At 40.6% G+C, this 72,089-nt stretch overlaps 1 long non-coding RNA gene across 1 annotated transcript; it reads right to left on the bottom strand.

Moving 5' to 3' along the window:
- Nucleotides 1–15,776: 15,776 nt before the first annotated feature.
- LOC122464096 lies at nt 15,777–63,908 on the bottom strand. The gene is made up of 3 exons (XR_006287972.1): nt 63,674–63,908; nt 25,334–25,432; nt 15,777–15,946 (listed from the first exon to the last, which is right to left on the bottom strand). It is a non-coding gene; the product is annotated as an uncharacterized LOC122464096 (long non-coding RNA).
- Nucleotides 63,909–72,089: the final 8,181 nt, after the last annotated feature.

Raw genomic sequence — 72,089 nt, 5'->3', positions numbered from 1 at the left:
TCCATTTATTGGATAAATTTACGTAAGAGTGCCTCAGAGAAATCTGATGTAATCCAGCCAGGTGAAAATGGATGCTTTTATAACTAGTTGTTGTTGTTGATCCACCTACATGGAGTGATTATGGTTCATGCCTTGAATTAACTGAAGAGTTTCAGCATTCTTGTGCTCACATCTGTCTTCCATTACATACCTATATGCGAAAGAAGCCTCAGCTAGAAGACTAGTTCCAACTAGTCAACTCAGCCTTTCTATTATGGCAGTTTTTAGATTTGAATCTAGAATTTTGGAATGCAGGCTATTTTCTAAAATTATACACGGTCTCCATTCCTCTACCTCACCTCCTTTTGGCTTTAAAGAATAATCAGGTTTGAAAGTTCTTAATTGAATCAAGATATATTCCTATGTCCAATATTACAAAATGCAAACTTCTTTTTTTAAAAAAAGTGTTAAAATGATGTACACCCTAAATATGACGTCTGGGGAAAGAGGTGCTTGGACACAAATACAAAAGATTGTCCAAACCCCATTCTGTGTCCAAATTTCCCAGACAGCCTCTACCACTCCTATGGGTCATGCCAAATCCCCAGATCTGAAAGCCTCCAAATGTTGTTTTTCAAGTTCTATATTTGAATTTTATAGGCGAGGCCCAAATCCAAGACATACACCTGGGTCAAAGTCAGACTACTGAACACTCACAGTGCAAGTAGTATCCCACCAAAATCCTATTTATATTACAAATTCTGAAAGAAGAAGAATTATTGGGCTCAATTCTGCACTCCATTATGCAGTAGAACTCCCATAACGGAGTCACATTTGGGCTTTGGTTTTCATGGTCATTACCTGAAGTCCCATCTCTGAATAGGGGACCCTTTAAGAATAGCATTAGCCTGTGAGAATTAACCCATGACTGTGTATTACTGTTACATTTTCTACTTGTTTCTGAAATAGCTCATCCTTTTCTTTTTCATTAATAGGTTTGGTTAAAAAGCAAACCCTTTTCACAAAGGAAGGGCCAAGTCTCAGTGGACTTGTCTTCACTAGGAAACTAAATTTAATCACAATTAACTGACAATGCTGAGCATGACTTGCTCTTGTCTACACTAACCAGTCTTACTCAGCATTCACACAACTTGACTTCTCACAATCCTTTTTAACCACAATAAAATTTCTTAATGAATAAAAACCCAATGAGAGGTGATGGAAGGAAATATCTTAAAGATCATCTCTGCAACTGATAACTTATTGCTCTCCTTCACCAATATGGGGTGAAAATACAATAAGATCCACCTCCTTTTAAAATCTCTGATACAACTAATACTTGTGAAAAAATGTATAACAGACATAATTTATACTTGAGTAGTGCCTGTACTATGATTTTTTTAAGCTTTGTATTTTGTAATATTAGATACAGGGGCATATATCCTGCTTCAGTTAAGAACTTCAAACTTGATTCTTCTTTAAAGCCAAAAGAAAAAAATGCTGTCAGACTGAAGTGGAATAACCAATATCTATTGGACTGACTCACCAAGATGAACAGTGTTCTCAGTTGCTCCAAGATACTATGCTGGAGAAAGCTTTTCAAATAAATCTTGATTTAGGGAGGTAGAACAGTCTAAAGATAGGGCACTGGACTAGGCATAAGGAAATCTGAGATCCAATCCCAGTTCTGCCAATCACCTCTCTCTCTGTGCATTACCCTGTATCCTCTCCCATCCTCTTGTCTATTTAGATTCCAAATCCTTTGGCTCAGGGTTTGTTTCTTAGGATGTGTGTGTACCATGCCTAACACAATGGGATTCTAATCTTGGTTGGCGCTTTAAGATAACACAAATAATACCTCGTTAGGAATAAGTAACTGTGTTATTGGCTATTTATCTTAGGCATGGCTGGCTAAAAAGCATGTTAAGAAGAAAATTCTTAAAGACAGGAAGACATTTCCCAAGAGAAGAGTCAGAGAGGGCCAGGCTCCATTTTAGGAAAGACGGGTTAGGTTGTGTGTGAGAGTTTAGATTCCCCTTCATGGTAGCAACATAATGTATGTGAGGTAGTGGTTCAGAAATGTGTCTTATTCTGCCAACATAAAGTACTGGCTGACACATTTGCTAAACACAATATCTATTCTCTTGAAGGTGGCAGAGAACACACAGAAGTACTTAACAGCCTATTTACTTGTGCCTACAAATAGAGCTAAGGTCTTTCAAAGGAAAAACATGAAGATTCTATTTGGGTACAAGAGGACTGAATGACTTGAACGACAGATATTATAACCTCCCCATATTATCCTGTCCCCCACCACACCCTGAAAAACCTCAACAAAACCACACACTTCTGCAAAATAAACTCATGAGGGAGAAACAATAACCCTATCCATACTTCTTCACTGCTCAGAATAGGAACCTCATTTTTTGTTTCTGAATTTTAAAATAATTTTTGCTATGCATTTTCCAGCCCAAGTTAATATATATAAGACAATAGCTGATCCCTTGCATGGACATTTAAATTCAATTAAAATTGGCTTTTTGCAATTGTTATGCTACAGAAGTGATTTCAGAAGAGTTATTTCATAAGCTTGCTGGACTTAAATCTATTTTTCTGAGGCATTCTCTTCAAGCCAGGCACCTGACATGATACTTGGCTTTCTCTGTATCACTATTTCCAGAGTTAAAAGATATTTTGGCAATTGTATTGTAATTTCAACAGGACAGCAGGCATTTCTTATTGCCTTTCACTTTGTTCCTCTCCTTGAAAAGCCCTCAACTTCCTCCTGACAGTAACAAGCTGCTTTGTCAATGCTTTTGTCAGGGAAGATTTCTATTTTACATTTTCAAATTCTTTCTTCTCTTGTTCCCAGTAGGCCCCCTAAATGCCCAAAGAATTGAGTAGTTGCATAAAAGAGGATGACCTATTGTTTCCTTGTTACCATTTTGCCAAGCATAGGCACCTGTTCCCTGTAGACTATGGGCTAAAGTATATATACACCAGTATAATCCTGAAGTTGTTTCAGCAAGTCAGTAAGTAGGCCTGTTTTCTTCTTCTGCCCTGGACCCTTTATGCTTCTACAATTGTGTAAAGGGGCCATAAAGAGGATAGAAGCTGGGATAATCCCAGTGAAAGGGTTTCCCCCTTGCTGATATAGCTGCCAGAATGGCTGTATGCCATCCCTAGCACAGGGGAAGGAGGGTGCGTGGTATGAGCCTGTTGTGCTCTGCTATTCTTAGCTGGTGGGTGGCTCCTGGAAGGTCATTGGGGCCTCAGTGTAAATTATAGCCCTACCTGTGGTCTGTTCAGGATTGCTAAGTAGTCAAAAGGAATAAAAGCTTGTTTAAAAGGATCACAAATTTAGAACCAGTGGATTTATACTGATTTACCACAATGTAACAGCACAGGATTTACTTTGATGAACCATGGCTTGCCCTTCTAATCCCATCCCCGCCATGCTATTTTTATTATATAATTATATTACCAATATGGCTGCAAAAGTATTCTGCTCATGAAGTTATACTGAGATACAGAAAGACTAGGGTAAAAAAATGATTATGTAGAGACTGAGGTTGGGATTTATGGTGTTCTTCTGTTTCCATGTGAACCTCCATGTGAACAGTACAATCAAAAGTGCAGAATTTCCAATCCAAAGCTTCACTTCACTGAGCATCTACACAAGTCATGCTAGTTAAATACTTGTTTGTTACTAATTCATCAGTAAAATGCCATCTGGATTTCTTTATTTTTCCTGGACAGTCTTTATTAACAACAGACACATGGAACCACAGTCATTGGGTCATGGAGTGCATCATCACAGGCAAGTCTTTGAGCATAAATCATACCGCTGCTTCTTATAAGAAATCTGCTAGGAACCTATAACTATAACCTAAAACTATAGACTGGTCTATCATTCTTTATTCTTCTAACAAACATGATGCTTCTTTATGCAATTATAACCTTGCCTTTGCCCATGACTGAGCCTCTCGAAATGGTACCACCCAGTATGCAACATGCATTAGAGACATAGGTGTTCATAAATCATCAAATACATGTTGCAGCATTGTACATTTCAACACACGAGCTTTGATCCACATCAGTAGCTACACATCCCCCTAGCCCTCAAGGGGCACATATCAGCACTACAGGTCATCACTGAGTGATGGGTTCAGAATACAGGATGGGATGTTATGGAGCCTCTTTTTATTAAGCATGTTGCATGAACAAGCAGGAAATCTTTAAATGTAATGGGCACATTCAAAATAATATCCATTGTACATCTGTAAAGTTGGCAGACTTATGTCTGAGAATTTGTAAGTAATTTTTATTAGTACTGTGACAGTGCCCCCCTTAAGGCTTTATGGAAATATACTTATGAATGTATATGACATAACTGGAATATATTTTATGCTACATATGCCATGTAACATATATCCATAGAGATTATGATGTACTGAATCTATTAATCCTATTTGTATGCCTGTATCATTTTTGTATTCAAAGTTATGAATACTGGCTGTATACTTGTCTGATTCTAAGTAGGTTTTAGTGAAGCAGTTGGTCAGCTTCCTGAGAAAAGACTATTCTCAGTAAGTGCCCAATCAAGAAGCCCTTAAGCCAACAATGAAGTTGGAGACGCCAGTCCACATCTGAGCTTTCCCAGGAATGTGGCTTGGCTGGTGTCAAGGTTCCTTCCCCACTCTGAACTCTAGGGTACAGACGTGGGGACCTGCATGAAAGACCCCCTAAGCTTATTCTTACCAGCTTAGGTTAAAAACTTCCCCAAGGTACAAACTTTGCCTTGTCCTTGAACAGTATGTTGCCACCACCAAGCGTTTTAAACAAATAACAGGGAAAGAGACCACTTGAAGACGTCTTCCCCCAAAATATCCCCCCAAGCCCTACACATCCTTTCCTGGGGAAGGCTTTATAATAATATCCTCACCAATTGGTCCAGGTGAACACAGACCCAAACCCTTGGATCTTAAGAACACTGAAAAATCAATCAGGTTCTTAAAAGAAGAATTTTATTTAAAGAAAAGGTAAAAGAATCACCTCTGTAAAATCAGGATGCTAAATACTTTACAGGGTAATCAGATTCAAAACATAGAGAATCCCTCTAGGCAAAACCTCAAGTTACAAAAAGACATAAAAACAGGAATATACATTCCCTCCAGCACAGCTTATTTTACAAGCCATTAAACGAAAGAAAATCGAACACATTTTCTAGCTAGATTACTTACTAACTTTACAGGAGTTGTACAGGCTTACATTCCTGATCTGTTCCTGGCAAAAGCATCTCACAGACAGGCCAAACCCTTTGTTCCTGCCCCCCGATCTGAATCTTTTCCCCCTCATTGGCCATTTTGGGTCAGGTGCCAGCGGGGTTACCTTAGCTTCTTAACCCTTTACAGGTGAAAGGATTTTGCCTCTGGCCAGGAGGGATTTTATAGCACTGTATACAGAAAGGGGGTTACCCTTCCCTTTATATTTATGACAGCTGATAAGGAACTCAGTCATGCTTGGACATGTGACTTGCCCAGGTGACTCCAAAACTCCATTTTGTAGCTGGACTTTGCATAGGAGAGAGGAGGGGGTCTCCACCCACAAGAGAAAGTCTATTTAAACCCCTGGGAGACCCCCTCCATCCTTCAGCTGGCTAAAGAGAGAGCCTCTCCACCCCCAAAGATACCTGAAAGAAACTGGAACAAAGGACAGTAACTACAGGGGGTGTGAGTGATTGCTAGGAGATTAGTCTGTAAGAGAAAGTTTGCTGGAACGGTGAGGTTTTTATCTGTATTCAGTTTTGTTACCGTACTAGACATACACTTGCGTGTTTTATTTTATTTTGCTTGGTAATTCACTCTGTTCTCTCTGTTACTACTTGGAACCACTTAAATCCTACTTTCTGCATTTAATAAAATCACTTTTTGCTTATTAATTAACCCAGAGTATGTATTAATACTTGGGGGGGGGGGGCAAACAGCTGTGCATCTCTCTCTATCAGTGTTATAGAGGGCGAACAATTTATGAGTTTACCCTGTGTAAGCTTTATACAGGGTAAAATGGATTTATTTAGGGTTTGGACCCCATTGGAAGTTGGGCATCTGAGTGTCAAGGACAGGAACACTTCTGCAAGCTGCTTTCAGTTAAGCTTACAGCTGTTGGGGGACATGGTTCAGACCTGGGTCTGGGTTTGCAGCAGGCTAGAGGGTCTGGCTCAAACCAGGCAGGGCACTGAAGTCCTAAACTGACAGGGCAGGAAAGCAGGAGCAGAAGCAGTCTTGGCACATTGGTTGGCAACCCCCAAACACACACAAAACAAAACCAACTCCCACCTCCCGCTCCCACACACACCAACTTGCAAACTATTGACTTACATGGCTGCAAGGCTCATTGAGGCCCAGATGACCTCAAGGTAAGGCCTTTAGACTTCAGGACTAGCATCTTGGTAATAAGTAACAGTTATTGCAGTACGAAAATGAACCACCTCTACAAACATGACAAGTTTCAATCAGTGTGATCATTAGACAAAGTATTTTTAATGTACACATAGTGTGTACAAATAATTTACCAATTATCTAAATTGTTCAACAAACCAGTAATACTTATATTTTGGTGGGGGAAAGGGGGAGGGATGTTATGCTTTCCCTCCAACTCGCTGTTTCAGATCAGGAAGCGTAATATTGGAATGCCTTCACATCTGAGCATTCAATGATCATACAAAGCTATTACAGTAAGCATAAAAAATCTGTTTTACTCCCTGCATATCTACTAATACTGGGAAGATTTCCAATGCATACTGGATGTCTTTTTGAGTGCAGTCAGAACAGCATGACAAATACTGTTATGGATCCATTTTCAGGGGTTATTTCATCCTGGCAATAGTAGGAACGGAGATTAAAAAGGCATTATAAAAATGTGAAGCTTACAGGAATCCTGGCAGATCTTGGTTGTACTTGCAGGACCAAGTTTTCAGAAATACTCAGCACTCTCAGTAAGGAACAGGTTTTTGAGAGTGCTCAGCTCAGCTAAGTATACATAGCTTCCACCTGGGTTAACTACCTGATACAACTTGTGAAGTTTCCCTAAAAAAAGTGCCTACTGGCAGCTGAAGAGGGAATAATCCTGGGTTTAGGAGGTACAAGACAAAAAATATGGATCAAAATAAAAGCCTTAAATAATTCCGTAAAGAAGTGCATGATGTTACTCTAGCCACTCTGTTTGTATTTGTAACACATATAGTATCTGAATTTTACTGTTAAATAAAAATATCCTGTATGTGCCCTGTGTCTGAAGGCTGCTTGCTAAGCGGACTCCTGAAAGAAAAATGTTTCATAGAAAAATGTATCATGCAAATATCTGTATATTTTACAAGGTTTAAACAATTAGTTACAGGAAATGGGCATTTCCCCCACCCCAAGTATTAATACAGGTTTTATTTTATTAGCTATTTTTGCCTCCATGTGAACAATTTCCTCTTTCCTTTCCCTAAATTAAAAAAAAAACAAAAGGGAGAAACTAAGCTAACATCAGCTGGTCTCTTCTCCTATTATTGGGTGTGCATGAATCAGTGACAGATGCTACTATAGCATCACTTCCTCAGTATGTGGTTTGCTTCTTTAAGCCAAGTGCATTTTGGCTCCAGTATCAAGACTTTTCAAGTGTTATAAATATGAAATACCCTTCACAACATACCCTGTAATAAGTTTCAGGGCATACACGTGAAAAAGCCATAAGTTCCCAGAGAAGTCTTGCAAAGAAGGAGCGTAGTATTCTGTTAAATGCGGATCTACAGTGTACTTTAATTACAGCTGTAACTATTGTGACCAGTTCTTGTACACCCTTGGGTGAGCACGTCCCCAACATAATATTTAATTTCCTCCTGCTTTGCGGATCCATGCAACCTAAATCTTATTGACATGACAAGATGTACCTACTTCTTTATGTCAATCACACAGCAAAATAATAATTGTCCATTAAAGTGCGATTACAAATTAGCTCTGTGATTTTGGAATTTACAACACTAAGGGATTTCTCTTTTACTGTTTAGCTGTATTTAATCTAGATTTAGTTTAATATTTAATACTGTATTTGCATTTTGCATAGTTCTTCTGAAATGTTTGAGGATTTAGTCACTGAGGATTGTTCTAAGAGATACATTCTGGTTCATACAGGAATTATTCTAGGGAAGTCCTACAGCCCGTATTATACAGGCAGTCAGACTAGATATCACAGTGTTCCCTTCCTGGCCCTGGAATCTAATCTATTTCCATTAGATAGTATAACAGTGCCTCTTCATTTTCTGAAGTAATGAGAATAGGGACAGTAAATTATGGGCTAAATTGTGTAATTCCATTACAGTCAGTGGTGAAGGAGGTGAGTGGGAAACTGTATGTCTCAGGGGATTTAGCGGAGTACAAATAGAAAATTCCAATCTAGCTTGGGTCAATAGCAGCCATTACCATCTGAGGTTCTTCAGTAGTTTACAGGAAATGCAGCTTGTGTGCTCCGCCAAGTCCCAGTGGACGGAAGTCCTTGCATAAAAGCCACAATCACAACTGGCACAGTTACTGAAAGCCTTAACAGAGTGGCCAAATAATAAATAGGCATGAATACTAAGCTCTTCTTCATGGAGTAACTCAGAAACAGTCCCTCTAGGTCATGACCAAGGTATTCCAATAACACAGTGTAAATAAATTTGTACTACATTGTACCTGTCCTAGGCTAAAGGACCTCAGTTTCCAAGGCTGTCAACCTTGCAACTGTCACGCGCAATAAGTTAACACTGTATATAAAGGCAAACATTCAAAACCAAAACTTCCTTCCCCGAGACTGAACATGTGCCTTTCACATCAGACTCCAGTCATGATCCTACTAGAGTTCTGAAATAAACCACCACACACGCCAAAGGCATCTCCAACAATGCTGCACAAGCGGGGTGCATACGCACTCTACTGTTGTACTAGGGGGCTTCACTTCAGCATCCCATCCCAATTCAGCAATGCACATAAGCACATTCTTACATTTAGACTTTAAGGCACGTGCTTAAGTCCTATAAACTTCAATGGAATTTTGCACATGCCTAAAGTTATATAATGCTTAAGTGCTTCACTGAATACGTTTTACTTAAGGATATGCTTGAATGCTTTGTTAACTGTACAATACACTGCGAAATCACCTCGTTTAAACCTACTCATTTAAGATCCAAAATCTCAGCCACATTGTTGGAAAATAACATTTTGGTTGTGTGTATGGAGGAAAGGGGGATAACAGACCGTAGATACCAAAAAGATATTATTTAAGCGACTTGTGCCTGGGTCAAGGCCTGACACTGGCAGCTCGAACTAGGACTTCACACAAAAATAGCTGGAGCAAAGAATATCCACATACCTGATTTAGCTATCAAGACATGGAGGCCTAGGAATAAGTGACAAATATAGATATTGATTAAAGCTACTTTGTACTGTGAAGTGGTAGAAAAGGACAGTAGTGTGGATACAGCAGGATCTGTCCTTAGTTTTTGTTTCCACTTTTCAAGTTGTTAAGGCTAAAACAAAATATTTGCATGGTGATACATAAGATACAGTATTTCTGTAACCACAATAAAACCATAGGAAAGCTGAAACTGTAGAATTTTGTGTATTTAATATATTTCACAATTAGAGCAATAATTAAATATGACTACATTGTTATGCATGATATAATCTCAGATGGGAAAATGAAATCACACAAAGTGTTTTTAATTTTGAATACATCAGTAAACCACCAAATTTAAGGTCTATTATTGCAGACTGTGGAAAATATTTCTGAAGAGATGCTCTTTAATTTTCCCTCCCCCTAAATACCAGGATTTAAAAGATCATCTTTACAATAAAAAGGAATAATATCTAACTGTCAGAATAAAACTCTCCTGGCTCCAGACTGTACAGTAATTTCAATTACCATCTGCCATCCAATTCATGCAATGCAAAGACATTGTCTGAGTGCAGTGGCAGCCACCATTCCATTTAAGGTAACTTAGATTCATAGAGAATAAGGTCAGAAGGGACCATTATGATCATCTAGTCTGACCTCCTGCACAATGCAGGCCACAGAATCTCACCCACCCACTCCTGCGAAAAACCTCTCACCTATCTCTGAGCTATTCAAGTCCTCAAATCATGGTTTCAAGACTTCAAGGAGCAGAGAATCCTCCAGAAAGTGACCCGTGCCCCATGCTACAGAGGAAGGTGAAAAACCTCCAGGACCTCTTCCAATCTGCCCTGGAGGAAAATTCCTTCCCGACCCCAATATGGTGATCAGCTGAACCCTGAGCATATGGGCAAGATTCACCAGCCAGATACCCAGGAAAGAATTCTCTGTAGTAACTCAGATCCCACCTCATCTAACATCCCATCACAGGCCATTGTTTTTCATTTTAGAAAATACTAATTCTCATATGTATCAAGGAGGTTTATTGAAGTCACTGAAAAAGTTAGGATTAAGAGCCATGTTGTGATAGACCTTTCCAAGGCTATGAACATTTAAGCAGTCTTCTTATCCGTGACCCTATATTCCTGGCCCAGACAGGGCAAGGCAGAATTGCAGCCCCTATAATTAAGGAAAATTAGGGGTACCTATGGGGATACACATAATCTTAGAGTCTTGGCCTTGGCACACCCTGCCTCCATTTGGCTGCCAGCTGAGCTGGCTAGCCATATGCAGGGTAGTAATCTGCACCCTGTTAAGGGGTTAGTAATGGACATATATGCTCTATGTACATGGGAACCATTCTGTTTCCTCGTACTCCTCCTGGGACAGTGGAGATACACAGAACCACAGAATGAGAGCTGGGTTCTAAATGCACAATCTAGCTCTGAGTAAAGATACGGCAGCAAGAAACAAAATATATGAATACTAGATTTGATGGATTATAATCTACCCTCAAGACCCATCTCTTCTGCCAAGCCTACAAGAAGCCAGTCAATTTTTATTAGGAATGTAGGTCAGAGGAGGATATATGACACTTTGCACATATTTTAATCCCATTTTCCCTGCCCTGGGCAGGAAGTACAGAGAACAGCATAGGTGCCTATCAGTATGCTTTTCTTATAAGGAGGGAAGCCACCTAATATCCTAACTGAAGCCTCCTAATAGTCTTCAAGATTCAACTCGGGTAGAGTACTTCACAGTAATCTATCTTTAATATAAAAAAAGAAGCTGACCGCGATGTCAAGGTCTACATCACAAAGAAGATATTATGAACTCAAGTGCGCAAGTTTTGGAAACAGCAACCTGCTTGCAGGCCGTAGAGATATTGCATCTGTAGAGAGTCGGACATGACGAAGTGCAATGAAATTATTCCCTAAACAAGGGGGAAGAGACCAGAGAGAGTTGTGGTGTCCAGGAAGAAGAAACAAAGCTCACTAGGGTCCTAGCCAGGGAAGATCTGATTATACTTTGCTGGAGACAGAGACAGGAGAAGGAAGAGGTACCGGGTTTAGAACTGGGTGTCTGGATTAAGGGGGCATTTTAGCCCAACTTTTTCTTTTTTACTCTCAATATGGTTCACTGCAGCAGCGAAAGAGGAACTGATGTTTAGGCTGATGTTTAGGTGATTCCAAAACGGTTTGCCAACCGTAAGTATCTTCAGCTTCTGGGGGGGATGAGGGGGGGGGAGAACCACAGTACTAGCCTTTCATTCCTAAAACAGATATTCATGTGACCAGTTATTCTGCTACAAACCAAACCCACTTGTGTCTTACCTCTTCTCGTCAGTGTGGTATCTACATAGACGGCAAGCTTTTCGGGATAGGGAGTGATCATATTTTGTGTATGGTAGTCATAAGCCAACCAACCAACAGTAGCAGTTACAATTTAAAAAACAAAACAAAACACAAACACATTAAGTTAGCTCCTGTAACAAAGGAAGCATTTGCTATGCACACTTCACAATCCATGGTAAGCCCCATCTGGGCCTAGGAAGCCACAGACCATAGGTTTTACACTGTCTTCCCAAGAACTACTCATCTTACAAGGCCTGGTTCCTAAACTGATGTGCAGAGTGGGAGTAACCCTCAACAATCCACTTACAACATTTCTGTGACAGAAGACAAAATCAAATTTGCTCCAGAAAGAAAGGGAAATTGCTTAAGCCATCCTTAACCACAGGACCTGCTTCCATTCATAGGGACCCAGAAAGCTGTGATAGTTCAGATTACAGAAGGGATATTCCAGCAAGAGTGCACCTATAGCCTTATGCACATCCCCTATCCATCTTTCAGGCACATGTGAAGGAGTGGTAGAATCATCCTCTTAAAGTCCTGAGCCAAGTTGACCAATTAGGCAATTATGTGGAGATATTCCCCATAAAAGCGTAGATGAACCAGACGGCCTCAGTGAAGTGCTTAACGCAAGTAGGCAATAAGTCCTGACAGAAGGCAATGCCCTGCAGAACAGATATTCAGGATGGGGAAGTGGATTAACAATTACTAACGCACTATCCTCAGACTCTACACTCCTTTTTGCTTGGACTCATGTCAGCATTTGTGTCATGACCCAGTATGGCGAACTCCACAGGTTGGGACCTATAGGGCTATTTTTAAAAACAACAAAACAAATATGTTAAGTTCAGGAATAGTTTCAGTTGTTTATGGGCACATCACAGCAAAAGATACACAGGAGTATAATATTTTTTTTAAATGCACATTGATAAGTCAGCTATAGAGGGACCTGGCCTCAAATCTGAGCCATATAAGTCCTATATGTGCAAGTGTCATTTAAAATACTCACTGGTATCAGTTATCTAAACAATGAGAGATTTTTATGGAGTAAAAAGGCAACCACAACCAGTATTAGTGTGTATGAATCCTATGAAAGGGTTGATTTGGAAACAGAAGCTAGAGAGTTGTTAGAGATAGCATCTTGTCCTCAGATTTAAAATCAGCCAAAAGATCATGTTCTGATGCTCTAGTGCTTCTATGTTAGTGTTTCATTATCTACTATATTTAGGGGTGCATCCCTCTGAAGCTTTGCTTCACCAAAGTCAAGTCAGTTAAGCACTTATTGGATTCCACCTCTCCATTCTGATACTGTTCCATGCACGAGAACTAGTCCATATAGAATAAAAGATGTCCAAGCATTAAAAACCATAACACATTTTTAATAAGAAAATTCCACTACTCCATACTCCTCAAGTTACTTTTAAAATGTGAGACGGTGTCTAAAGCATACACAGATATTCCTCCCCACTGTTCTCCAGAACAGACAGTTACTTCCATTAGTTATTACAGACCTGGAATTTCAGTATACTCTCATGTGTCAATACTAAACTGAGAGTGCCTCTAAGAAAAAAAAAAGAAAAAAACCCAAGTTTTCCCTCTGCCAGGAAGCACAGTGAATGATAAGCCAACTATCCCACTCCTGACACAAGTTGTGACAACATTCTGAGCCTGTAATTGTGGGTCCCGCGTTTCCTGGTGGATCCAGGGGCCTCAGAAACTCACTAAGGCCCCAATGTGACCTTCCTTTCACAGTGTAGTGGTCAGAGTCACAGCCTATTGAGTTAATTTCATCACAGGCCAGTATGGGAGATGGAAAGGGGGAATACCCCACAGTCTTTGTTGCTCCGTAGAGCTCAGTAGGCACAGTTCGCCCTCCTGAATGGACTGAGTCTTGCTTCCCATCTCAAGGGGATCTCTCTGGAGTATGGGGTGCGGGGGGAACCCGGGCCTGCCCTCTACTCCAGGTTCCAGCCTAGGGACCCTAAGGATAGCAGCTGTTGGTGGCTTTCCCTCCACCACTAAAAGCTGCCTTGACTCCCTGGGCCACTTCCCCCATGGTCCCTTCTTCCTAGCTTCACCCTTACATCAGGATACAGCAATGCTTCCTCTCCTCCAGCTCCTTTCACCTGGGCTCTCTCTAGGGAACTGGAAAGGAGTGCTTTTAAGCAGTCTGAGTGAGACCTTGATTGGTTCCACCTGTCTCCATTAGCCTAATGACCTTAATTGGTTAATTGGTGTCAAGTGTCTTGAGTGGCCTGGAGTAGCCTTTGTTTGGCTATCCAGGGAACAGGGACCTGCTCATCCTGAGGCTGATATACCTGCCTTCCACCACTCTCTCATATCCTTCTGGTCTGACTCCATCACACTGTATAGCTCTACTGATTCTGCTAGACTGGAGCAAAGGGATTTGGCAAGGATGGTCAGAAAGCCATAGATAGATGAGTAATAAGCACAAAAAGTGTCCTCTATTCTAATTAATAGCTTTCAATCAGAGGGGTAGGTTGTTGGGGTGTGGGGGGCAGTGCTCGGAGGTATTAAGACAGGACTTGAATTCCTCAAGTTTCCTAGTCTTCATTAAAATGACTTATTTTTAATTGTTTTAATATAAAGAGGTGTTATTGGCTTAAAAAGTTTTCCAACACAAGCCGGTGCTTCACTGTTCACTCCAGGGCGTAATGTATTTTTGTACTCAACTAATCTCAGTAAGTCAGTAATCACATAACACTTTCACATCTAAACTTATTTTTTCTAATTACGTATGTTGTAATCAATCTTTCCCCACCCAAACACAAGAAATTTTAGCCATTATATATAATGTCTAATGGTCTAGCGTTCTTCCTTCAGTTCTAACATGCTAATCCCTGCAATAGGAATATAATGAAACAAGCTACATTCTTCTAGTTTGTACTATTGGCAAATTCTATTGGATACACGTTTGTCACATATGCTATACAACAGATTGAGGTCGAATATTTGCGTTGCTGAAGATTTATATTCAATAAGAGACAAGTGTACCTATCTACCTAGGAAATATTATATATCTGGACACATACTATAGGTGAGAGGAAGGTTGGCCTTGTGGTTAAGGCACTGGACTAGAACTTAGCTCTGGGTTCAATTCCTGGCTGTGCCAGCCTTCCTATATAGTCTGGAAAGAGAGACCATCTCTAAAATGGGTATACTACTTGAACTTCCTCTGTCCTACTCTTTGTCTTGGCAATTTAGACCCCCAATACTACAAACCTGTACATATCTAACTTTTCACATGAGCACCGACTTTGATAGGATTCCTCACACATACTTAAAATTAAGCATGCCAGTGTTTACAATATTGGGGTCAGACTGTAAAGGGGTTTACCATGTGTTTGTACACAGCCCCACACAATGTGGCCCAGAGTCAGCTGAGGCTCCTAAGAACTAATTTATATTGTAATCCTAATGTTAATCTATGACAAATATACATATTGTAAACATAATGTATAGATGGTAGTGAAAATAAAAAGTCTCACTCGCTAATACAGTAGAGAAATAGTGCCTTAAAATACCACTTGTTCTGCCAGGAACTTCCTGTCCTGTATCATGAATTCCATTGACCAACACTAAGTTCCTGCAAAAGGTCCTCCCTTCTTACTGGATAGGTAGAATTCTAAAGTCTTCCCCTCCGCACAGCAGAACAAAGTAACCGTAACTGGACAGATGACATTTACAGGTTTCAGACCCCATCTCAGCTTCCGAGTTCAAACACCACTTGGTCAGTGTTGTGCTGCCATTAGTATCGTACTGCTCACAACTCTGGACTGACACGCGGAGTCCCAGACAATGGGAATCTCTGCCAGGGATAAAGGAGACACTCCCTCCCCCGCGCCCAGTCAATTCCCCTGCAGCACTACAGGGGGAAGGGTAGAGCTGATAAGAGATTTTGAGTGCCGGTTAACCTATTTTCTTGGTTTGGATTCAAAGCCAGTCATGCTCCACAGATTTGGAGTATTTATTTATTCTAAGTTGAAAGATGAATCTCTGTGAAATGCTTAAAATTTTCACAGCCTAGGTCCAAAAGCAACCGAGAAGCACTCTGCCTCCGCGTTGATGTATCAGAACACGTTGTATCAGCCTTGCAGCAGTAAGTCAGGATTACTCTGAGCTAGTTTCCATGTAGCCAGCTGGCAGAACTCATGTTTTTCTAGTTTGCTTTTCTTAATTCTCTGAAAAATAGCATTTAAAAACACATTTTAACTTAATTTGTTAGGAGGAGACTTTTCCATTTCATTATCTGTTTTTTTTTTAAACTTTATTGGCACTGCAGGAAGCTATTTAAAGTACATATTTTTTTCTTTTTTCTTAAAACACTGAGTTTTTAGAAAGATGTGTGATGAAAGGAGAAAAAACATTACCTTTGAGATGAATTTTCAAACAGAAAATTGTTCACAGAGAATATGTCCAAGAGGCAATGTTTATGTTTGTCTTCTATTTGATAAAATATGAATGATTAAAAGAAGAGGGTTAGAAAAATCCAATTTTAGTAGCCTGTTGTTTCAACTATAATAGCAATAGTTGATTATATGTTGTTTATTTTTTCACTTTTTTCCACTGTTTTACTATCGCATTACCCAAAAAAGTAATAAGTCCCTCAGATTCTAATTTTGTTTTATTCAAAATAAAATAACTGTAAAAGTTAAGATTCATAACAGACTTAGGGCAAAATTTCTAACATTTAATAGCTATAATTACAAATTAACTATTAGATAGAACTGACAGCACCAGTTGTCAACAACTGCTGTTTTAAAGTTTTTAGCTGCTATAAATAGGAGTATTAAATAATTGTTTTTCCCATCAGTGTGTATGGTTATTGCGAATGTTTGAGTGGGAAAATTGGTGACATTTACTGGATTAAACTGTAACCCTTCCAGAGAGTCCTATTAGCAAAGTTCCCAGAGTCAGTAAGATATCAAAGTTACCATGCTGCCCTGTTCTAGCTCTCAACTCCAGAGTCCATTATTGTAAATACACGAGCAGACTTCCAAAAAAAAACAAAAAACCTGAATGGAGGAGTAGTAGTAAACTCCACTACATACAATTTGTTTTAAGCTATTAGTGAAGGAACAAAGCTACAACACAGACCAAATAATTAAGTTAAGAATACAACCAAAAAAAAAAAAGAAAATTAAAAAAAATCATGTTAAGTGTCCTTTTGGAACTGGATTATGTGGGTTTAGGTCTATTCCCTACAGATACATTACTTTATCGAGGCTACATCAGAATGCTTTTCCTTCTCCAACTAAAACAAAACAAAACTGTGCTTTCTCAACAAGTTAAAGTCTGATCTCTGATTGGCCACTTTTTCGATTAAGTGTCTGAAAGGTCGTCTGTCTAATCTAGATTAGAAGTTTCATGAGGTGCAGAGAGAGAGAGAGAGAGAGAGACTTCATCTATGCTTTGAACACTGTCAAGCATGCTCACTGTACTCATAATAGTTATTAGTATTACCAAAGCACCAAGGAGCCCTAGTCATGGACTGGGACCCCATCATACGAGGCGTGATATAAGAGAACAAAAAGACTGACCCTGCCCCAAAGAATTTATAATCTAAAGTATCAGATAAGAGATACACACAGACAGATGGGGGTGTACATGGAAACAGTGTACACTGGCATGTGGCCATAGGGTGACCAGACAGCAAGTATGAAAAATTGGGACGGGGCGTCGGGGGGATAATAGGAGCCTATATAAGAAACAGACCCAAAAATCAGGACTGTCCCTATAAAATCGGGACATCTGATCACCTTATGTGGCCAGCATGATCGGAAATTGTATTATCACACCAGAAGCCTAACCATTGTCAAGAGGTTTTTTTTCCGGTAGGCATTATGGCAAAGGAGAGAGTTTTGAGGAAAATTCTCTGAAGGAGCAATTAAAGAAGTAGGAAGAGAACCAGAAGATGACAAAGTCATGAAAGCCAAGGGAGGACAAAATTTCAGAGTGAACATGGCTGATTGTGTCAGAGGAGACTGACAGGTCACAGAAGATGGCAATACCTTTTAATTTTGGAATAATAAGTATGAGCTAATTTCTGTAGGTTCCATTTATGTGACAACTAGGGAGTGAATTACAGAAGTGACCACATAAGATAATTACATCATTCACCAAAACTATGAAGTCAAACAATTAGTTAAGCACTGAAGACAGCCCTTCCTGAAGGTCACTGGACTTTGGCTCTGATGTGCTAACAAAAGGAGTGAATCCCCACAGGCAACAGCCTCAACTGACAGGTTTCAGAGTAACAGTCACGTTAGTCTGTATTCGCAAAAAGAAAAGGAGTACTTGTGGCACCTTAGAGACTAACCAATTTATTTGAGCATAAGCTTTCGTGAGCTACAGCTCACTTCATCAGATGCATACTGTGGAAAGTGTAGAAGATCTTTTTATATACACACAAAGCATGAAAAAATACCTCCCCCCACCCCACTCTCCTGCTGGCAATAGCTTATCTAAAGTGATCACTCTCCTTACAGTGTGTATGATAATCAAGTTGGGCCATTTCCAGCACAAATCCAGGGTTTAACAAGAACGTCTGGGGGGGGCGGGGCGGGAGTGGTAGGAAAAAACAAGGGGAAATAGGTTACCTTGCATAATGACTTAGCCACTCCCAGTCTCTATTCAAGCCTAAGTTAATTGTATCCAATTTGCAAATGAATTCCAATTCAACAGTTTCTCGCTGGAGTCTGGATTTGAAGTTTTTTTTTTTGTAATATCGCAACTTTCATGTCTGTAATCGCGTGACCAGAGAGATTGAAGTGTTCTCCGACTGGTTTATGAATGTTATAATTCTTGACATCTGATTTGTGTCCATTTATTCTTTGACGTAGAGACTGTCCAGTTTGACCAATGTACATGGCAGAGGGGCATTGCTGGCACATGATGGCATATACCACATTGGTGGATGTGCAGGTGAACGAGCCTCTGATAGTGTGGCTGATGTTATTAGGCCCTGTGATGGTGTCGCCTGAATAGATATGTGGACACAGTTGGCAACGGGCTTTGTTGCAAGGATAGGTTCCTGGGTTAGTGGTTCTGTTGTGTGGTATGTGGTTGCTGGTGAGTATTTGCTTCAGGTTGGGGGGCTGTCTGTAGGCAAGGACTGGCCTGTCTCCCAGGATTTGTGAGAGTGTTGGGTCATCCTTCAAGATAGGTTGTACATCCTTAATAATGCGTTGGAGGGGTTTTAGTTGGGGGCTGAAGGTGACGGCTAGTGGCATTCTGTTATTTTCTTTGTTAGGCCTGTCCTGTAGTAGGTGACTTCTGGGAACTCTTCTGGCTCTATCAATCTGTTTCTTCACTTCCGCAGGTGGGTATTGTAGTTGTAAGAATGCTTGATAGAGATCTTGTAGGTGTTTGTCTCTGTCTGAGGGGTTGGAGCAAATGCGGTTGTATCGCAGAGCTTGGCTGTAGACGATGGATCGTGTGGTGTGGTCAGGGTGAAAGCTGGAGGCATGTAGGTAGGAATAGCGGTCAGTAGGTTTCCGGTGTAGGGTGGCGTTTATGTGACCATCGTTTATTAGCACTGTAGTGTCCAGGAAGTGGATCTCTTGTGTGTACTGGACCAGGCTGAGGTTGATGGTGGGATGGAAATTGTTGAAATCATGGTGGAATTCCTCAAGGGCTTCTTTTCCATGGGTCCAGATGATGATGATGTCATCAATATAGCGCAAGTAGAGTAGGGGCGTTAGGGGATGAGAGCTGAGGAAGCGTTGTTCTAAGTCAGCCATAAAAATGTTGGCATACTGTGGGGCCATGCGGGTACCCATAGCAGTGCCGCTGATCTGAAGGTATACATTGTCCCCCAAATGTAAAATAGTTATGGGTAAGGACAAAGTCACAAAGTTCAGCCACCAGGTTAGCCGTGACATTATCGGGGATAGTGTTCTTGATGACTTGTAGTCCATCTTTGTGTGGAATGTTGGTGTAGAGGGCTTCTACATCCACAGTGGCCAGGATGGTGTTATCAGGAAGATCACCGATGGATTGTAGTTTCCTCAGGAAGTCAGTGGTGTCTCGAAGGTAGCTGGGAGTGCTGGTAGCGTAGGGCCTGAGGAGGGAGTCTACATAGCCAGACAATCCTGCTGTCAGGGTGCCAATGCCTGAGATGATAGGGCACCCAGGATTTCCAGGTTTATGGATCTTGGGTAGTAGATAGAATATCCCAGGTCAGGGTTCCAGGGGTGTGTCTGTGCGGATTTGATCTTGTGCTTTTTCAGGGAGTTTCTTGAGCAAATGCTGTAGTTTCTTTTGGTAACTCTCAGTGGGATCAGAGGGTAATGGCTTGTAGAAAGTGGTATTGGAGAGCTGCTGAGCAGCCTCTTGTTCATATTACCACCTATTCATGATGACAACAGCACCTCCTTTGTCAGCCTTTTTGATTATGATGTCAGAGTTGTTTCTGAGGCTGTGGATGGCATTGTGTTCCGCACGGCTGAGGTTATGGGGCAAGTGATGCTGCTTTTCCACAATTTCAGCCCGTGCACGTCGGCGGAAGCACTCTATGTAGAAGTCCAGTCTGCTGTTTTGACCTTCAGGAGGAGTCCACCTAGAATCCTTCTTTTTGTAGTCTTGGTAGGGAGGTCTCTGTGGATTAGTATGTTGTTCAGAGGTATGTTGGAAATATTCCTTGAGTCGGAGACATCGAAAATAGGATTCTAGGTCACCACAGAACTGTATCATGTTCGTGGGGGTAGAGGGGCAGAAGGAGAGGCCCCAAGATAGGACAGCTGCTTCTGCTGGGCTGAGAGTATAGTTGGATAGGTTAACAATATTGCTGGGTGCGTTGAGGGAACCATTGCTGTGGCCCCTTGTGCCATGTAGTAGTTTAGAAAGTTTAGTGTCCTTTTTCTTTTGTAGAGAAGCAAAGTGTGTGTTGTAAATGGCCCAACTTGATTATCATACACATTGTAAGGAGGGTGATCACTTTAGGTAAGCTATTGCCAGCAGCAGAGTGGGGTGGGGGGAGACATTTTTTCATGCTTTGTGTGTATAAAAGATCTTCTACACTTTCCACAGTATGCATCCGATGAAGTGAGCTGTAGCTCACGAAAGCTTATGCTCAAATAAATTGGTTAGTCTCTAAGGTGCCACAAGTACTCCTTTTCTTTTAGCCTCAACTGAGAAACACATGGTGCAGGATATGGACTAGAATGACTAGCCAACAACAAGAGTTACCCCAGTGCCGCATTGTAAATCAGTTACAGAGAGACACTCTCAGAATAAATGGGTCTCCCCTTGTTTTAGCGCTAATCACTTATACCATCAACTGCACCTGAAGAAAAACAGACAGCCTGTGAAGAAACTTGAGCACAGGCAGTTCATACCACTCAAGAGGAAAAAGTGTTCTGTACATGCTGGAGCTTCTGGATGAACTTTAAGGGCCGTCCTAAATCAACCATATTATAAGAGTCCAGTCCAGAAGTAATAAAGGCATGGATGACCGCTGAGGACTCTGGATTACAGAACAGCAGCAATTTCCTGGCCATCCACAGGTGGCAAAAGGCATCATCAGTCATTGTTGTAGAAGTCCACCGACAACAGCAGATTTAGCAAGTACGTCTCATTTTTAAAAAACTCTTTGCCTTACTAAATATGTCACTTCCCTCTTGTGCATTGCCTTGTAGCCAGTCTATTTTTAAGATCTCTATATCCTTCCCTAGAATATTTCCATTTCTTTAATTGCACTTGGATTCTTCAATCTCTTTATTGAGTATCATCCACCCAATAAGTACACTGCAACCCAAAATGTCTTATCTCCTTAGTTGCTTTAAATGAATTGAACAGGTAGGGACCCGATATATAGGGGCTCAGCCTCTCAGAGAAGACAAGCAATCGTTTTAGAGGGGAAGAACCTCAGGCAAGATCTCACAGGCAAGCAGATATCACAAATACAAATGGGCGAGTAAATTTAATTTCAGGTTGAGTGAAACACTGACAAAATTAAAATGTGTTTGACCATTTTTTCATCATTTTTCCATTTAAAACAAATGGAAAGAAAACTTTGAAACAAAGTCATTTCAAGCCTGAAAACTAAACATTTCAAAAAGTGTCAAAAGAAAACATTTTGGATTTTTCCCCAAAAAGTTTCCCCTGAAATCAATGTGTGAAATATCTCAGTATTGCCAAATCTGCACTTTGCTTTTTTGAGAATATATTCAGCCAAAAAGTATGGGGAGGGATAGCTCAGTGGTTTGAGCATTAGCCTGCTAAACCCAGGGTTGTGAGTTCAATCCTTGAGAGGGCCATTTGGGATGTGGGGCAAAAATTGGGGATTGGCCCTGCTTTGAGCAGGGGGTTGGACGAGATGACCTCCTGAGGTCCCTTCCAACCCTGGTATTCTATGATTCTATTTGATCACCCAGCTCTAGTCAAGTCATATCAACAGCTTCTGAGAGATCTAAGGAATCAGGAGACAATTGTATTAGTTAAGCTGAAATCTACTGTGGCAAAACACATTCTATGGCCTTACTAGAAAGTCAGTCTTGGGTCATTGCATTGGCTTTTATCAGAGTGTCTCAAGAGTTCTGTAATAGAGTTCCTCTAAGGAATTTAGTATTAAGGAGAATGTTCTCAAACATTGTCTATTCATGCTGCTTGTTTTTATGATCTAGAAATAGGTTTTTTATTTCTCATACAAGCTGAGGTCACTCCATATGTTTCTTTGTTCAATTCTAAACAGAAAGATACTTTAACCTCTGTACTGCTTTCTTCAAACTAATTGCACAAAATAATGGGAAAAATAATACTAAATATTATTAGATATAGATGATTGTGCATGCAAAGAATGCAATTTAGTTTCCCCTGTGACTCACAGCTCTTCATCCACAGGGCCACGTGTTTGTTTCTTGTGGAAACAGACATGGGCACATAAATAGAGGGGGGAAACTGATGTGAAAAAGCCTGTCACAAACAGGTAGATCACAACTGTGAAATAGATTGGGGGGAGGCGGAAAGGGAGAGGGATTTGGCATGTACTACTGTACTTCCAAAAAACCCCAAAACAAAACAAAAAAAGCAGGCCTGGGGGGGAGGGGGGTTGCATTTACCAAGGTTATGAAGCAGTCAATTTATGCAGTCCCCTATTAGCAAATGGGAATGTATGATTTTATGTCCACAAACACTGCCAATTTCCTCTTTGCAATGAGACATAGCAAACAGGGCTTGAGTGTAATTGTTCAGGACTGATAATTAGGGCAAAAATAGAAGAACACCCTAACATTTGAGTTAATTTACCTCAAGTATACTTGAGGTAACATTCTCCTTTCACATCACAACCTATGAAAAGGCAAAAAGGTGCCCAGAACCATCCAGGAGATAAAGTTTGTGGAGTGTGAAGAATGTTCTCCACTTAGGGGCTGGAAGGTTTAAGCCCTGGTTTAAGGGGCTGGGAATGCTGCCTTGAAATCCCATGGATCCTCCAGGTTGAATGGTTCCCTGATGAAGTTGGGGTTACTAGGACTACAGTCCACCAACACTGATGTAGTAATCTGCCATCACTCTACAAATAGTGTGTCTCCTCAGAAGACATACTTTCACTGTTTCCCTCTCCCCTTCTTTTGTGCACTAACATTCTCCAAAGGGAAAGAAAATGCAGAGGAGTTGGAGTTACTGCAGTCCTCTAGTGTTGACAGAACTGCATATATAGTACTATGTGGCTGGCCCTACATTTCGTCATCTTTTGCCAAAACACTCAATGACTTATTTGATGTCCTCTTCTGTATCTCCCCCTCTCAATTAACGGGTCTCACCACATAAATAAATTCACACTATTCAACATAAAACATGATTCCACAGCCCACTTAAGAAACATTACCTGCTCAGTAAATAGTAAAGCCCAGTACTGTACCCTGAAGGCAAACTTGAAGCTCAACAGGGGAGGGACCAAACTCTGAAGACACCCGTCTGCAAGGACCGCAACTCTAGCCTCCTAGGAGTTTTTACAGAGGGACTTTTACTTAACATCTCAGCTGATCCCTTAATCACATTGGGAGGAAGGCATTCTCTATGCCAGCCAGTTACCTCTGGGGTGGAGCATTACATTTATGTTCACTGTAACCATTTATGACATAAGCTGTGTACTGTGTAAGAGTAAGTTAAACAGAAAAAATATTACTTTTTTAAAATTGTAGTTCTTCAGTTTTCCCATGGAACAGTTTAAACAGACTGGCCCTTTGATATCATGGTGTTAAGCATTTCAGATTTTGAAAAATGTCAAAAGTTAAATAATGTAGAACCCAACGTCTTTTTCAATAGTCATCCCTAAATGAATATTTTATTTTCTTAAGGTATTATTTTAAGTCTATTTTAAGAAATACTACTGGTGATAACAAGGAACAGTAGTGAACTTTGTTAGTCTGTCCTACAGAGATATAAACAAACAAGAGAAGTATGATTGACTGACTGTGTTTAGTTCTTGGAAATATAAGCTTGACTTCTCCACATTTACTTGCCTCACTAGTCCAAATTGTTTATTAATGACTGATGTTAGAAGGAAATATCTTCAGAGGGAAGCATTCATATGCCAGATTATCTGGCTTTTGTTCTATAAGAATGAGGTTCCGCCTAGCAACATGGAGAGAAACTGAAATTCCTTAGAATGAGACAACACAATTTGTCTATCTTTACTATATTTACTGCAAATAAAATCCGTCAATTTCAAATGAACATTTTATATTTAACAAATTGCCACCTTTGGAACTGTTTAAGGGTCCCACTCAGCAAAATCCACTTGAGTATTTATTACTGATGGCTGAGCGAGTCTGGCTAAAATAAGAACAAGCTTGAAACGGGTTCTCTGTTGAGTGAGCAGAAAGCCATTTGGTAATTTTGTTTTAACAGTAAAGCATGGACTTTGAAATTTCTCGTTGGAACTTGAATTGCTGGGAAAAAAAATCCAAAAGGTTGTTTTTGTGAAAACAAAAACAAACCAAAAAAAAAAAAACAGAAGAAGGTTTGAATGTTTAATACTCTAAACCTGTTAAGGCTTGAGAATCAAATATTTGATGGTATTTCTTCTCCAAAGCCTTGCTCACCCAGGAGAAAATAAGTATGTTCAGAAGAAAAAGGCTCTTGATCTTTCTTACTTTAAACCCAAAATAGATACAACAGTGAAAAAAAGCAATGTTATCATTTAGATCAGTAATCTGGGTAACCTAAGACTGCCTTCTCAGGCACCTGTATGCAACAGTACATACACACACACGGGGCATATAATCCAAATGGGAGATGGTGTTCAGATGTCAGAGATGGACTGGAGGATACACAACTATATGGAATATGCAACATAATTCCTAAACCCCACCTGGAATGCCCATCTGTAACTTGCAAAATTTGAACTCCATGGTTTTGGAGGAAAACAATCAGGATTGAGGAACATCTGTATCGCATAGTTCCTTCTCATTTGGCTGTCAATGTTTGTTTTTATTTATTTAGGTGCACAGTATGTGTGGAGCATAACTAGGATTAGACACTTAAATCTTCATATTTGGAATATTTTATTTTTCTACACATGGACCCAGTTTCTGTCTATGAAACAAAAAATAAAGGAAACGTACCTTTCTACCACATCACATTTCAGTCAGATCCACATATTTTCCCTCTGAACTGTGTTTGAAACTAGGAGGTTAGAATGCTTTCTTCTTTAAGTGTGCCATCTGATACAAAAAACAATTGAGCCATTGGCAAGTTGCAAGGAAACTATCCAGAATTCACAAAGCTCATGTCTATGGAAAATATTTGGTTCTCATGTGTTCCATATGAGATCATCAGACTGGGGCAGGCACTCAGAACAGACATCCACATTTAGCAGAGTTCCATATTTCTTGGTTAGAGACTGAGCCTGTATGGTTAGGTTAAACAGTGCAACATCAATAGCATCATAGGACTCGCAGGTACCTTGAGAGGTCATCTAGTCCAGTCCCCTGCACTCATGGCAGGACTAAGTATTATCTAGACCATCCCTGACAGGTGTTTGTCCAACCTGCTCTTAAAAATCCCCAATGATAGAGATTCTACAACCTCCCTAGGCAATTTATTCCAATGCTTAACCACCCTGACAATTAGGAAGTTTTTCTTAATGTCCAACCTAAACCTCCCTTGCTACAATTTAAGCCCATTGCTTCTTGTCCTATCCTCAGAGGTTAAGAGGAGCCATTTTTCTCCCTCCTCCTCCTAACAGCTTTTTACATACTTGAAAACTGTTACGTCCTCCCTCAGTCTTCTCTTTTCCAGACTAAACAAACCCAATTTTTTCAATCTTCCCTCATAGGTCATGTTTTCTTGGCCTTTAATCTTTTTTTTTTTTTTTTTGGTTCTTCTCTGGCCTTTCTCCAGTTTGTCCACATCTTTCCTGAAATGTGGCACCCAGAACGGGACACAATACCCCAGTGGAGGCCAAATCAGCGTGGAGTAGAGCGGAAGAATTACTTCTCATGTCTTGCTTACAGCACTCCTGCTAATACATTCCAGAATGATGTTTGCTTTTTTTGCAACAGTATTATACTGTTGACCCCTGTTTAGCTTGTGGTCCACTATGAACCCCAGATCTCTTTCCATAGTACGCCTTCTTAGGCAGTCATTTTCCATTTTATATGTGTGCAACTGATTATTCCTTCCTAAGTGGAGTACTTTGCATTTGTCCTTATTGAATTTGATCCTATTTACTTCAGACCATTTCAAATTATAATCCTACCCTCCAAAGCTCTTGCTACTCCTCCCAGCTTGGTATCGTCTGCAAACTTTAAGTGTACTCTCTCTGCCATTATTTAAATCACTGATGAAGATATTGAACAGAACCAGACACCAGAACTGATGTATCCAAGAACCCACTCATTATGCCCTTCCAGCATGACTGTGAACCACTGATAACTACTCTCTGAGAATGGCTTTCCAATCAGTTATGCACCTACCTTATAGTAGCTCCATCTAGGTTATATTTCCCTAGTTTGTTTATGAGACAGCCATGAGAGACAGTATTAAAAACTTTTACTAATGTCAAGATATACCATGTCTACCGCTTTCCCCTCATCCCCAAGACTTATTACCCTGTCAAAGAAAGCTATCAGGTTGGTTTGACATGATTTGTTCTTTACAAATGCATGCCGACTGTTACTTATCACCTTATTATCTTCTAGATGTTTGCAAATTGACTGCTTAATTATTTGCTCCATTATCTTTCCAGGTACAGAAGTTAAGCTGACTGGTCTGTAATTTCCTGTAATTATTTTCCTTTTTAAAGATGGGGCTTATAGATAGGCTTCCACCAGTGTCCCTGAGAAATGAATGTGGCTGTGTGTAAGTCTACATGTTCATCACTACTTGAGAAGTGTACCAAGTTCCTTTGAGCTGTAGACTGCTGCTCTATAAGATGTGCTAAAGGAAAGTCATAGGATTTGCCACACTCCATTAGCCCATGTTGTCTCTAGAACCAGACGGGGCTATACTGATTCTTTATGGGAAGTCAAGAGACCCGTAAGGCAACAGGCCAAGAGTGCCGCAGTTTACATGAAGTAAACTTTTTATGACAATTTTAGTGACAATCAAAAAATTGAATACAGCACTTCAAGAGGAAGACCTCCCATATGCTTCTTTTCCTTCAAAAATAATCACACTAGAACAACGACAATGGAGACTGGATAGCTAAGAGAGATGATGGGAAATTGTATTTAAAATGTTATTCATTTATGTAATACTGTGAATTTACAAGGCACTTTTCAATGAACATACAATTTAAAACATTTCCTAGCAAATTAGAAACATACCTTCCTGGTCCATGACTTCATCGGTCTATCTTATCTTTGCACAATTTCAATTCAGCTTCCCCCCTGCCCTCTTATGTTCTATTTTGGTGATAAATGAATAGCCTCTGGAAAACTCTGGGTGTGGGTAAACTTCCTCACTCATTAGGGAATGGAGGACTTTTTCCTATCCCAAGCAATATTAGTTGTCACACCCCTTTGATTCACAAAGCAATTCTGTGCTTTGGATACCAATGTTCTCAAAGTATGTTAAGTGGCAAAATATAAAGGACTAAGTCATCTCCTCCACCAAGATGCACAAACTGAAGAGCGCAACTACCAGCCATATCTGGCCAGAATACATGAAGGGAGGAGTGCAGCTCAAAAAACTGCATCCTCACTTCCTCCAAATGCTGGAAGACACACCTCTGCATTATTATATAGCAGAGGTTCCGGGGGTTTTGTGGGGAATGGCCAGTCATTGAGCCAGGCAGGGCTGGGAAAGTGGTACATTGATTCCTGGCAAACCCACAAAATGTCCATGGGAAACTATTACTCCTTTAAGCATGAACTCTCACTTTGCATATTCTTTCTGCTTTAAAAAAAAGTGAGAGTCTAAGTGCATTAACTTCACCTAGCAATAGTGCTGGCAGATTACATGTAGCCTGAGTATAGTATGCTGCTCTGTCCATAAAGTGTCATTTTGGACTTTCAGCTATTCTGCTGTGTGAATTCTGGATCTCCCGTGAAACTAATACTAGCTTGTGTGGTATAGTTTTGATAGGAACAAAGAGGGAATCCAATAATTTTTACTTGTGATATAAGACTTAAAGAAAAACAACATGAGATATGAAATTTACACAGAGGATGCTGTTTAAAAAGCTTGCCAGTTTTGTCTTAGATAAGGTTAACTCAGTATTTGCTGTTCACATGGAGAGAAAAATCTGAAGTAAGATTCACTTACATAAGGAAAATGTTTTTAAAAGGTAGTCACTATACATTATCCCAGAATAGCTTGCAGTCAGAGTTAAACAATAAAGATATCCTTTGTGAAATATTATATTAAACTCTTCCTCCAGGACATGCAGTCATGCAGACAGCTGCATGGAAGGGCTGGGGGCGGTATAGCCGTGCCAGAGGAGCTGCTGCACGGGGTGCTAGCTCCTGGGAGCAGCAGCCCCACGTTCTGCTCCTTTCACTGCTGCAGTCCCACGGATATCTGCATCCATGGGTATAAATTTGTCTCTGCACAGGGCTCTATTCATTTGTGCTGGATAGTCCAAGCAGGGAATTTGGCCTCCCTGTCTCTTACTATAGCATCTGAGTGCCTCACAATCTTTAATGAATTTGTCTCAAAACCCATGCGGTAGGGAAGTGCCATTATCCCCATTTTGCAAATAGGGAATTGAGGTATAAAGGGGCCAAGTGACTTGCCCAAGGGTCACATGGCAATTCAGGGACAGTGAGGGGAATTGAAATCAGGTCCCTGCCTAAACCGATGAACCATACTCTTCGCCCTGGAGAAAAATGCCTCACTGTACTCTCCCTGGACTAGTGCAGCTCCATACATTACCCAGCGCAAAATGAAAGATGTTAGTCATCCTTTAACCCTATGCTATCTTTAACAAGTAGTATAGAAGGTCATTTTTGTTCAGTGTTTTTGACAAAGAACAAGAACCCTGAGAAGTTTTTTTGGTTTTCTGGGAAAAATGAAGGAAAAGACAGTATTTGTCAAGAAGAAAGTAAAGGATATGATCAGTACAGTGAGATTACTAAAACACCAAAAGTAATAAGTCCCCAGGACCAGATGATATTCACCCAAGAGTTCTGAAGGAACTCAAACTTGACACTGCAGAACTACTATTGTGGTATGCAAACCATCACACAAATCAGCCACTGTACCACATGACTGGATGATAGCTGATGCAATGCCAATTTTTTAAAAAGTCTCCAGAGGTGATCCTGGCAGTTACAGGCAGGTAGGCCTAACTTCAGTACCAGGCCAATTGGTTGAAACTAATGTAAAAGAACAGAATATTCAGACACATACATGAATATGACTTGATGGGGGAAAAGAGTCAATACAAGTTTTGTAAAGGGAAATCATGTCTCAATCTATTAGAATTATTTGAGGGTATCAACAAGGATATGGACAAGGGTGATCCCTTTGATACAAAATGTACTTGGATTTTCAGAAAGCTTTTGACAAGACGCTTCACCAAAGGCTCTTAAGCAAAGTAAGCTGTCATGGGACAAGAGGGAAGGTCCTCTCATGGATAAGTAACTGGTTAAAAGATAGGAAACAAAGGGTAGGAATACAATGGTCAGTTTTTACAGTGGAGACAGGTAAATAGCGGGGTCCTCTGCACTGGGACCAGTGCTGTTCAACATATTCATAAATGATTTGGAAAAGGGGTACACAGTGAGGTGACAAAGTTCACTGGCTATACAAAATGATTCAAGATAATTAAGTCCAAAGCTGACTATGAAGATTTACAAATGGATCTCATAAAATTGGGTAACAAAATGGCAGATTAAATTCAGTGTTGATAAATGCAAAGTAATGCACATTAGAATTCTCTCTCACTCTCTCCCAGTTAGCTGTTACCACTCGAAGATTTTTGGAGAGTTCTCTGAAAACATATGCTTAGTGTGCAGCAACAGTCAAAAAAGCGAACAGAATGTTAAGAACCATGAGGAAAGGGATAGATAATGAGACAGTAAATATCATAATGCCACTTTATAAATTCATGGTACTCCCATTACTTGAATAATGGTTGCAGTTCTGGTCACCTAATCTCAAAAATGATATATCAGAATTGGAAAAGGTAGAAAAGGACAACAAAAATGTTTAGCGGTATGAAATAGCTTCCATACAAGGAGAGATTAAAAAGATAGGGACTGTTCCATTTAGAAAAGAGATGACCAAGAGGGGGTATGATAGAGGTCTATAAAATGAATGGTGTGGAGGAAGTGAATAGGCAGTGTTATTTACTCCTTCACAAACCAGGGTCCACCCAATGAAATTAATAGACAACAGGTTTAAAACAAACACACAAGTCAACCTGCAGAACTCATTACCATGGAATGTTGTGAAGGCCAAAATCATAACTGGGTTCTAAAAAGAATTGGACCTGTTCTCCATTAATTTATCAATGGCTATTAGTCAAGATGGTCAGGGACACAACCTCATGCTCCAAGTATCCCTAAACCTCCTGCTGCCAGAAGCTGGACTGTACAACAGGGGTGGATCACTCCATAAATTGCCCTTTTCTGTTCATTCCCCCAAAGCATCTGGCACTGGTCAGTGTCAGAAGACAGGATACTGGGCTAGACGGACCATTGGTCTGACCCAGCATAACCATTCTTACGTAATAGCACCAATAAAATGCAATACATTGCTACAGGATACAATAATGGTGTTCAAGGTTTTGCAACCCTCTTATACTATTTGAAGGTTCATTAAATTATTTTAAGAGTTCAAAACACTTTTTTCCTGTAATTAAACTTATGATTATTCCCTCCCCCCAACCCTGCCCTTAAAGTTGAATAAACTTTTCAAAAATAAAATATACTCTAACCAAAATGAAACCTGTGCTATATATTAGGGATAGAATTCCCACATGCACTAATCTGTGCCAGCCTCAATACAAGTGTCCCCGCTCCGTTGCCCTTTTCAATTCATTTTCCCCCTACTTTGCTCACTCTCTGTTGTTTTCACCCAGTTCCTTTCATTACATCTTTTTCTACCCTGACTATCCCCTCCATTCTCTCAGAGAGAGTCTTCTAAATGGACTGTGAATTCAACAACATTTAAGTTGAGCTTATCAAAAGTCAGAAAGTTTGAATGGGTTTGAAATTAGGCAAAGTTAATTCAGTTGTTTCTAAGTAATAGAACAAAGTGTGGAACAAAACATTAAAATAGAATGGGATTAATTTTAAGCAAAATTATTTCATCTTTATAATAAATCTGTATATCATCCATTACATGTCTATACGTGAAACTTAAGTTATGTTTAACATGTGTCAAATAATTAAAGGTTGTAGAGTAGACTGGACAAATTTTTGTTGCTCATCATGTTTAAGCCCTAAGGGATTTAACAATCCTAGCAACAAAAGCTTGTGTCCTACCTACCTTAGACTCTTCAGTCTAGTTAGTAATGGATATATCCTAGTTGAATATATAAAGGCCTTTTTGAGTTTACAAACCTCAGAATGCCTCAGATTTCTACTTTTCTAATAGGCAAATCTGGTTGGGAAAAAAATTGCAAAATATATATTTTGCAATTTTTTGCAAAATATATTTTCTTCAAAATGTGAAGGTTTTTTTGGACAGTTCTAATAGGCTGACTCAGCTGCAGAAAAGGTAGTTCTGACCTGGATCACTTATTTGGTTTGGAAGAGGAGATGACAAAAGTGCAGAAAAACTATACACAGCGAAGACCTTTGATCTCCAGTCTCTGGGAACAATCAGTCAATGGTCCTCTCTTCAGAGCTTAGGCTCAAAAGGCTGGATTTTGCATAAACAGGGTAATTTTCAGGGATTCCTCAAGAAACCCACTTTATGTTTATTGTCCCATAAGTCCATGCCTGTCTGGCACATTTCAGTATCCACATCCTTACACTTTCCAAGTGTCACATCTGTCACACAGAGCACCACTTCCTCCTACCAGGCACTTAAGGTGCAGAGCGGCCGCAAATGTGAATATGGCTAGAGTGCCAGCACAGATGCAGAGGAATCCCAATATTGAGGCAGCTGGTCTGACATTTGATTCTCCACAGATCTGGGCTCATCATAAGTTTCTGAAACTAAGCCCCCTGTTTATTTCACCGTCCTTCCAGCTGCTCCTCTCTGAAGGGAATGTGTAGTCAAGCTATTATGAAGAATACAGTCTGAAAGACATATGGGTGCTTTTCCCTCTCAGGGGAAGGGAGAAGATAGACAGTACAATTGTATGCCAATTCATTCGAGTAACCTCTTTTTGAAAGAAGCCTTTCATTTTCACTTGTTTAATATGGATTGAGAATGCCAGACAAAGACAGAGGAACATGCCAATCCCTTTATCTCCATCATTAATCACTTATAGATTAGCTTGTTTTTTTTTATTAAATTGTTATACAGTGAACACTATATTGGAGTCATGAAAAAACTTATTCCAGTTCAACTTCTATATTTTAAATTAATACAATAATTTAATCATATTATGTTGGTACCAAGTATATCTTTGGTTAGATAAATATACACTTGCACCTATGTTCCACTGAATAAACCCTGAAGTATTAATTACTAGGGCTGTTGATTAATCGCAGTTAACTCACGCGATTAACTAAAAAAATTAATCGTGATTAATCACAGTTTTAATCGCATTGTTAAACAATAGAATACCAATTGAAATTTATTAAATATTTTTGGATGTTCTACATTTTCAAATATATTGACTTCAATTATAACACAGAATACAAAGTGCACACTGCTCACTTTATATTATTTTTATTACAAATATTTGCACAATAAAAGTGATAAACAAAAGAAATAGTATTTTTCAATTCACTTCATAGAATCATAGAATACAAGGGTTGGAAGGGACCTCAGGAGGTCATCTAGTACAACCCCCTGCTCAAAGAAGGACCAATCCCCAACTAAATCATCCCAGCCAGGGCTTTGGCAAGCCTGACCTTAAAAACTTCTAAGGAAGGAGATTCCACCACCTCCCCAGGTAATGCATTCCAGTGTTTCACCACCCTCCTAGTGAAAACGTTTTTTCTAATCTCCAACCTAAACCTCCCCCACTGCAACTTGAGACCATAACTCCTTGTTCTGTCATCTGCTACCACTGAGAACAGTCTAGATCCATCCTCTTTGGAACCACCTTTCAGGTAGTTGAAAGCAGCTATCAAATCCCCCCTCATTCTTCTCTTCTGCAGACTAAACAATCCCAGTTCCCTCAAGCTCTCCTCATAAGTCATGTGTTCCAGTCCCCTAATCATTTTTTTTGCCCTCTGCTGGACTCTTTCTAATTTTTCCACATCCTTCTTGTAGTGTGGGGCCCAAAACGGGACACAGTACTCCAGATGAGGCCTCACCAATGTCGAATAGAGGGGAATGATCACGTCCCTCGATCTGCTGGCAATGCCCCTACTTATACATCCCAAAATGCCATTGGCCTTCTTGGCAACAACGACACGCTGTTGACTCATATCCAGTTTCTTGTCCACCGTAACCCCTAGGTCCTTTTCTGCAGAACTGCTGCCGAGCCATTTGGTCCCTAGTCTGTAGCGGTGCATGGGATTCTTCCGTCCTAAGTGCAGGACTCTGCACTTGTCCTTGTTGAACCTCATCAGATTTCTTTTGGCCCAATCCTCTAATTTGTCTAGGGCCCTCTGTATCCTATCCCAACCCTCCAGCGTATCTACCTCTCCTCCCAGTTTAATGTCATCTGAAAACTTGCCGAGGGTGCAATCCACACCATCCTCCAGATCATTTATGAAGATATTGAACAAAACCGGCCCGAGGACCGACCCTTGGGGCACTCCACTTGATAACCAGCTGCCAACTAGACATACAAGTACTCTAGTGCAATCTCTTTACTGTGAAAGTGCAAATTACAAGTGTAGATTTTTTTTTGTTACATAACTGCACTCAAAAACAAAACAATGTAAAACTTTAGAGACTACAAATCCACTCAGTCCTATTTCTTGTGCAGCCAATCACTAAGACAAATAAGTTTGTTTACATTTATGGGAGATAATGCTGCCCACTTCTTATTTACAATGTCCCCAGAAAGTGAGAACCGGCATTTGCATGGGGCTTTTGTAGCTGGCATTGCAAGGTATTTACGTGCCAGATGTGCTAAACATTCGTATACCCCTTCATGCTTTGGCCACCATTCCAGAGGACATACTTCCATGCTGATAACGCTCATTAAAAAAATAATGTGTTAATTAAATTTGTGACTGAACTCCTTGGGGGAAAATTGTATGTCTCCAGCTCTATTTCACACATTCTGTCATGTATTTCATATTATAGCAGTCTCGGATAAAGACTCAGCACATGTTGTTCATTTTAATAACACTTTCACTGCAGATTTGACAAAACTCAAAGAAGGTACCAGTGTGAGATATCTAAAGATAGCTACAGAACTCGACCCAAGGTTTAAAAATCTGAACTGCTTTCCAAAATATGAGAGGGCTGAGGTATGGAGCATGCTTTCAAAAGTCTTAAAAGAGCAACACTTCAATGTGGCAACTACAGAACCCAAACCACCAAAAAAGAAGATCAATCCTTCTGCTGGTCGCATCTAACTCACATGATGAAAATGAACATGTGTCAACACTGCTTTGGATTGTTATCGAGCAGAACCTGTCATCAGCATGGAAGCATGTCCCCTGGAATGGTGGTTGAAGCATGAAGGGACTTATGAATCTTTAGTGCATCTGGCATGTACACAAACTTGTTTGTCTGAGTGACTGGATGAACAAGAAATAGGACTGAGTGGACTTGTAGTCTCTAAAGTTTTACGTTGTTTTGTTTTTGATTGCAGTTATTTTTTGTACATAATTCTACATTTGTAACTTCAACTTTCATGATAAAGAGACTGCACTTCAGTACTTGTATTAGGTGAACTGAAAAATACTATTTATTTTGTTTTTTACAGTGCAGATATTTGTAATAAATATAAAGTGAGCACTGTACACTTTGTATTCTGTGTTATAATTGAAGTTAATATATTTTAAAATGTAGAAAACATCCAAAAATATTTAAATGAATGGTATTCTATTACTAGTGCGATTAACAGTGCAATTAATCGCGATTAGTTTTTTTTGATCGCTTGACAGCCCTACTAATTACATAATTCTCTGTGAGATAGTCTGGGAAGCACTTACTTACACAGACCCAAGCAAAGAACTGAACAACAGTAAAGTCATTTGTTTTCTAGTAACAGTTGTGGGTTTCTTTTAAAAGAGACTAGATTGACTATGCTGCTAGATGCCTAGTCCACCCTTTTCCACGATTTTACTTAGCACAAACAAAACAGCCAGTTATCCCAGCTGGTATATTATGGACAAAAATCAGATCAAAACAATTTCAGCTGGATTTCCTTCTCCCCGCCCGCCCATCACATGAGGCTCATAGTCAGCTCACTTGTCTGTCATTTTCTGTAAAGCGCTTAGAAGTCTTTGCGCTTCCCTAGGACATACAAAAATTAGGCTGTTTTCCCCCTCCTGGCTCTTGACCGAAATCTAATCTTTGCTTCCAAAGTTGTAGTTCCCTTAAACTTTCAATGACATACTCTAAAATGTCCTTAAATAGTATTTAAGTAGCCAATTTTTTTGGCTTAAATATTTGATTAGTAAATTGGTTAATGTAAAATATTTGCTAAGGTAGAGATATTAGTAAAGGTGTTGATTTTAGTACTCTGCATTATGATAATACCAAATAGGTCACACTGATAAATTGATCAAGAATGTCAGAAAAAAGGAAACAGACGGCAAACAGGATTGTCAAAGGGCCCAAAGTAATCAAATTTTTAACATGATTGTAGCCATCATGTTCCATTATTTCTTCTGTATATAAGTTAGGAACAGATTCTATCAGAACAAGAGATGAATCAACCAGAACTGTAATAAATATTGGTTTATTAAATACTCATGAAGATTGGATCCCACAGGCATCTTCCCCCTCTCTATAAGCCAAAATGGGCAGTAAGTCCTCCAATGGAAAAAATTATAATGAGATAGCTGCTAACATTCAATATTGAAATATTAATTTTAACAGACGTATTTGGATAAATTTTGCTTGTAAACTACTTTGATGTCTCAAAGTGAAATCCTGGCCGCACTGAAAAACAAATGCAAGTTTTGCCATTGACTTCAAAGGAGACAAGATTTTACAACTCAGTATAAAATATATTCGGTTTCCATTTGATGCAGTGGGGCATGAGCCATCATGGAACCATTTATGGACCATTGTTTATTAGGGAGAATCTGTGTCTTGACATAGGTTAGAACAACCTAAAGTTTGCTGTAACCTACACCAGCTGGCAATGATCTCTAAAGGATCATAGCCAGCTGGGGACAGCTGGAGCACAAGTGTGGTTCTGATATGCCCCTCCCCAGTCTTCATGTTATCTCTATAGCAGGCCATGGTGGGGCACATCCAGAAGGGAATTTTCAGCTGGCTAGTTCTGGCTGCCCTATGATTCCTTTGTACTGCCAGCATGGTGCAAACAGGCCAGAACATAAGACAAACCCTGTATGCGTAGTAACTTTCAGAGTTATATTAGACAGGATAAAAATGATAACGAATATAAAAAACTTTTGCTTTAGAGCTTATGCCAGCTATTAACTAAGAGCCCTATGGGAAGATTATTCCATCCTTGTCCATTTCAGCATTTCTTGCACCATCCTCTAAGGCACTGGTTCTCAATTTTTTCCATATGGTGACCCTGTTTTACATCAGAAAAGGACATTTTGAGTGCCCCCCTCCATGCAGCCATCAAGAAAGGGAGGGTCAGTGGCTGCAACCGTCCTCTCCTCTCCAGTGACCTGTTTGCAAACCTTTAGAGGTCACAACTCAAGTTGAGACATACACTTGGTGATATCAGAGAAGATACTGGCCTAGGTTGACCATTGGTATATTACAGTAGCACCTAGGAACACCAGTCAAGGACCCATTGTGCTAGGCACTGTACACACACACACACACGAAGATCCCTGACACAAATAGCTCACAACTTACATGCTAGACAGGACACACCAGCTGGATGAAATAGACAAACAGGAAGTGAGGTTTTGGGAGAATAAGGTAACTTATAAGATGACTGGTTTAGAAGAAAAGCAGAACACAACTCACCACTTCCCTAACCAGACAAATGACTTGCAAGTCTGATAGTAGAGGTATGTTTTAAGGAGGGATTTATAAGAGAATAAGGTGATGGCTTTACAAATTGTCATGCAGTTTCTCCCATGCATTAGGGAACACATGGGAGAAAGCACAGAGGTGCTCAAGAAAGAAGCTGGCATAATTGTCAGTGCCAAGATAGGTTTCAGAGTAACAGCCGTGTTAGTCTGTATTCGCAAAAAGAAAAGGAGTACTTGTGGCACCTTAGAGACTAAGGTTAATAAATAAATAGGTTAGTCTCTAAGGTGCCACAAGTACTCCTTTTCTTAGTGCCAAGATAGGAGGTCACAATTCAATAAGCTAGTGTATCTGATTGTAAGAAGGCGAGGATGATGAAGAGCCATAAGAGCAAGGAGCTTGTATTTGGTTGTGGTGAAAGAGACGCTGCCCTGGGAGGATTTATGGGCAGAGCAATTGTAACACTGACAGACCCCAGTCACTGGCAGGCAGAATTGAACCGGGAATCTCTGGAACTTAGTGCATGAGCCTCTACAGCATGAGCTAAAAGCCAACTGGTTGTTAGCTAAGGCTGTAGAGAAAACTCATTAATGTCTCTCAGTGGTCTCACTAGATGGGACAGAACACCACACCCAGGAGGTGTGTGGGTTACACAATGACCAGGGAGATGACCTTAGCAGTATTTTAAATGGATTTAAGACCGGCAGTATGGCTGACATCAAAGCCAGAGGGGAGCACAATACAGCCATCAAGGTATGTCTAAGGCCTCAACTTCCTTTTCAATATCAAAAGCCAAAACCGCTTTCTAGACCTTCCTGAGTGCCAAGAGCACTGGCTCTCCCATACTCAGCTGTCAAAACCTCCAGCTTCCCCCTGACAATTTCTACAATGCACATACTAGTGAATGCAAAATCTGCAGGAATTGACATTTGGGAAGGCAGGAGAAGCAATACGTACATACATACATACAAATAAATAAAGCAAGCAAGCAAAGTGAATGCCACAATGGGATACTGTCCTGATGGGACTATGTGTGGGGGGAGAGTATATGAAACAAAGGACTCTGAAGGGTTGCTGGTGTTTTATTTAGATCTCAATCTATACAACATGGGCTCTGAGTCTGCCTTAACAGTGGCATTAATAGGCTTTAGCAGAGAAGCAAACTTTGTGGATGAAAGCGAGTAAGCAGAAAAACCAGTTGAAATTTTTCAAAATTTGGATTTCTTTTATGAAAAATATCAAAATTATTTTGAACATAAAATATTAAAAAATTACTCAAGTTTTTTCATGACAAGTGTTTCTTAAACAAAAATTCTGAGTGGAAAAAAAATAAAAGTTTGACACACCAGGCCAGTGAGTCTGTTCCAACTTGGAAGTCAGCTGCCAGAGACTCCAGCTCACAGGAACAGAAGCCACCAAAGCAGGAAGTGCTGATTGGAGGGGAAGAGGAAAGTGAGACCCCGCTGGAGCCACCCCTCCTGCACCACTCCTCTAGCACACTTCTAGGTCAGGGGAGACATCATATTTTGGGGGCACTAGGACCCAGATGGTGCCTACCCTCCCCATGTTGCCTTGGGGGAAAACTGCAGAGAGGAGTTGAGCCCTCCAGGGACTTTAGCTGATCGGACCAGAAGCAGCCAAAGCAGGAAACTCTGGACAGTCACAGAACTTTCTAAAGTTCTGACTGTTCTTTTTCTGCCCTATGCTGATTAACTATTTGCTCCCTTTTCTTTACCTTCACCGCCAGTCTCTTCACCTCAGGTTCACTCTACACCTGCCCCACTTACCCTCTTCTCCTGTGTCCTGTTCCCCTTCCGTTCCCATTTAACTGATCACTCCCATGTAACATTCCCTCTCCACCTCCAAAAAAACCTGGTAACTAATATGTTTGCCACTATCACGTGGTTCTCTCTGCTTGTGTGCTCTACCCTCCCCCTCCCCACCCCCGTGCTAGTCTGATCCAAAACTATGAGATTGTAGTCTCTTCAGGGGTGAGGACCATCTACAGAGTACTATTTGTACAGTGCCTAGCACAATGGGGCCCTATTCTTGTTTGGCCCTTAGGCACTACTGTAATAGACGTGACAGAAGGGGAATGAAAGGCAGTTGGGTGTCAGACTTGAGGGGAAGAGAGCAGAATGCATGGTAAGGGGAAGTAGAAAGTTCTGAGGAGGAAGAGAGTTGTACCCAGTCTTGAAAGTCAGGACCAGGAGTTGGAACTTGATGCAGCAAGCGACTAGAAACCCATGAGGTAATCCAAACAATAGAAGATTAAACAAGGGATGATCTCCAAATTGTGAGTGGGAAAGAAGGTATTGTAGCAATTCAACTCTGGATGGACTCAAGGGTGATGAGGTGAGAATCACGGAGACCAGAGAGAAGTGTTACTTAGATTGTGTTTATTTGCATGCATTCATTTGAATACTTTTTATACCAGTGGTGACTAGAAGGCTCATCCAGGTAAGGGCCTCACTGTACTAAGCACTGCGCACAGTCTTACGGTAAATGACAGCCCCTGACCAAAATATCCTATTGTCTAGCAGCACATTGTGACTTATACATGTAAAGGCGATGTTTTCTGAATAAATTACACATCCCCACCTCAGTTTTGGATAGCTTCTTTCTTACCTCCAATAATTCATCTCGGGTGATTTTTGCTTTTCCCAACAGAAACTATGTCCAATGCACAGAGGTATGCAATACTGTGCTATGACTCTGGAATTAAAATATGCAAGTTCAGTCATGATTTGGCTTCCTGCACGGCCGCAAGTGAGATTTTCCGTTAGCTCCTTCACTTTATGAGTGGTGGTTTTAATATTCTTACCACTCTGTAAACATCCCAGCTTACAAAACAGAGCGAAGGCTAAAATGCTGACAAAACAGCCAATATGCAGCTCCTTGTGAGGAGCTTATGGAGGTGGAAAAGTAAATGGAAAGGTAGGCTGAAAACATTTCTCTCAGGGAACTGAAACAAAAAGAGTAAGTCCTTTGAAAAAGCTGACCCACCTACAAGGAGAGGTGCTTTTAAATAAAATTATATAAGTGCCTTTCTTTTCAAAGCAATATTTCAGTGTCTGTGAAAAGATTCAAGAATCAGACGAAAGGCTCTATTTCAAATGCCAATTATTTTTCCAAGAGATATTTGAGGAACATTTGTGTTTGTGCTAGAGGAGCAGAAGGACAGAAAGTCAAACACATTGTTCCATGATAGAGTTTCCCTGAAAGTATATAGCAGGAGTATCGCATCATAAATATGGGCCAACAACTGAAAGATAATATTTTGCTGACGGAGACTAATAAAAGTATTGTGTACCTGAGGTGCATAGGTTTTATGGTAACAAACAAAATTCTCTAACTCTTTAAATTTTACAATAACATTATGTCTAATACTATACACTGGAACGTTATGCAGTAAGCAGTTTGTGGCATGCATATCCATGGCCAGAAGACAACCAAAATGCAAATGTGTAATGTACTAGACTAGTGGTTCTCAAACTTTTGTACTGGTGACCCCTTTCACATGCAAGGCTCTGAGTGCGACACCCCCCTTATAAATTAAAAACACTTTTTATAGATTTAACACCATTATAAATGCTGGAGGCAAAGCGGGGTTTGGGGTGGAGGCTGACAGCTCGTGACCCCCCATGTAATAACCTTGCAACCCTCTGAGGGGTCCCAACCCTCTGTTTGAGAGCCCCTGTACTAAACAGACAGTATGACAGAATACACCCATGTCCACTATTGTAATAATCTTTGTATAATGTATGTCTTGTGAGGTATCACTTGACCATCAAATTATAAGTTTTCATTACTGTCCTGGTAAAATGTGTGTCAACACTATAGGTGAAGTTATAACACCACACAGTGGCATTTTAACTCATGTTCCGAACAACAGCCCTGTCCAAACAGAAGTTGGCAAACAGGTCTGCCTCAAACAAAAGAGCATGTGCTCTGCTTAATTTGCATTTAAGCAGTAAACAGTCATCAAGCAGGAAGGGACACAGGGTAAGATGATGCTTCAGCCAGGTGTAAACAAGACTGATAGGCTATTACTTACTAAGTAGCCATTCTTTGGCAGGAAAGGGGGCAGGGGAAAAAAGAACCTACCTCTTAGGAAAAAAACCGCACAGAGTTCCCTTCCACACAGACTACCTGTTGCCTTTCCCCACTTTGAGAAGCATTTCCAGCTGGGAGTAGAGGACTATAAAAAGAAGGGCCAGACACTTCAAGACATCCCTCCTCCTCTATATATATTGATTCACTGCATAAGAAGGGACAAAGGAAGCAGCCAACAAACAGAAGAAGGGGTTCATGTTGATTACAAGAACATTCTACTCTATGATTTAGTTATTTTATGGAGCAGTATGTAATGATTTACAAACTTATCCCGTTTATAATCTGATGCAGATGTAGGAGATATACCGAGCAATAGTAACATAGTGCCTTTAACACCAGGCTGGTATATGGGTTAAGAAATAAGCCAAAAGGAAAAGTGTCACCTCAAAATCATCTACATCAAATAGATCTATTGTTTTTAGAGCTCTCTTAGTCACCTGGACTCTGATCATCAAGGGGATTTAGGTGCCTAACTCCCATTAGATCTGACCTAAGAAGTTTGGCAAGTAAGATTATTGAGAGCATGTGGTGAGAAAAACTTTGCTTTGAATTTAACATATAGTTTGTTAATTAAGGCATTAGTTGCGTTTTATCTTTTTTTTCCTTGTAACCATTTCTGACTTTTATGCCTCATTACTAGAATTCAATTAACATCTCTCTCTTTGTACTTAATAAACTTGTTTTATTGCTTTATCTTATCCAGTGTGTTTAAATTCAAGTGTTTGGGGAACTGCATTTGGGATAAAAAAACATTTGCATAATATGAAATAATGGACCTGTATACGTCTGTATTGTCCAGGAGAGGGCTGGAGGCTGTTTGTGAGCAATCCAGGTTGGAAGCTACAGCAGCAAAGCATTGTAAAGTGCACCCCTGCTTGGAGGTCAGGGCTGACACAGTTACTCAATCTGGATTGCACCCTGAGAATGTCCCAGAGGAGTTGTCCCATCATATTTATAACCTATGAGTGGGGCAGCCTAGATTTCCTATCAATCAAAAGATAGTGTGCAACATGACCAGCATTTTATTAACACCTCTGACACATATGTAGATACCAACACGATCGATGAAGATTGCAATCTTCTATGGGATCAGTCCCCTTTGAGGTATTGTTAAGGTGTCACTTTCGCTAGATAGCAAGAACCTTGGTGTGGAAACTTGCAAAAAGTTTTACAAAAAATTTTTATGGATATTGCTTATCTTACAACTATACTATTTAGAGATGCTTATCTTTTGATGTATCAGAGTACTGACCTGAGAAAAAAAATATAGTTTTCCTTCAGACAACATGAATATTTTAGTAAGATTAATTAGATCTCTATGTAATTAATTCTAGACCTACAGTCCATTAGGGAATGTCCTATATCCAGATAACATTCTTGTTTCAAAAAGTTTGCTTACAGATCTCTTATTTAGCGGACAGATGTGAGCCATACACATGGCTAGGAAAGTCTACAATTACTGTATGTGTGTATACTGATGGAAGAGCATGTTATGTCACCTAATGTTTAGGACTTTCCCCCTCCTGCATCCTGAAGCAATATAACTTGGCATATATTTTTGAGATTCCAGTCACTTTGTCAGAGCAGACTTTTCTGGAGAAAACTTTTTCCCAAAAAAGAATATACTTGACACATGGATTAGGAGATCCACCTTGAACCCATTGTAAGGAGTACTCTGAATGCAAATAGGCAGCACGTATTTCCTTGCAAAGTTAAAAGGAGTTAGCACTTCTAATTGATAGGTACCAATTGCTAGTGCCTACTTGATACCAGGTTGTCAAAAAGCATTTGGTTTCACATACGTTTAAAGTCAGAGTTTAATGTCACTTCTCTTGTTTCTGTTATGTACACATCGCAAATGGCACTAACTCAATAACTATCAGGACCTGCCTCTGGCTGTCAATAAACCACCACATTCAATTGATCTTCCTGTTGACTAGTATTGGAGGTGGAGTCTACCCCTAAGCATTTGTTACTAGCTTTGTTTTGATTGTACTATTTTTAATAGCGCCAAGGGCACCCAGAGAATCAGGAGAGTGTCTTTAGGTTATAGTTGAAATCAAATTATTTGGAAGTGGGCTAAAGGGTCTTTCTCCACAGGTTCCATCTCAATTGGACTGGGGACCTTCTCAGTTCAGGCAGAGGGATCCTTGGGCAAAGCATTTGCAAATAGGGCATTCCAAAGTCCCTATTGGTGGGATGCTGTATTCAAGACTTGAGAAGTACTTACACCACTCAGGTCAGCCCATTTTAAACCTTTCCTTTTTAATTTCTACTAGCTAAGGAGCAGACTGATTTGGAGGTGGGGTTTGTTGCCCTTTCAAAAAAAAATATTATAACAGCTAGTTACTCTGGGCCATTAGGACAAGATTTTGTTTACAACTGCAGATTAAAGTAAAGTGAGAAGGATGGGAAAGAGGCAACTCCTCATCTCTACTAAAAAACAGAGGAAATGTATCTTCTCCCTCTTTTGGAGAAATAGTGCAGCCCCACCTCCAACAATACTTTCTTCTCACTGTCTGATACTCCATTTGACAAGATCACCTTGATACCCGGGGTTCCAGGGCTCAATTTCCTCTTTTCTGGCTCCAGACACTTTAGTCTCTGACTCTTGGATTGGAAAATTCCAGTGCTTCTTAATGATTTGGCCAGAAAGCCAAATCAATGTTCACAGCCCTTCAAGGGGGTCAATAAGAAATTTAAAATCATCCTGCAACGTCATGCTAGGTTTTCTGCCCAACTACAGGCCCAATTAGTTCTTCCACTCTTCATGTCAAGGGTTTTCACCCCAATTCCTTGGTGGGCCTGTTGAGGGAGGGCCTCGGTTCCCATATTCTGGGTTCTAGTTCAGAACTATGAAGCAGGCCCCTTGTTTCTCCTCCCTGAACAACTTGCTACCTACACCTGCCTCTAGATCGGTGGCCCTGAACCTTTCCAGATTACTGTACCCCTTTCAGGAGTCTGATTTGGTCTTGTGTACCAAGTTTCACCTACTTAAAAACTACTTGCTAACAAAATCAGACACAAAAATACAAACACTTCACAGCCCACTATTACTGAACAATTGCTTGCTTTCTCATTTTTATCATACAATTATAAAAAAATCAATTGGAATATAAATATTGTTCTTATATTTCAGTGTATAGTTTATAGAGCAGTATAAACAAGTAATTGTCTGTATGACGTTTTTTTGTACTGACTTCACTAGTGCTTTTTATGTAGCCGGTTGTAAAACTAGACAAATATCTAGAAGAGCTGATATACCCCCTCTGGAAGACCTCTGCGTACCCACAGGGGTACTTATACCCCTGGTTGAGAACCACTGCTCTAGATCCTTCCCACATCCCCTTCCTGAGCTCTGGCTTCCTGTCTAGGACTGTTCCCTGGGCCACTACAGAGAGCATTCTGGCACTACTGTAGGAGAGCCAGCCTGTACTTTGTCCCTGTAACAGGGACTCACCTCGCATGAGCGTCCCCATGACCAAGTGCGCATGCCTGCACTCTCTCTCAGATTGTCTCCAGGGAGGGGGTCCTGGAGCACTGCACTATCCCAGAGCAGGGACAATGTCTTTGCCCTCTTAGGGCTTCCTGGCTACAGCTCTCCGGCTGGATCATTATAGTTCAGTTCCCCCTCTAGGGTGCCTCACTGTCCAGGCCACTTCCCCCTAGTGGCTACTAAGGGGTGGGGGGAACCCAGGCCTGCCCAATTCTCCAGTTCTCTCTACAGGAACCCTGTAGAGAGCAGCCATTTGCGATGTCTCTAACTATGTTGCATGGCTTCTCTAATTCCCTGAGCCACTTCCCCACGGCTCTGAATCATCTTCTCTCTTACCTCAGGGCCTTGTCCCAGCAACCGAGGGCTCCTTCTAGCTCTCCCTGGCTTCTGCCAGCACTGCCCTGTCTGGGGTTCTGTAGCTCCAGCCAGCCTGCCATACACCATCCACAATCCTACAGCTCCAGCAAGGAACTGAACTCCCTCTGGCCCTGCAGCTCTTCTTACTAGGCTGCTGGGCCCTGATTGCCTTAAGTGGCTGTGTCCCATTCTAGGCAGCTTGGAGGACCCTCTCCACTGCCCTTTTTTTGGTTCACCTTTCATTTTTTAGCCAGTTGTTATAAACAGATATTTCACAACAAACTTAGAACTAGCAAACTATTCCCCCCAAAATAAAAATAATTAAAGGAAATCAAGTCAATACAGTCTTCTTAAAACACCATTAAAGTATATTGCACCAGATTTTAAGTGTTACCATAACCTATTCCTGTCATTTGCCTTCTTCAGGTTAGAAAGCCAACAGTTTTCTGTGATGTCCAAACTCATCAGTCCGAAAAGGTATGCCTTTGACATTTCTGTGAAGCAGATGTTGTTTTGCTAAAATGTAAGTAAGATTTGTTACGGTCTTAAAAAGTCTATGACTTACTTTTCCAAGATAGGTTTAGACTCAGTTTGTTTAAAAAAAAAAAAAGTCTGCACATTTGCCCAAAACAATATTTTCTTATGTACAAATATTTTTAATATGCCGTTGACCAATTCTTCCTTGCATTCCTTCTGCGTAGTGTCAGGACTGCAGAATGGTGTGTGAAAAAATACTGAACTTCATAATTGCCGCTTCAGTGCGGTACTCAAGTGGGCTCATGAAAATTATTTTTTATGTTTCCCAATAAGAGCTAGTCTTAAATAAAATACGGATGACACAGGTGATTGCAACAATTTTCCTTTCTGCTTTTCCTCCAAAGGCCATGAAATCAGGTTCCAGCTGCTGTGCATAATGGACCCTGCTACAAGGATGTGCTGGCAAAGTATAACTGAGGCTTTCTGAAGTATTGGGGTGGGGAAGGGAAAAGGGGGAGGAAAGAGATGAAGGAATGTTGTAAAGCAACAGTGTGCAAAATTCTAATCTCCTGATTTACAAGCATTAGAAAATCATTAAATTACAATAAATATGGCAAGTACGTGCATTAAGTTCAAAAGATCTGAACCAGTTTCCTAGAGATAATCCAACTTCAGAAGGTTCAGACTGGAGTCACTTTAACTAGCTTCTACCCTCTCCTTTCCTTAATTTTTAGGCTAAACACCTCTTGGGTTTGGTCTCAAAGAAAATATATAGTGCTCTCATACACACAACTCTCCCAGCCTAGATTCCTGGACTCTTCGTCATGTTCTCCAACTCTTTTTTTCCCCCCTCACTGACTCCACCCTAATTGAAGAAAATTAAGACAAAGTGATTTTGTTTGGAAACAAAAAAATGAGCTATTTAAACACTTATTTTAAATGGTTTCCACACAGTGTCATCTAGGTCGTTTTCAGAACACCCATGATCTCTTGCTCTCTCTGCTGGGAATCTAGGAACATTGCCGAACTCAGAGTGTAGTTAGCAGATATTCTGCTCACTTACATCCACAAATTCAGAGAGAAAAGTTAAATCTTTTATGTTACAAGTGCACATGTAAGTTCGCTCTCATGAAAACAGCATTTCATTTATGGCAAAAGCTCCAAGAATTGCACAGAAAAAGAGACCCTTTCCTCTGTTTAATATGATTGGCGTAAGTCAACCAAATCACGGTGCTTTACTTATACATATTTCTGCACAGCTCCACACCACTCAGTAAGGCTATGCAGTGGAACTGACAAACAGGCCAGATTTTACAGAATCTAGACAACTAGCACCTGGTAACTACTGTGGAAAAACTGCACACTCAGACAGATGTGTAGGCATACTTACACACCTATAGACATAAAACATACGCAGCACAACAGGGTCTCAATTCTACAGTAATGGACACTTTAGAAATGCAAAAGAGTTGTCTACTGTATATACTATTGCATTTTTAAATCCCAAAACAAATGCTTTTCAGACATAGTAGTGTCAGTGAGGTCTAATTTTTGGTTAAGAATGATCTTTCAGATTTCAACTGCTTCTCAGTTATTTATGGAGGGGAAAAAATTGGTGGTCAAAAACAGGAAATATTTTTTACTGAGAATTCAAAAACAGCTTCACACGAAATTACTCAAGTTTTCCAGAATAATTCACCTGTGGCCAAAAACCGAACATGCACTGTTTCAGTCCCAAATGGTACATTTTAGAAAATGTTGAGCAAGTGAAAACAGGTTATAAAACTGCTTTGCCAACTTAAGTTTGGTGGTTGCTATTATTCCAGTTACTAACATTATAGCATTTAATATCCTTTACTTCTTCTGCAAAACACTTTTCATCTGAAGATCTTGATGTGTTTTACATAGGAGTTTAAGTATTAATCTTCATTCAACAGACAGAGAAAGTGAGCCACAGGGAGCTAAACTACTTATCCAAAGTCATACAATGAGCCAGTGGCAGAATCAGGTACACAAACCATGAGAGATGCCTCGTCCTGGTTGTGACACTGGCAAGCCAGATGCCAGCTCTTGCCCAGGCTGCAGGCCTTAGCTAAGAACTGATAAACTTATAACTGGAGACCAGATCAGTTCACCAGTATGTTAGTTTTACTCAAAATAGGTATTAGTCTTATAAGAATGTATTTAGTGTTTAGACTTTATGAAATGCCTGTAAATTGCTGCATGCATTAATCTCACTTGTAACATCAGTATTCCATGCTATAAGAAAATAGGTAAGTTTTGCTTTATAAACTTTGAAAATATTTGCTCTGAATTTATGAACCCAAGCAGTGGAATCATTTTCCTGCCCGTCCAGAAGAACTATCAAAATCAGATGGGCCATCAAGGAGCATCGCAATACAAAGGATTGGTGAATGGCCCTATTGCATCTTGAAAATTTTAAGTGCAAGGAAGCTTGTCCCGTGGACTTGGAAAGTGAATGAAGGAAATTAAGTTACAGGGAAATTTTCCCATCTCTCTCTCTGCTGTTTGAACTCTGACAGAGACAGAGACTCTAAACTGAGACAGAGGGACATTCTGAATTAACAGATAATAACAACACTGTCACTCTTAGGAGTTAGATGGTAACTCATTTGTGTATATATGTTTGCTTGTTTTAAACAATAAAAGCTACAGTTAATAAAGCTTTAGATTGTTTATTACAGGGTTGGCTTTGGTGCAAGATCTGGGGTACCAACTGATGGGGAGGCAGGGGGGAAGTAATTGACTGGTCTCTTAGGACTGGAAGCAACCTGAGCATGGTGTGATTTTTGGTGTACGTAACTATTTATCACTAAATCCAGTTTGTCTGGGTGGCAAGATAAACTGGAGAGTCTAAGGCAGTGGGGGCAACCTGCAGCCCACCAGGGTAATCCGCTGGCAGGCCACAAGACAGTTTGTTTACATTGACCGTCCGCAGGCACAGCCGACTGCAGCTCCCATTGGCCAGGAATGGCAAACTGTGGCCACTGGGAGCTGCAGGCCGCTGTGCCTGCAGTCGGTCAATGTAAACAAACTGTCTCGCAGCCCACCAGTGGATTACCCTGACGGGTCACAGGTTGCCCACCACTGGTATAAGGGGACTGTCTGTGACTTCATGGTAAGACTGTTATAGTGATCCAGGAGTTCACATTTGTTACTCCTGGGGGAATTCTGCACTACTGTATGCATAATTAATGAGCCCCACATATTTTAAGTTTTTTGCACAAAAAAAACGATTCTGCCAAAATGTTGCTGCAGTTCTGCCTTTTGCCCACCCGAGGGTGCTGTGGTGCAAGAACACAGCAGTAGCTCCTGGCCAACTAGGGAAGAGAAAGAGCCTGCCCTCTTTGCAGTGCCTGTCAGGCCAACTCAGGAGACAGGGGCTATGGGGAGACAGACAGTATGGAGTGCTGGGCGGGGTCAGACAGGGACTCATAAGGGCTAGTGGGGGAGGACAGACTGGGGCAGGGGCTAAATAGGAGTGAAGACACAGGGCCACAGGGGAAGGGAGGTGCAGGGTCACATGGGGACAGGGGGAGGGGTGTCTGAGTGGGGGTGGAGGGAAAAATGTGGACGGGGTGCCAGTTCACATGGGGTTGCAGGAACATATGGGGACAGGGCAGATGTGCCTGACTGGATGGGATAGGCTAGGGGTCAGCCAGGGTCTGCATGGGTGAAGCTTCCTAACAATCCCTCCCGCGCCTCCCCCAAAAAGGTTCCATACTTTTCCCACCTTATACCCAACAACCATCCAAGGTCACACCCAGGCTCCTTCCCAGCAATTTACTTCCCTCTCCCTCAACTCCTCCATTACCCCTGACTCCCACAAGCCTTTGCACTGCTACTGAGGTTAAAAGAGTTAAAAGAGATTTAGCTGAAATATGCAAAGTTCCAGCTAGTAAATACACACTCGGTCATACATCCTGGACTCCAACCTCATACTTTAAAAGGTAAAAACAACATAGAATTGAGTAAAAAGTAGTCTAGTGGTAAGATTTCATTCTGTAGCTGAAACTGGAGTTAAGATTATACATTGACCTATGATTGCAAAACATTGCAAATGTGCATTGGGTGGGCCCTGGGAAAAGTTTGTTGAGAAGCTTCCTTCTTTAAACTGAGTGTTTGGGTATTATATTTGGTCGGTAAGAAATGTTACCTGAAGATGGTGAAAATGTTAGTTTTGGGCTAAACTTTTTTAATTTTAATGATTTCATTGATCGGAAATACAATTGAGCAACCATTGTTCTTGTTTTGTTTTTAAATGTGGGTTTAATTAAGAGTCTGGGTAAACAAATATGTATTGAAGTTCACAGAACATAGATTTTGGTGGGCAGACAGGGGGCCACCTCTATTGAGAGTACCCTGCCACTGATCCAGGAATTAACAAGAACAGTAGAGATTTTAACCACTGTGACAGGACAGAGAGAGATATGCAGGTTCTGCAGATCAATTGAGTTGTACTTTATGTAAACGTGAGTCATGAGGGAAAGATATATTTAAGCCACTTCTGTATTCCCTTATCCCACATGACTGCCCATTTAGGACAGATTGATCAAGAGAGAAAAAAATCACTACTGAAATGACTTCCTTTGGTTTAGAAGATAGAATGTGGCAGCCTTTTAATATCACGTGTTAGTTTAGAACAAAAAGAGTTATTACCTCTTTGAACAAACTTGTGTGGGGAATTTTGTGCAGGGAGAACAGTTACCCAAATAGAAGTTTGTCCAGAAAACGGCAGTTAAGAAGCATGCTCCTATATTTAATACGGGACCATGAGTCAAGACCTTGGTTTTACACTGCATTCAAGAGAGAAAAAAAAAACACTCCTACAGCTCAGTGCATCCTCATACAGCATACACTTGTGCAGTACTCTCTGGAACAGAACAGAACACTTACAGCAGAGGATCATACTTTGGTCAATTAAGTCAGCTATCTTGCCCATAGCAGTAGCTTGCAGATGAAGCATCAGAGGAAGGCAAACAGAAACCTACAGTGGATCCATGTAATTGTTCAAACACTATATTTGAATTTCTTGGGAATTTTCCATCAAAATGTGTTTTAATGGAAAATAATTTTCCATCGGGAAAATTAAAACAAAATACTTAGTTTTGAGTCAGGACAACCCATGCCAAAATGTTGTTTGGGGCTCAATTCCACATTAGCCTTCATCTGAGCTGCTGTGATGTCTCTGGGAAGAGGTAGTTCAGCTGTCTCATGTCCCCATTATCCTCTCTGGGCTCGTTAGGTGAAATATATCCTCCCAGGATGCACTTTGGTCTCCTCTCTGGATGAGCTGCTGTGGTGGGATTGGGGGAGGAGGGCAGCAGGGGGGATGAGGAGGAATGTGGCCCAGCCATAAAGGAGAGCAAGGGCATAAAGTGCCTGAACTACAACTCACCCGAAGATATGGTGGCAGCTCATGCAGATGCAGTTTAATGTTGAACTGAGCCAAAATGAAACATTTTGAGTCATGAACGTATAAATGTTTCATTTCAATCAAAACCAAAACAACACAGTGTGTTGAAATACTTATTTCCCACAAGATGGAAATTCCAATTTTGACCACCTCTGGTACTGACAAGTTTTTTTCTGCCCCAATTAGTTTCTACCTAAGGTTCTATTTGAATAGCTGGAAGATTGCCAAATAATTGCAGCTGAGTTGTGACGAGACATGAAAAATCTCAGAAAAGTAATAACGGCCCTTTATTAATTGTGGTAATTTGGAAGAGCCAGAGAAGACCTATTTGTTTAAGAAAAATGTGCTGAAACAATATAAACATTCAAGTATTATGTTATGTCTGCTAATTTTTTTTGATAACCAGACTTTTACTACAACTATATTATAGACATTAATGCGTGGGGCTGCCAGCGGGAGCAGTGAGGGGGCTAGCAGCCCCCGCACCATCAGCCCCAGGCAGCTGGCAAAATTGTGGCAGAAGCCTAGTATTGTGGGATCCGCAATATCACAAATTAAGTAGGTCCTTATTTATACCCTTTAAAAAGATTTTTATTATGTCTGCCTTCATAGGCATACTACACTATAATATTATCAGTTGTCATAATTTCATCTAACTCCCTTTTTCTACTATTTGACGGACAAGAAAAAATGCAAGTTACTGATCACCATCATCTGGAGCTCCTGTAGCAGTGACCAGACCGAAGCCATATCAGCATGGACACTACAGTCAGAGGTAGAGAAGCTATTCTTTCTTTCTTTCTGATAAGAACGTGCTTATTGTGAACTAAATCACCATCTGAAAATGTGAATTTCACTGCAGTTTTAGTGTAGAACTCATTGCTCACCAGGACATGAAACAATTCATTTTGTTACCAGAGTTCAGACACTAGTACTGCCACACAATAACTAAATCTGAAGATGATTGTGGAATCCTACTTTGCTTCTGAAGGGTTGAAGCATTTATTTGTATGCCAATATTTTTAGTGTCCTTTCAGTCCCATGGCTATACCACAGCAATGTTTGTGTCAACTTTGTGAACAGAGTGGAAAGCTTGACATTTTGAGGTGTACACAGACTTGTATTCTACCACATGCTCTTTGCATGAAAGATTATTTTCTCCCATGTACAGAAGAATCCTCTAAACACACAAATTTATCAGCTCCTTTCCCAAATATTTTAGCATTTGAAAAAAGGTTTTAATGAGGTGGCATAATTCAGAGGATTTTTTACCAATTTATTTTTCTATATATTTTCAAGAGATTTTTTTGATTTTTTTTTCCACTGAGGTGAAGATATAATTCCCTTCTACTCATGAATGAGGTCCAAACCACAAATGCGGAGTGGTACATTTGTAACTTGGAGACAATGCTAGGATCTGCTCTCAGTCAAGAAGGCAAGAAGGTACACACTTCCCCAGCTGTCAGTTGGAGACTGTCTGAACAGTTTCAAGCAGATTTGCTTAACTATGATAAAAGAACAAAACAATCACACTGAACATCTGTAAGTGTGATTAATCTAATCCTAACTTTTTAAAACTTGGATTTGCTTCACACTACATTATTGCCCTCACATATTAAACATGCAAGCATGTGCTGCAAGTTTTGATAAACTCTTCTATTCTTACACTTGCCAACTTGGAAACCCCCAAAATACTAAAGGAAGCATTCTGATGTCTAGGCATTACTGTTAGGTGTTCTTAAATAATGCTGTTTATACAGACAAAGGGGACCTGATCTTGAGAGGTGCTGAACACACACAGTTCCAACTGAAGTCCATGGAACTGGGTTGTTCCTCTCAGGGATTTAAATTCTCGGGAGAAAACATGTCAATGATGAGTAAACTGGCATTCTGGATGTTATATGGCACATAAAGTACACAGTTCCCATTTATGTTAATGGACGTTCAATCACAGCAGTAGTATAGAGACATTTAACTTCACCAGCATTCAACTGATGTGGAGCAGAATGCACATACACTTTTTCCTCTTGAAATGCCAGTTGTTATATTCAATAAAGCATCAATCATAGCTCTAGAGATCATGAAGTTCCCAAAGGCTTATTGGATTTTTTTTTTTTTTTACTTTTTGAAGGGCCTGATCCAGAACCCATTGAAGTCATGAGACAAGACTAAAATCAGGCATTTCCAAACTGGGAGGCATGGAGGAACACTCGGGGGGCATGCAACAGGGCCAAGGATAGTCCACACGGTGGGGCGGAAAAGGAGCCCCAAGCTTCCAGCTCTGCTCTGCCCCCAGCCTTGCTTTTCACCCAACCCCATTCAGCCCCCAGTCCTGCTCCGTCTCCAGGCCCAGGCCAGCCCCTAAGGGTATGTGGGGGGGGGGGGGAGGGAGCGCCACGCTTCCAGCCCAGTTCCACCCCCAGCTGTGCTGCTAGGAAGCCTTGGCTATGCAGTAATGGAGAGGGCGTGGGCAGATTCCATTACTGGTAAGGGAGGTGAGGATACGACTGAAAAAGTTTGGGCACTCCTGCTCTAAATTCAGTGGGCTTTGGGAGCATATCAGAAGAAAACTGAGTACTCTTTACTACTTCATCAAAAACTTCAATAAGGAGAACTTCACACAGGTCCTTAGCCTTGATTCTCTCCTGGGGATTTTTCCATGAAAAGGGTGAATTAACCCTGTGCCTTTACACTGAAGGATCCTTGCTTAGCACTGGTTACTCATACTGTTCCTAGAAGTCAGTCATAGAATATCAGGGTTGGAAGGGACCTCAAGAGGTCATCTAGTCCAACCCCCTGCTCAAAGCAGGACCAATCCCCAACTAAATCATCCTGGCCAGGGCTTTGTCAAGCCTGGCCTTAAAAACTTCTAAGGAAGGAGATTCCACCACCTCTCTAGGTAATGCATTCCAATGTTTCACCACCCTCCTAGTGAAAACGTTTTTCCTAATATCCAACCTAAACCTCCCCCACTGCAACTTGAGACCATTACTCCTTGTTCTGTCATCTGCTACCACTGAGAACAGTCTAGATCCATCCTCTTTGGAACCCCCTTTCAGGTAGTTGAAAGCAGCTATCAAATCCCCCCTCATTCTTCTCTTCTGCAGACTAAACAATCCCAGTTCCCTCAGCATCTCCTCATAAGTCATGTGTTCCAGTCCCCTAATCATTTTTAAAAAGAAAAGGAGTACTTGTGGCACCTTAGAGACTAACCAGTTTATTTGAGCATGAGCTTTCGTGAGCTACAGCTCACTTCATCGGATGCATAGCATATCGTGGAAACTGCAGAAGACATTATATACACACAGAGACCATGAAACAAAACTTCCTCCCACCCCACTCTCCTGCTGGTAACAGCTTATCTAAAGTGATCATCAAGTAGGGCCATTTCCAGCACAAATCCAGGTTTTGCACAAAAACCTGGATTTGTGCTGGAAATGGCCCTACTTGATGATCACTTTAGATAAGCTGTTACCAGCAGGAGAGTGGGGTGGGAGGAAGTTTTGTTTCATGGTCTCTGTGTGTATATAATGTCTTCTGCAGTTTCCACGATATGCTATGCATCCGATGAAGTGAGCTGTAGCTCACGCTCAAATAAACTGGTTAGTCTCTAAGGTGCCACAAGTACTCCTTTTCTTTTTACGAATACAGACTAACACGGCTGTTACTCTGAAACTAATCATTTTTGTTGCCCTCTGCCGGACTTTTTCCAATTTCTCCACATCCTTCTTGTAGTGTGGGGCCCAAAACTGGACACAGTACTCCAGATGAGGCCTCAACAATGTCGAATAGAGGGGAACGATCACGTCCCTCAATCTGCTGGCAATGCCCCTACTTATACATCCCAAAATGCCATTGGCCTTCTTGGCAACAACGGAACACTGTTGACTCATATCCAGCTTCTCGTCCACTGTAACCCCTAGGTTCTTTTCTGCAGAATTGCTGCCTAGCCATTTGGTCCCTAGTCTGTAGCGGTGCATGGGATTCTTCCGTCCTAAGTGCAGGACTCTGCACTTGTCCTTGTTGAACCTCATCAGATTTCTTTTGGCCCAATCCTGTAATTTGTCTAGGTCCCTCTGTATCCTATCGGTACCCTCCAGCATATCTACACTGGGAGGAGAGGTACTGTCATCTGCAAACTTGCTGAGGGTGCAATCCACACATCCTCCAGATCATTTATGAAGATATTGAACAAAATCGGCCCGAGGACCAACCCTTAGGGCGCTCCACTTGAAACCGGCTGCCAACTAGACATGGAGCCATTGATCACTACCCGTTGAGCCCGACAATCTAGTCAGCTTTCTATCCACCTAATAGTCCATTCATCCAGCTCATACTTCTTTAACTTGCTGGCAAGAATACTGTGGGAGACTGTGTCAAAAGCTTTGCTAAAGTCAAGGAACAACACGTCCACCGCTTTCCCCTCATCCACAGAGCCAATTATCTCGTCATAGAAGGCAATTAGATTAGTCAGGCATGACTTGCGCTTGGTGAATCCATGCTGACTGTTCCTGATCACTGTCCTCTCCTCTAAGTGCTTCAGAATTGATTCCTTGAGGACGTGCTCCAGAATTTTTCCAGGGACTGAGATGAGGCTGACTGGTCTGTAGTTCTCAGGATCCTCCTTCTTCCCTTTTTTAAAGATGGGCACTACATTAGCCTTTTTCCAGTCGTCCGGAACCTCCCCCGATCACCATGAGTTTTCAAAGATAATGGCCAATGGCTCTGCAATCACATCCGCCAACTCCTTTAGCAGTCTCGGATGCAGCGCATCCGGCCTCATGGACTTGTGCTCGTCCAGCTGTTCTAAATAGTCCGAACCACTTCTTTTTCCACAGAGGGCTGGTCACCTCCTCACCATGCTGTGCTGCCCAGTGCAGTAGTCTGGGAGCTGACCTTGTTTGTGAAGACAGAGGCAAAAAAAGCATTGATTATATTAGCTTTTTCCACATCCTCTGTCATTAGGTTGCCTCCCTCATTCAGTAAGGGGCCCACACTTCCCTTGACTTTCTTCTTGTTGCTAACGTACCTGAAGAAACCCTTCTTTTTACTCTGAACATCTCTTGCTAGCTGCAACTCCAGGTGTGATTTGGCCTTCCTGATTTCACTCCTGCATGTCCAAGCAATATTTTTATACTCTTCCCTGGTCATTTGTCCAATCTTCCACTTCTTGCAAGCTTCTTTTTTGTGTTTAAGATCAGCAAGGATTTCACTGTTAAGCCAAGCTGGTCGCCTGTCATATTTACTATTCTTTCTACACATCGGGATGGTTTGTTCATGCAACCTCAATAAGGATTCTTTAAAATACAGCCAGCTCTCCTGGACTCCTTTCCCGCTCATGTTATTCTCCCAGGGGATCCTTCCCATCAGTTCTCTGAGGTTGTCAAAGTCTGCTTTTCTGAAGTCGAGGGTCTGTATTCTGCTGCTCTCCTTTCTTCCTTGTGTCAGGATCCTGAACTCGACCATCTCATGGTCACTGCCTCCCAGGTTCCCATCCACTTTTGCTTCCCCTACTAATTCTTCCAGGTTTCTGAGCAGCAGGTCAAGAAGAGCTGTGTCCCTAGTTGGTTCCTCCAGCACTTGCACCAGGAAATTGTCCCCTACATTTTCCAAAAACTTCCTGGATTGTCTGTGCACCGCTGTATTGCTCTCCCAGCAGATATCAGGGTGATGGAAATCTCCCATGAGAACCAGGGCCTGCGATCTAGTAACTTCCGTTAGTTGCCAGAAGAAAGCCTCGTCCACCTCATCCCCCTGGGCCGGTGGTCTATAGCAGACTCCCACCATGACATCACCCTTGTTGTTCACAATTCTAAACCTAATTCAGAGACTCTCAGGTTTTTCTGCAGTTTCATACCGGAGCTCTGAGCAGTCATACTGCTCTCTTACATACAATGCAACTCCCCCACCTTTTCTGCCCTGCCTGTCCTTCCTGAACAGTTTATATCCATCCATGACAGTACTCCAGTCATGGGAGTTATCCCACCAAGTCTCTGTTATTCCAATCACATCATAATTCCTAGACTGTGCCAGGACTTCCAGTTCTCCCTGCTTGTTTCCCAGGCTTCTTGCATTTGTATATAGGCACTTGAGATAACTTGCTGTTTGTCCTGCTTTCTTAGTATGAGGCAGGAGTCCTCCCCTCTCGCACTCTCCTGCTTGTGCTTCCTCCCGGTATCCCACTTCCCCGCTTACCTCAGGGCTTCCTTCCCCCCAGTGAACCTAGTTTAAAGCACTCCTCACTAGGTTAGCCAGCCTGCTTGCGAAGATGCTCTTCCCTCTCTTCATTAGGTGGAGCCCGTCTCTGCCTAGCAATCCTTCTTGGAACGCCATCCTCTGGTCAAAGAATCCGAAGCCTTCTCTCCAACACCACGTGCGTAGCCATTCTTTGACTTCCATGATTCGACGGTCTCTACCCAGGCCTTTTCCTTCCATGGGGAGGATGGACGAGAACACCACTTGCACCTCAAACTCCTTTATCCTTCTTCCCAGAGCCACGTAGTCTGCAGTGATCCGCTCAAGGTCATTCTTGGCAGTATCATTGGTGCCCACATGGAGAAGCAGGAAGGGGTAGCAATCTGAGGGCTTGATGAGTCTCGGCAGTCTCTCCATCACATCGTGAATCCTAGCTCCTGGCAAGCAGCAGACTTCTCGGTTTTCCCGGTTGGGGTGGCAGATAGATGACTCAGTCCCCCTAAGGAGAGAGTCCCCGACCACCACCACCCTCCTCCTTCTCTTGGGAGAGGTGATCGTGGAACCCTCATCTCTAGGACAGTGCATCTCATGCTTTCCAATCAGCAGAGTCTCCTTCTGTTCCCTTCCCTCAGATGTATCATCTAGTCCACTCTCCACATTAGTACCTGTGGAGAGAATATGAAAATGGTTGCTTACCTGTATCTGCGCTGCTGGTACATGGATGCTCCCCTTTCTTCTTCTGGAGGTCACATGCTGCCACATTTCTTCACCATCCTCCTGTCCCCGCTGTGCAGCCTGCTCTGAATCTTCAGAACATTGTGTCCGTAGAAGCATATCCTGACGTCTATCCAGGAAATCTTCAGTTTCTCTTATGCAACGCAGGGTCGATACTTGTTTCTCCGGACCTTGAACTACTCAGAGAAGCCGGCAAGATGTAAGCCTGAGTGGGCTCTCCCCAGGCGAACTCCCAGGAAAACTCCCTCTGTTAGCTCTCTGCTGTTTGCCACTCAGCTGGTTCCCAGCTGACTGGCTTTTAATAACAGTCAAGCCCACTCAAGGCTCACCTGGAACAAAGGACTCCCAGTTCACACTTTTCAAACAACCAATCAAGCACACGGTCAAACAATGTTTCTATGAGAAGCTAGAATAAAAATTCATAGAGAACAGATCGATTTCTTTTAACTTTTCTGCGTCATTTTCATATGTATATTCCAGCCAGATATTTGTGTCATTCAAAGATTATGTTCTTATGGATAGAACATGAAAAATAAGCTGTTTAAATTTGTCAAGTTTCACTAAACTAAATAGGATTAGCAGACAATTGTATAATAAAAATAAAAAATTCTTTAGAATAATTTCAAATAATTAAAAGCTATCTCTAACCAGAGCCACTAAAGCAATTAGAGAATTACAATTTCAGTGTGTTGAAATTACAAGACATTGCATACCCAATTTCTTACAATTACAGGGTGAGTGCTAGTACTACACTAAATTAAATGGTTGATTAAAGAACTCTCTCGAAGGGTTAATGGTTAGTAATTTGCAATGTACTGAAATCACAAAGAACAGGCCTTTTACACCCAGTTCTCACAAAGACAAGGCCAAAATGTGCTGCCAAGAAAACTTTGCCAGGTGATTAAAACTGGGGAGGAAATGCTTAGCTCCATGCATTGTAAAGCTGTAGAATGTTAGATTATCACTATCCCAATTAATCATTTCATTCTTGTGATCAGGTCAGTGAGTGCCACTGAAAATGTGCTTTTAAATGCAGTCAGATGTTAAATGAAATAAACTTAGGCTATGGCTACACTATAGAGCTCACAGCAGCCCCGCTCCACTGATGGCTGATGCTCTAAACTGATGGGAGAGAGCTCTCGTCGACTTAATTACTCCAGCTCCCATGAGCAGGGGTAGCTATCCTACTGACAAAGTGCTGTCCACACTGACAAAGCTTAGGTGTAATTTATGTCGCTCGGGGGGGGGGGGTGGCTTATTCACACACCGGAGTGACAAACTTAAGCTGTAGTGTGTACATAGCTGAAAGCCCTTTCTAGATACATTGGCCAGAATTAAGGAGCTCAGCATACTGGGTGCATGTTGGGAAATTGGTTCTTTCTGAGAAGCTGCCCATAAGGGCCATAATGGTAGCTTGTGGCTGCTGAGCACTTTTGAAAATCTGGCTCTTGTTTGGGTGCCTAAAGGAGAGATGAGCTCTTCTGAAAAATCCCACCCTAGCTGTGGATGCCGAGCACATGAAAATCTGATCCATGTGATCTTTTAACCTTTGGTAAAATACCTAATTTTTGTCATGTGTCAACTAGCCCTGTAGCTTAGAACCATTGAGTGGTCAATGTAACAACAATTCACAAGGAGTATAAAGTACCCAATCTAGCAAAATGCCAATGGACTCAAAAAGCACTGACTTTCATCGGCTATGAGGGTGTTTAATTTCTTACAGAATCATTTATTAATTATTATTATTTTTAGAAGTAAATATTTAATTTGGGCACTCCCAAAGGTATTGGTTGGGATTAGGTCACATAGTAACAGGCACTGTACAAACATTGTCTCTTTTCTATCCCTGCCCTATGTCTAAAAGGCATAAAACAGATGATGGGTTGAGGATGGGAATGTATCACACTAGCAAACAATGATGATGGCACAGCTTTTTTAGTCACATTAACTCTGTTTCAACTTGCAGTAGGGGTTGGGTATAGAGAAAGAAAAGGAAAGAAGGGGAAGAGGAACAGGTACAGCTTGTCACCTGTCTAGCCATGGTCAACAAGCTGGGTTCTGTAGGCATCATAACAGAGGCGAGTCTTACAGGGGAGTTTGAAGGTAGATCATGTAGCAGTTGTATGGATATTATTAGGGAGTTGGTCCCATGCATATGGGACAGCAACGAGCAAAGGTCCTTAAATGAGAAGCTAACTGAAGTGGGCACATGTGCTGGGAACATTGCCAGAGTGAAGGTGGAGGGTCACTGTCGTAAGTTAGTATGACAGATACTACTAAAATATTATTAGGAGACAGTGATTTCTCCTCCCACATACACCTGCAGAGGAGACAGGTGGGGAAAGGGGTCTCTGTCCCCTCTCATGCCCTTGTGCACATGCATGAAAGCAGTCAGAGCATGGCCGTATACTCATAAAGGACATCAGATAAAATAAAACAAAGTTAACTTGTGTCCGTACAGGGACTAGAGCATCCAGTCACTTGTTTAAGTAAAACAACATAGCTGAAATCCTTGTTGGGGGGGGAGGGGGAATGGGAGAGGGAAAGAGCCCCAGACTGAGAGGTCACCTTAAAAAACATGACTTGGATAACATACTACTAACTAGAGAAATGAGGAAGCCACTAGCTGACTGAAGCTCATTTCAGATAAGAGTAAGGCGACATTGCTGCTGTCATCTTAAGGTGAGATCATCACATCTTCTACATGAGACATCATCTTAGAGCCACCCAGAAACTGAAATTGGTGTAGAATAAGGCAACCTTTTTAGTAAGTGGTGCATTTCATGAAGAGCACTTAAGACCAGTGTTCCATGATCTGTTCCGGTTCCCAGGAGGAGATTAAGGTGCTGATATAAAGCCCTAACGGGTTTGTGACCCACTCTCTCTTCATGTTGGAGTACTCTCTGTATGAGAAGGGGAACTGCTGGCAGATCCTTCCTTGTGAGAAGTCTCAGGTTAAAATTCACTCCTCCCCTACCTACAATCCTGCCTTTGGTCTAATTTAGACCAAATATTCTTGCATTCTGGGCCCATATCTTTTTTCCAAGTGGGGCAGTGAGGGGCATGACATGGGCTGGTACCTGTTGGTGAGGCAGGGTATGGTTAGATTATCATCTCAGGTTGATTTTTTCCCTGCAGTTGTGGGAAGGCAGCCAGATTTTTTTTTTTTTTTTTTTTACAACTTTTATCTTTAAAATTATGTCCAAGGTACTTGGAGTCCAGGATTGCCACTCCTCTTTTGTGATGTCTAAATAGGTGTATAGATAGATCTAGATAATTAGAAGTGAGAAATGTAACACATACTGCTTAATATATGGGTAAAACAGAGTTTGATATTTCAATACGTAGAAATGCGAATAAGCATATTTAATGAAAACAGGAAGAAAAATACATCCTCTCTCTTCTCTCCATGGCACTGACTCTGCTATAAAAAGCACATGGTGCAATTCATTTTTCATTTCACCCTCACATTAGGTCTGTGCTAGGAGTTAAATTCCGCAGCACAACTAGAATAATGATTTACACTTCTATTACATCTTTTATCCAAGGATCTGTAACTCATATAAACAGGATATAATCAAGCATAACACAACATGCCGATAGGATAAGTGTTGTGATGTTTAAATAAAAAAATTAAGTGTTCCTCTTATGATCTAATTTATGTACTGTGGAGTACATTTTCCACAAGTATCATCTCTTTCGGGTCTCCAATAATGCGCGCACACACACAATTATAGATGTGCATGCAAACATCTACACTTGACAGGCATAAAGAATTGTGTGTGTGTGTGTGTGTGTGTATGCAATTTGTAATACAGTAGACTCTACGCAGCTATTTGCAGCTTCCAAATTGCCTTCAAACTTCATTGATGACCACAGGCCTAATTTGGTTAACATTTCATTGATACCAAGAATTTCTGAAATATTCAGTGTTCATGGAACACCAAAGTATAAGAACAGGCATAGTCTGGGTGGCTACAACGTCACACTGAAGATTTTTGCACAGTACTAGAATGTAAATATTAACTGGCTTATGGGAAATAATAGTAAAATGTTACCCAAGAGTTAAAATAATACCTATGATTTTGTCACATTGCCCTCAAGATACATCTCTATTGCAGAAACGAGGTCACTGAAATGGACCACACTTGCTATTGTTGAGAGCACAAAGTTGTCTGTATGCAACTTACATGGAGATGGGGGCATAGAGAGTCAAGAGAAGATATTCCAGTACTGTGAAAGAGTTTGGGGTTGCTCGTTTGTTTTTTATTAACTGTCTTTCTCTCTGTGGACTAGGTCAGTGTGCTACAGTGAGCCAAAATTTGCTGACTTCTGACGTTCTAAAGAAGAATTAGTGCTGTACCACAAGAAATGTGTGGCATGCTGGTGTTTATTCTGAATAGATCAGCCCCTTATAGAACTACGATAAGACCCATGACCTTCTGACCTTTCAGTTCTAGAGAAAGGAGTATTGCTCATTAAACTGTTTTTCTTTTTGCTAATGACCTTTTATGGCTAATCTTCACTGTTCTCTGCTGAAGCAATCAACTTACAATGAAAAAAGAACCGCACACTTCAGAAGTGCAAATACTCTTGTATTAATCCCTGCCCCCACTGAAGCAAACTCTTGCTTACAGTTTGTGTTTATAACCAGATTTGAATACAGGAGAACAGTGTTAATTCAAAGGTGAATGTTGAAGAAGATGGGCCTACAAAGCTATACAATTTAATTCTCACAACATCTTAACCCGAACTCGTAAGTGTTCACATCCGGCTCTAGTTCATATATCAGAAGACCTAAATAACACCATGTTGAAAGATGAATGAACCTCAGAGCGTTGCAAAAGTCAGTTAAATATGCCAAAAATAAGAACATTTATCTCAAATTTTCAGTCTATAAAGGTGGCATGGATAATTTACAAGAAAAAAAAGCTTCCTTGTGAGTTTTTCCAGATTATTTCTGGTTTCTAGCCCTGGCTAGAATAAGGTCTGTGTGAAGAAGTAATTTTTAAAAGTATTCATAATGAGGTTTAGTTTGAAATTCAAGTAGTTTCACAATAGTATTCACTATATTTCTGCTACCTAGCACTGATACTAGCTTTCTTCAAAGGAAGCAGTGGCATCTGTAAGTATATTTATACAAGCTGTCCCACCCATATGACTTTACTATTAATGAAGAAATTTCATCAGGTATAAACCCCAAGCTTGAAACCACTTCAACAGTATGTCACAGATTCCCCCTTGCTTCTAAGCACACGTTTGTAGCTGGGTGCAGTAATGTCAGTGTTACTGTCTTAGTTTCCCCTCTCAGGCACCTCATAGACTCTACCACAAACTCTCTTCTGTCTGATATTACTCCTACCCAGGCCAAGTTTATCCCACATAGAGAAGAAAGAAGAGTCCTTGAAAGCCCAGAACACAGTCCATTTATCCCATACACAATGCACATAGTCCATACATGTCCCAAAACACACTTCAATCACATACCTCATATTCCTGCTACAGTGTCTTCCGCCATACCCAGATTCTCAGACAGTCCTCACCTGTTCTTTTATCAGAACAGCCACCTCAGCCCTTCCAGCAAGGGTCCTTCCCAGGCTTCTAAGCCTCTGCCTGGGAAAGGTCAGCATGCTAACCCCTATACTAGGCTCTTAACCCTCAGCACTCTTCAGCCTCACAGTCCTGTGGTCTGCCTCAGGCAGGCCCCTGCCCTAGTCTTCAGCCTTCCCCATGGACTTCCTAACCCATCGCAGTCGTTTTCCTCTTATTTATTAGCCGCAGATGCACCCTGCACTCTTAATCAGGTCAACCTGGGATGTACCTGTGCTGGCACAGAAGAGCTGGACCCAGTTTCACTTAAAGCAGCAAGCCACCCTGTGACATAATTGTAGGCACATGCACATCTGCTTTTGAGCTGTGAGAACCTTTCACAGTAAAACCACGAACATGAAACTTTGGAGTTAGGTCATAGAAATAAGTGAGCCCCTGACTCTTATCAAAATTGGAAGCAGAAAACAAGGGCTAAGTCACTTAATTATTCAAAAATTAATGACACATGACAGTTGTTCATATGGTAAATGAGGATCCAATTGACTCATCTGAGCCCATATACAATGCCATGAACACATGCCAGTTTCATTTTTGAGTTTCAATTTTGTCACATTGAGTTAAAACAAAATATACAGCAAAATTTAAAGCAGTGTGAAACCACACAAACCAGCAAATGAGAGTTAACTGAATTTGAGCTGAGTGAATAATTCATAACAAGTCATTTTGTGATTTTATTGCCACTTTGTTTGTGGATTGTCCACAAACAAATTGTGATTCCCTTGAATTCATCAACAGTTCGAAATACCAATTGAATTATTTCCACAAATAATTCTTGGACCGTAGACCAGTTGTAAGCTGTGACTCTTCAGTACTGGACAATTATGATTTGTGTACAGTCAAAAGAGCTTTGTTCTCTGATTGGCAACTATTACGGTGCAACTAGTTATTACTCAAATTCAAACTTTACTTTCTACTAATATTCTGCAGAATCCTCTTAAAAGTTGCAAATTTTGATGAACATTGTTGCTACCCAAGATCTTTTCTGGAATAGGGCACAAAATTTAAAATGTGCAACAAATTCTCAGAAGACTTATTTTCAATATTTACCTACCTTTATCACTCAATTTTGTTTTGGGGTGGAGGGGAAATTTTACCTCAGTTTTAGTGAGATTTAGTTAAGGCTACCTTTCCTTTACATATTAATATTGGCATAACACATAATTAAACATAAGCCAGGAGGACAGGAAGGAAGTTTCAGGGTGAGTGTATGCATGTGTTAGTGTCATATTCTGTGGTTACAAATGAAAGGGCTTTAGGCTTCCTCTTCCTATATCATTACATTGAAAGAAAAGGCAAATTTGTTTCTGGTCCCCTGAAAATACAATCATTTATTTGGCAATTAGCAAAGGGTTGTAGTGCACCTTAACCAGTACTGCTGGCAAAGGTATCTTTGAACAATGAAATCGTGTTATATGAGTGCTGTGTGGGAGGAGGGGCACAGCAGAAGGGCTGAAGATCAGCCTGCTGCTGGGCAGGAATGAGAAGAGAAAAGCTTCTTTACTCAGAATTACCAGACAAGATGGTAACATGGCCTTTAAGGCTTGTATGGACTAGACCCCATCAAGATGGGAAAACAAACCTAGTTCACATCCTGACCTCCCCAAATGGGGAGTCTATTAACCCATTCAGAGGAAAATCCAAAAGAGTTTGCCCACAGGATCTCTCCTTAGCTCAGGGAAATTTACCGTCAAATTCATTGTTCCACTATAACAAATCTGCACCAGCTATTCTCCTTTGAAGTAGTCACAGAGGAGCACAAAGCCCTCCAGAAATGTCCCTGGTTCATGAGGCCTCTCAAGCAAGAGCCCTCAGTGCTAGGGACCTGCTAGAAATAGTGGGGGGGGAGGGGCATAAATAGGGTGGCCTGAATCTCAGGTGTTCTTCAGCTTCCAGGAGTCCTGGTAGCTGCCATGGCAACTCAGCTGCATATTTCGGTAGCCCTTGCCTGCACTGGGGGTGGGCAACCTAGTCCCAAGATGAATTGCAGTCAGGGACAAGCCAACTATATCTTCTTAATCTCTCCACTAGCCTGACTGCCATTACAATGATGAATTTCCCCCCTCCTCCACCAAATCGGAGTTTGCTGACTGAGCCTACCTTTGTTTTGTTCCAGCAAAGCCTGGGTGCTGCTACTTTTGCCAACTACCTGTAGTCCTTGGTCTGGTGAACCTAGACCTTTCTAGGCCTGTGAAAGAAATATTTCTTCCCTACTATCCGAAACCTTTTCTAAAGCCAGCCAGCCAGCCTTACCACCTGATAACTAACTACTGGAGAACTCTCCTGCTAGTCTTCATAGTCCATGCAGCTGTTGCAGCTTGAGGGTCATTGCAACTTTGCTTCCAGGACCAATCTTTAACCCCTTCCTTCCCTGGGCTAGAGTCAATTTTGTGTATCTCTTCACAGTACTGATGGTTTTAAGTATAGTTTTCAAAGAACTAGAACAGAATGGTACATGGAGTTTTATTTGGGGCCATCAGATTAAATGCCAGTGTTCTAAGGAGAAATTCCCTTCTAAGATAAAATACTTTTTCATTATTGTGGGGTTTTTAGGTTTGGTTTTTGCACTGCACTTTTTTCTAGTCAACCTGCTTTAGAAAACCTTTATAAATTAACTCGTGCACAATACAGTGTGGCTTGCTCATGTAATACATGAAGGAACATCCATCTTTCTTTGCAACTTCGATCATTTATTTTTTACTGGAAAAAATAAATAATTGTTTGAATTTACACATTTAATATAAACAAAAATGATATACAGCTGTCCCATTTTCACACTATGCTAACTAGACAGATTAGGTTTTGCTCAGAAGTTCTGAAAGTCTGTAATCTGATTTTGCATGCAGATCAATGTTTGTAATAGTCACCTTTTGAGAGGCAGTGCCATCTCTTTAGGAATAGGAGATGGGGAAAGCAGAAGGAACCATAATAGAAACTAATATTTAGCAGGTGTGAAGGAGAGACGTGCAGATTAGATCATCCACATAAAAGGGGTGGGAACATCAAAATGACTCAGTTGGTTTTACACTGCTCCCTCTGAAATCAATGGAGAAATACCCATGGACTTCTGCGGTATCAGAGTAAGACCAACAAGCTTTTGATAATCCCTCAAATTTCTAAATTAGCACCTCAACTTCTCTCTCCAAAATTTAAGGGGCCAACTACTAGAAATAGCATGCTTGATAGGTTCTTTTAAGAGGGTCCATGAAGATTTGGTAATCACAGAGAAAGCAGCTGCTATGGAAGGCATTGAATTCCTGCCTTTCTGAGGGCCAGAAATGTGAGTGAGAGACACCTCATGGAGTTTTCAAAACTGGATCCTAGTGTATTTATAATAATTATTGGAGCTGGTTATTTGGATTCCCCCTCCCTAAACAATCCAAAAGAAAATGAATAGTTTTAATTTCTTCAAAATTGTTTACTTCTGTTTTCCAAAAGAACATTTTTTTCAAAGCAAAATAAACATTTAGTGTTACAGTGTTTTGAGTAAAATTTTTAGGTCTTCCCCCACCTTGCAGTTTAACCTCTCTCACTAGAAAAGTATGTAAAAAGGGTAAGGGTTTTTTTGCATGTTTGTTTAGTGAAATTTTTACTTTCTCAGTTTTTAAATTTTACCCCTTTTTTCCTCACCCCATTTTGCCAGTGAAAAAAATTGAGGAAAAAGTGAGAGAAATTGGAAAATAAGATGACTAAATCCTCTCCCCCCCCCCAACTCTTTTTTCTACTGGAAAGTGAGAGGAACATAAGACGGTAAGAGAAAGGAGAAGAATATCTTTTCCTTAAAAAAACAAAACAAAACAAAAAAAAACACAGTACTTTTCCTATGGGGAAAAATTAGTGTAGGGGGGGGGGTTGTATAAAAAAAATGCATCTCCCTCAATTATTTTTACCTTCCCGTTCCATTCTCCTTCTTTACAGTGCAGAAGAAAAGAAGTTGTTTTAAAAAGGAGAGATTGGACATTTAGCCTCTATTTCAAAATGAAATGTTTTGAAAGTGAAAAATTTATTTGATGAAACCTCATTTTCTGTAATACAAAACTTCTTGTTGAAAACATTTTGATTAGCCTAATAATTTCATCCACTTGTTTCATTAAGTAGTATACTTCTATAATAAAAATTAAAATGATATATTTTATACTTTTTAATCAGCTGTTTTATATTCTTTAAGGGTATCGCTGCTAAACCATACTAATCTCTAGAGGGGAAAAAACCCCAAACCTTTCAAAAGGCTTTTCACATGTTTCCAACTTAACTGGAACTTTATAATGAGCTCAAAATTATTTTAAAAGCAACTGAATTCACAAACTTCAAAAAGCACTTTAACAAAGAAATCTATTTGTTATTTATCCAAAGATGCCAGCATTGTAAAAACACTAGTCCTTCTCAGATAGCTCCCAGGATTTTACTGGTGAATATAAAAGTGAATAGTATTAGTGGTTTGTGAGTCTACCAGTGCCTAAGTTTAGTTTACTGTACCGTACACTTAAGCACATTATAAAAAATACTATTCACATTTCTTCTTTTTTAATTCTTGTTTAAGTGTCTCTTTATTTTTAGATACCTACTTCTGCCTTACTAGCCTAGTATTGTGAAGTGATTTAACAGCAGTTTTTATTGCAGCTGTAATGCTCAAGGCAAATCCTAAGAGTTCCCTTTACGTTTTGTTTAATTGCAGATGTGGTGGGTATGGGATAGTAATAATCAGTTTACAGACTGCCTTTAGCTTCTTCCGGTGTTACAGTCCAAATCAACAAGCTAGTCATCAGGCATAATGTCACCATTTTTCTCCTTTCATACACTTGACCTTTAGACTGTCCATTAAACAGAGGAAGGCCAATTCCTATCCATATCTTGGCAACAGAGATTTTCCTGCTGTGTACGCACATTTATTCAACAGAAGTTGCAGCCCAATTGACGTCTATCTGACTTGGAAGTTTCCTTCCTTTCCTACTAGAATAGGAAGTGTGTATATATATAATTATGGGCTAGTCCAGTAATTAGTTTTAAGGGAGGGGATTTTAAAGAGGAAAACCTTATGCTGGATGGAAGTTTTGAGTTACAGCTAGACTTTGAGAGGATGTTCTGTTGCATGCATCCTTTACATTGATCCATTCACAAATGGTATGTTACAAAAGGAAACAATATTCATAATCTGAACTAAACTTGCTAATTTGACTGGTATTGTTCTATTTTGTATAGACCATAGACTGAATATACAAGAGGAGAAAAAAGGATGGATGAGACAGGCGTAATGAAAGAACTTTAATTTGGTCTAATCTGAGAAGTGCTTATAAAGGGCTGGATCCAATGTTCATTGAAGTCAATGGGCATTGGACTGGACCTTTAGCACACCCGTTCAAAATTCTCATAAGCTCGTTCCACAAGTAACAGAAATATCCCTTCTCCACAAAGATGTAAAAGGAAAACAAAATATACATTTAAATTATATTATTTAATATAGAAACATTATGAACCTGAATTAAATTGGGCAAACCACTTATGCTGGTTAACAACAGAACATTACACTGAAATTCAGGAATCACATTTCCTATAAAAGACAGATCCCACCTTCAATAAACTAGGGAAATCTGTCTCAGATTATAGCCCTATCATTTGGCAAGAAACTTAAATGGCACCTATTTTAGCTGGATCTCCCAAGGGAATAGTAGTAGTTGCATATGCAAGACCTAAATGAGGAACGGATTTGGCAACCGTACTTGCAAGTGCCGTGGAGACCAAGCATGCTGAAGACAGAATGTGGTTGTTAGGTAACAACAGTGACCACATTGGTCAGTAAAGATTTCTGGGTAAACTGGTGCACAGAGCCAGTAGATGGAGACTTTCTACGCCCTTCCATCCAGATAAGATATATGATATGTAGATCACAAATAAGAAGAAATACATAAAAATCAAAAGTCACACACTATGGTTGATATCAAAACTGCCACTTTTTAGCCATGTTGCCATATGTGGCTAGGCTTGTAATTTTGGGAGTACAGTGTTTGGTGCTGATCTTGCAATTCCCTCAGATGGAGCCATAGGGTCAGGGAATTTGTACTACCAAATTACAAACTTCAGCCACGTGTGGTGACACAGTAGGTGGCAGGGTGCACCTGCATACAGTTATGGGCTTTAGGAAGTAGGCAATTCTGACACAGCAACTAAATGTCACATTTTCTCTGCAGAAAGAAATGAGTTTTGAGGACGGATACGGAAGAGGAGAGTGTCAGTGTTTTAACCAGCATATCATAGAGTAGGGTTGGATGATGAGATAGTTAAAATGCCATTGGACAGTCAAGGGTAGTGTTACCACAGGGGGCAAATCTTAGTTTCCAAGGGTAGTGTAGCTACCCTGTCAATGATCAAATGTTTGTAGTTTAATTTTTTTAAATCAGATTTAGGGGTGGTTTTGTTTCTTACATAATTTTTGTTGTGGTATTTATGGTTATCTCCTATTTTGTTTAAAATGTAATGGCACCATATTCATTTTGTGTTTATTTTTTTCTTTTAATTCGTTCAAATTGATTTCATTCATTTAGGGGGCAAATGCTGTAGTCCAATTATCCCAAAAACCTATTGAAATGAATGAGGAGTGTGTGGTTTGGTCCTGATTTACATGAATTCAACATCAGTGCTTATAAAAATTTATGACATGAGCATTTAAAAAAGAAAACAGAAGTAAAGTGGACCATTTGTTTCTTTCCAACTTGACAAATGGAAGTCTAAATTAGTCAATTAGGCCTCAATCCTGCAACTGCTCTTGTCAGGGCATAGGCATCTGATAACACAGGGCCAATAGCAGGATTGAGACCATAAGGATGCACTCTGTGGTCCTTAAATCAAGCAAAACTATTTACTTTACTGAGTAAATAATGCAGAATTTTGGTATATTGTTTAGGAATTGGTTCAGTGAAGACCAGAGCTGCCTCAATTTTCTGTTTCCTCTGCTTATTCCCTTCTTAAGTGCTTCCTACCTCATCTAAAAGCTAAGTCATCCAGTACTAGAAGTTAATTTCCATTTAAATAGAAAAAATATTATTTTTCCTAAAAACTGTGTTGGTGGCCTTACCATCAACTCTAAATATGACCCCAACCAGTAAGACAAGAAAAAAAGTCCTTTTAAAACACCGTTAAGCACAAAAGAAAGCTAAAGAGAGTGAGGGAAGGTGGCTGTGGTTCCGTTATTGAAGACATGTGGAAGTACAAGGAATGATTGCCCAGATCACAAGTGTAGAGTAAACCAGAGTGGGAGAAGCTGTGGTAGAGGCCAGGTCACAGCAGGACAGATTTTGCTCCCGGGGCGAAAAAGTACTTCAAACTGGAGGATAAGTATGAATAAAATGAATGTGCAGATTTTTCTTACTACGCTGTGTGAATACTGATTTCATGTAAGTTCATAAAAATTCCTGTGGAATAATTCTTGTCTGTTGAGTGCCTAATTACCAAGCTCAGATGTAAGAGATGCAATATAGCATCCCCAAGCCTCCAAAAAAAAAAATCATGATATTAAGAAAAAAATAAGGTTATTTTTATTTGCCTTCTGGGTTCACTCAGGTCATGTCTTTAAGCTTTCCTGTGGAACCAGGAAGGCTAGAAATCCACTTGAAAGAAAGAAAAGTCTCACATAATTGCATGCCTCTAAGAGAAGGGTTTTTTAATAATAATAATAAAAAATACTGCAAGTTTCTCAATAAAATCAGGAGTGGACAACACTGAAGATATACGCTAACCTTTAATGTTTTTTTAAATTTTCTGTATATTTTATTGTAATGAGTCCGGGTTATAGACGGAGAAGACAGGCAGACAGTATACATATACACTATATAAATACACATTATAGCATCCTCAAAGAAATTGCAGTCTTTACATACAGGCACATTTGAGCACAAAGCTAGAGACAGACCTGACAGTAACATTCACATACATCTCCGATTCCAAAAATAATGGTCTACTTGGTACTGGGGTTTTACATCTCCATTCTGAACATCCTACCTATAATGGATTTGACATTTTTGTTCAGGCCCATTTACATCATCTTGTACACTTACATACAACTACAACTGGGTGAAATTTTTAGACAAGTTTATTTTGCTGAAAGAAGCAGCTTGGGTTCAACTGAAAGTAATTTTTTTTTCTGCCAGAAAATACCAATCAATCAAAACTGGAACTTTTTGGGGAAACACTGATTTTGATTAAACTTTTATCAGGAAGGTTTCGGGTCAAAACTAGAAAGAGAGACCAACTGACTCTATGCCCTAGTGGTTAGGGCACTCACTTGAGGCATGAGAGACCCAGG

This window comes from Chelonia mydas, chromosome 1, assembly GCF_015237465.2.
Source record: "Chelonia mydas isolate rCheMyd1 chromosome 1, rCheMyd1.pri.v2, whole genome shotgun sequence".
NCBI lineage: Eukaryota > Metazoa > Chordata > Testudines > Cheloniidae > Chelonia > Chelonia mydas.
The sequence above is the reverse complement of the archived record's forward strand: the minus strand, read 5'-3'. Positions and strand labels throughout refer to the sequence as shown.